General features: G+C 34.4%; 1 protein-coding gene and 2 pseudogenes across 1 annotated transcript; 2 read left to right on the forward strand and 1 right to left on the reverse strand.

The window, feature by feature from the left end:
* Positions 1-33,752: 33,752 nt before the first annotated feature.
* On the forward strand, positions 33,753-42,749 carry LOC120201182 (annotated as a pseudogene).
* A 5,792-nt stretch (positions 42,750-48,541) lies between these two features.
* LOC120201191 lies at positions 48,542-49,409 on the forward strand (annotated as a pseudogene).
* Positions 49,410-51,216: 1,807 nt separating this feature from the next.
* LOC120201220 (zinc finger CCCH domain-containing protein 34-like) lies at positions 51,217-54,295 on the reverse strand. Its single transcript, XM_039201881.1, has 7 exons — positions 54,033-54,295; positions 53,804-53,952; positions 53,483-53,548; positions 53,178-53,297; positions 52,776-53,093; positions 52,380-52,685; positions 51,217-51,962 (listed from the first exon to the last, which is right to left on the reverse strand). Exons 1-7 carry the CDS (start codon positions 54,094-54,096, stop codon positions 51,576-51,578), a joined length of 1,410 nt encoding a protein of 469 aa, XP_039057812.1. The 5' UTR covers positions 54,097-54,295; the 3' UTR covers positions 51,217-51,575.
* Positions 54,296-60,948: the final 6,653 nt, after the last annotated feature.

Here is a 60,948-nt window from a genome sequence, read left to right on the forward strand (position 1 = left end):
GACAAGAGATCAGCTTTGGGTTAGGGTGTCGCGTTCCAAATATCATTTAAATGAAGTGGTTCATGGTTCGATAAAGAGACAACGATGCTCAAGACTTTGGTTGGGACTCACTTGAATATGGGATTGTTTAGTTCAAAATCTCGTTTAGGTGAAGGATAATGGTCGTTCTGTAGACTTTTGAAGGGTTACCTGGCTAAGTGAGTTTGGACCTTTGTAACCGTTTCGTGGGGGTTCAGATGGGGAGTTCCGATGAACCAATAAGGTTGACTGATATGGTTTCACTCATTGGTCAGTGAAACTAGGAGGAACTCATGGGTGTTTTGCCTAAGCGAATCAAAGACTATTTGTTACTGACTCGACCTCCACTATCGATGCATAGAGAGGATCAACTTGGATAGAGGGGTGAAAAACAAGAGATTTTTTGTGGCAAGTGCTTATAGGTTGCAGGTGAACTTGAAACAGCCAATATCGATATTATCTATGGTTTGGAAATTAGTTTGGAGTTTCGATAGACTACCGAGACTGCGAACCTTTTTATTGATGGTTTGTTGGGGCCGATTATTGACGAATGAGGAGAGAGTAATGCGAAACATGGCGGCAGATGCGAGTTATTCTGTGTGTGGAGCAACGATCAGGAGTGTTAGTAATGTCTTAAGGGATTGCTTTGAGGCGAGAGTAACGTGGTCAGGTCTGGTTAAAGAGGGCATATTGGGTGAGTTTTTTAATATGGATATGGTGAAATGGGTTCGGTATAACTTGCAAAACCTGTCCTATTTTTCTACTCACAGTCGTGAGTGGTCGATGTTGTTTGGGACGATCATCTAGAGCTTATGGAAAAGGCAAAATCATCGTGTCTTCAAGCCGGATCAGCCGCTTCTGGAAGATGTGCTTGAGCAAAGTCGGCGATTATTAAAGGAAACTAAAGAAGCAAGGAAGGTGGCGAGTGAAGGAAATAACATTGTGGGTAAACTGTGTAGGAAGCTGTCATGAGAGCATGCACTAGAAGACTGGTATAAGGTGTTAGGTATGTCTCATAAATATACTGAGAAAGTCTCGTAGTGGGGGTTACGATTATGTGGGTTGGGGGTACGGGGGCAGCAACCCTACGGTATGGTACAGGGTTATTTTTGTAAATATATATCAGGGTTTATTTATTATAAAAGGACATGTAACCTAAACCTATGAGACATTGAATTGAATGAAACTTCTAGCACCACCTAGGTACCTGGGACGTAAGCATATTGATGAACCTCGTTAAAATTCTTGTATTATTTTGTTTTCTTTACCCGATTCTTCAACAATTGGTATCAGATGTCAGGAGCAAAATTCGAAGTTGTGAAATTCGATGGTCAGTGTAACTTCGGATTATGAAAAATAAGAGTGAATGATCTGTTGGCGCAGCAAAGGATTCTGAAAGCTTTACGGCCTACAAAGCCGATGTCGATGAAGGAGGAAGATTGGGAAGAATTGAAACCGCAAGCGGCATGAACCATACAAATATGCTTGGCGGACGAGGTCATGTATCACGTTATGCATCTGTCTTCCCTAGATGAAATTTGGAAGAAGTTTTAAAATCAGTTTATGTCTAAATCTTTAACGACTAAACTGTATCTAAAGCAGTGGCTGTATGGGCTGAAGATGCATGATGATCATGATTTGGCGCAACACGTGAATGTCTTCAATCAAATCGTTTCTGATTTGGCTCAACTTGATGTGAAAATTGAGGATGAAGACAAAGCGATGATTCTGTTGTGTTCGTTTCCTCCCTCTTACGAATACATGGTAACTACTCTTACATATGGAAAAGAGACTATCAAAGTTGAGGAGATTACTGCAGCCTTGTTGGCTCACAACCAGCGAAAGTAGAATGTATGGGAAAACTCTCAATCTGATAGCTTATATGTCAAGGGTAATCGAGACCGTGGATGGAAGCCAAAGAAGACAGGGTCTTGGAAGCGGAATTTCATATCCAAATCTAGGGAAAAGAAGACAATTCACTGTTACAAGTGCAAGGAGGCGGAACATATGAAGCGATATTGTTCGAAGTTGAAAAAACAGACTGATGAGAAGCGTGATGACTCATCCAAGTCTGTGAATGTGGTCGAAGATGACAATTCTGATTGTAGTGAGGGTGATATGATCTCTATTTCAACGACTCAATTGACGAATGTTTGGATTCTTGATTCTGGATGTTCTTATCATATGGCGTCAAATAGGGATGGTTTTCGACATACAGGTCGGTTAATTCTGGTTTTGTTTATTTGGGTGATGATCGATGTTGCAATATTGTTGGTATTAGTGATGTCGGAATTAAAATGTATGATGGTTCTGTTTGAACGTTGAGTGGTGTTCGACATATCCCAAATTTGAAGAAGAATTTGATTTCTTTGGGCACTTTGTACAAGAATGGTTTTATCCCTAAGGCTGATGAGGATAAGGAAACCATTCGGATTGTTAAAGGAGCTTTAACTGTAATGAAAGGAAAGATGACCATAGAGAATATTTACAGATTGTTAAGGAGTACAGTTGTAGGTAGAGTTCATTCTGTTGAGTCATGTGATGATACTACCAAATTGTGGCATATGCGTCTTGCTCATATTAGTGAACATGGTATGACTGAATTTCATAAAAGAAATCTGTTATGGTGTTAAAAGTTGTAAGCTTGATTTTTGCAAGTATTGTGTTCTTGGTAAACAGACTAAAGTTTGTTTCAAGACTGGAAAGTACACAACTGAAGGGATTCTTGATTATGTGCATTATGATGTATGTGGGTCTTTCACGACATCGTCTTTGGGTAGATCTAGATATTATGTTACTTTTATTGATGATTTTTCACGGAAAGTTTGTGTGTATTTTTTGAAACAGAAGTCTGACGTTTTTTAGAAGTTCAAGCTATGGAAAGCTGAGGTAGAAAGCCAAACAGGACGAAAAATCAAGTGTTGCGGTCTAATAATGGTAAGGAATACACAGATTCACAGTTTCTACACTTCTGTAAGGAGCATGGGATTAAGAGGCATTTTACAGTGCGCAAGACACCACAATAGAATGGTGTTACGGAACATATGAACAGATCGTTAAATGAAAGAGCCAGATATTTACGGTTGAATGCGGGGCTTCCTAAACACTTCTGGGCTGAGGCTGTTAACATGTCGTGTTATCTTATCAATAGATTGCCAAGGGCATCATTGGCTGGGAAAGTTGCAAAAGAGGTATGAACTGGTCATGATGTTACTTTTGATCGCTTACGGATTTTTGGTTGTCCTGCTTATGTGCATGTACCTGCTGATAAGAGATCCAAACTTGATGCAAAATCGAAAGAGTGTATTTTTTTGGGTTACAAGAAAGGTGTTAAAGGATTCAAGTTATGGGATCCAGTTGCGAAGAAAATTGTGATATGTAGAGATGTTGTTTTTGATGAACAACCCATGTTGCAGCAGAATAAAGACACGATAGTGGTGGATTTCGAGCAGTTTCCAGTTGAGAAAACAGAAATTTCTCAACCGACTTCTGGTGGTTCCGCCACGGATGATTTGCAGGATTATAGTCTCACCAGAGACAGGCTAAGACGGACGAATATAAAGCCTCTGAACATATTGGGTTTTGAAGACTTAGTCTCTTTTGCACTTACTGTTAGCAGTGATGATCCAGTTACTTTTCATGATGTTGTTACTAGTCAGGAAAACGACAAGTGGATGGTTGCCATGGTTGAGGAGATTGAGTCTTTGAATCACAATCATACAAGGGAGTTAGTTCTCCTTCCTGAGGGTAAGAAGCCGATTAGTTGCAAATTAATGTATAAGAAGAAACCAGCAGTACCAGAAAAAGAGGGGGAGAAGTTCAAGGCTCGTTTAGTAGCAAAGGGTTTTTCACAGCAGAAAGGGGTTGATTATGATGAAATTTTTTCTCTTGTGGTCAGACACACTTCAATCCGAGCAATACTTGCATTGGTGGCTAGTTGGGATTTGCATTTAGAGCAAATGGATGTGAAAACTGCTTTTTTGCATGGTGATTTAGAGGAGTAGATCTATATGCGGTAGCCTGAAGGTTTCACTCAACCTGGAAATGAACATTTAGTTTGCAGATTGAAGAAATCTTTGTACGGGTTGAAGCAGTCTCCGAGACAATGGCATAAACGGTTTGACTCCTATATGATCAAGATTGACTATAAGCGATGTAAGTATGATTGTTGTGTCTATGTTAAGAGCCTTGATGATGGTTCTTTTATTTTTCTGTTACTATATGTTGATGATATGTTAATTGTTGCGAATAACATGGATGATGTTATCGGTTTGAAAACTTTATTGAGTCAGGAATTTGATATGAAAGATTTAGGTGTTGCAAAGAAAATTCTTGGAATGAAAATTTGCAGGTACAAAGACTTAAGGAAACTGTGGCTATCTCAACGAGGTTATATTGAGAAAATGCTAGAAAGGTTTGCGATGAACATCGCAAAACTAGTTAGCACTCCATTGGCGAATCACTTTAAGCTATCATCAGAACAGTTCCCTAAGACAGATAAGGAAGCTGAAGATATAACAAAGGTTATGTATTCTAATGTTGTTGGCTGCTTAATGTATGCAATGGTATGTACTCATCCTGATTTAGCTCATGTTGTTAGTCAAGTTTGTAAGTACATGTCTAAACCTGGTAAGCAACATTGGGAAGTAGTCAAGTGGATCTTTCGGTACTTAAAGGGCACTGTGGGACATGGAATTATTTTTGGTAGTCAGTGGGATAATCCTTTGGTTGTAGGATATGTAGATTCAGACTATGCGGGTGGCTTGGATAATAGAAGATCTACGACAGGGTATGTCTTTACTCTTGGTGGAGGGCTTATTTGTTGGAAGTCTACTGTTCAATCTGTTGTGGCATTATCTACAACTGAAGTTGAATACATGGCAGCGGCTGAAGCTACAAAAGAGCTTTATGGCTTACTGGTTTAGTGAAGGAGTTGGGTGTTCAGCAAGGTGGAGTTCAGTTGCTTTGCGACAATCAAAGTACTATTCACTTGGCTAAGAATCAGGTACATCGTGCTAGAACTAAGCATATTGATGTAAGGTTTCACAAGATCAGAGAGCTGGTTGCATCTGGAGAAATTTTGTTTCAGAAGGTACATACTGATGAGAATGTCGTTGATATGTTCACCAAGTCAGTTACGATAGACAAGTTCATGCATTGCTTGGACTTGTTGAATGTTTCAAGTTGTTAAAGAAGTAAGGTAACCCAACCCACATTGAATGTTTCAAGTTGTTAAAGAAGTAAGGTAACCCAACCCACATTGAATGTTTCCTAAGGGGCAAGATATTCGCCAAGGTGGAGATTTGTTAGGTATGGCTCATAAATATACCGAGAAAGTCTCGTAGTGGGGGTTACGATTATGTGGGTTGGGGGGTGCGGGGGCTACGGCCCCGCGGTATGGTTTAGGGTTATTTTTGTAAATATGTACCAGGGTTTATTTATTATAAAAGGATATGTAACCTAAACCTATGAGACATTGAATTAAATAAAACTTCTAGCGCCGCCTAAGCACCGAGGACGTAAGCACATTGCTGAACCTCGTTAAAATTCTTGTGTTCTTTCGTTTTCTTTACCCGATTCTTCAACACAATGTGAAATCGGATGAGGCCTATGATATGGTTTCGAGCCGTTCAGATTGTGATGGATTGATAAGGGATGCAAGGGGCCAATGGATAGGGTTTTGCACGTGGATTAGAGGTGGAATCAACACTCGAATCCGAGTTATGGGGTGCTATGATAGGACTGTGGCTTGCATGGGACATGAGTTTGAAAAATATCATTTTGGAGATTGATAGTATTGAGGTTTGTTCGGCCCTCAACGAGCAAGGAATTCGGACATGGCTTCACCGCTCATTCCCATTATGACTGATCTTTTAGAACGACATTGGGTTGTTGAAGTCGAGCATGTGGTTCGAGAGAGGAACAAGGCTTCAGACTGCATGGCGAGGATAGCTCGATCAATGACTCCTGGGTAGCATACGTTCGGCACTCCCCCGGGTGATGTGCGGGAGGTGATCCAAGCTAAGCTAATAACTTGTACCAGCTGCTCTCCTGTCCTTTTTATGCCCTAAAAATATTCCACCACTCAAGTTAAAACACGTACGAATTAAAAAGTAAACTAACGGAAGTTTCACGTTAACTTCCATTTTCTTTATTTTTATTTAATATTTTTTATTTTCTTTGTAAAACAAAGTTAAAGCTGGTGTTTTTTTTCAATAATATTTCTTCAGTTTTAGTAAATTCATTTTATTTAGTGTCTCTCTTCTCTAAATTATCTTCTTTTTCTATTATTAAATTTGATTTTTTTTTTAAATTTAAACTATTTATAATAATTCAGTTAACTTTATATCTTTTTTTCATGTTGATTATAAATTTAATTTTCTGAATATTATTTTATAAAAATAGATTAGTTTATGTTTTTTGGATATTGTACGGTAAAGTTAAAAAATATTTTTAAAATAACTATTTTTAAATTAAATAAAAATTAATAATTCTTAATTCAATAATAGGTAACGAAAGTATATCATTTTTTATATTAAGTATTTAAATTACTTTTTATTAAAATAATTTCTTAAAGTTATCATATTTGTATGGTTTAATACAAAAATAAGTGTCTAAGCTATACCTTTTTTTCATTTAGGTGTCTAAATTATTTTTCGGTTAACTCAAATCCTTAAAAATCCCTAACCCTAATCTTATAATCTCCATTGCCAATCACGGCTGCCGTCACCTCTGCCATCCTTGGTATCTCCCTTATCGGCCGTCGCCACCCTTGTTGTCGAGCACACTATTGGATTGTTTGGGTGTCGTGATTTTAGGGGTTTGGATTCGTTGTTTGGGGGTTTGGGTTAATTATTTTCTTCGTCGAGGACATCAAGTTTGAAATTAGAGTTTTTAATTTTTTTTAAAGATTTGAGAAATTTTTGAGTTTTTTTAATATATACAATTTAATGTGACAAATGTCAATTAACAAAAATATTTATTGGTCGTTACGACTGAGACACTTAAAATGGTAACATTTATATCACTCTATAATTAGGGGACCATTTGTATATTTTACCTTAAAGATACTTTAGGTACCTAGATGAAAAATAAAAATATATTTTAGATTCTTATTTTGATAATAAGTATTTAGATGAAAAAAATGATATATTATAGATATTTGATTTAATAAAAAAACACTTTAACCATCTAAATGAAAAGATTGATATATTAAAGATATTTATATAATAAAAATAATGGATTTAATATTTGAAGAATTGGAGCTAATGTAGCGGACACTTTGTTATCAGGGTATCTAATATATAAATCTATGTGTTTGTGTTTATCTTTGATTGTGCAAGAACTAAATTATCTCATTATTAAAGAATTATTTTTATTTTTAGAGATTTCAGGTTTAAGTAATGGCGACTGCAATAGAAAAAGTACACATTTAGTATCTAAACTATTAGTTTTGGCCAATTTTAGTACCTAAACAATCGGTTTTGTCTATTTTAGTATTTAAACTTTTAATTTTTTAAAAATCATACCTAAAGTTTAGTTTTTATTTCATTTTAGTGCCTCACCTTTAAAATCTTTATTTTTTGTTTCATTTTTAGTATCCCGTTCAAAAATTGACATTATGTTTTGAAAAAAAATTTGGAATTTTATGTACTAACACATACCAAAACTAATAGTTTAGGTAATAAACGTGTTTAATTTTTAATGACATATATTAAAATGAAATGAAAACTAAACATTATGCATGATTTTAAAAAAATTGAAGGTAAAGTTTATGTACTAAATGCGTAATTTACTCAAATTTCAATTACTGACATATTTTATTTATTAAAAAAATTAGGAAAATTCTACAACGCTCGACGAGCATCGATGAACACCACTAACTATGAGTCCTATTAATTTAATTTATAAAAATTTAAAATTCTAAAAGGCACAACGTATAATTATAAATTAGTTGAAAATTTAAAGGTAAATTATTTAAAATAAAAGGAAAATTATACTAGTGACCACCTAATTATTATCCCTTTTTATTTTGACCACCATTTTTGAAATTTTATCAATCAAGTCACTTAACTATTTAAATGCATTCAATTCAACCACTTGTCATTAATGTTTAATAGAAAAAGCTAATGTGGCAGTTAAAATATTTTATATAATTACACATTTGGTCCATGTTACTTATATATTCTATCAATTTGGTCCTAATTTTAATAAATTAAAATAAACTTAACCTTTAAATCAAATGGTGCCAAACTAGTATTCATTCATCTTATTCTTTCAATTTGTAGGAAAACAAACAAGAAAGAAAATAAAAGAAAACTTACAAAAAAATTGATTTATTTTTTGAGAAATTAAAAAATAAATATTGAATGCTTTGATTTCAAAAATACATCTATATTAAGTAAAATCAAAATTTAAACTCTTAAAAATTAATCCAAAACAATTATATTTTACTTATAATGCGACGAATTAGGTTAAAGTAAAGTTATAATACTTAGAAAATTGACTAATAAAAAATAAATATTTTAAAACAAATTGTCTAAAAGTAATTATAAAATAAAATAAAACATCTAATTTAAACTCCTAAGATCATTGAAAGATATAATTTAGACACATGAATTTGTCACACTAATTGTCTTACATATAGCAATGTAAAATATAGTATTTTAAGCTAAAAAAACGAAGAACATGGAGACATGCTGACACATCTCATCACAAAACTTTGACATGTTTATTTTACTTTATTATTAGAAATAATAAAATCCGATTAAGAGAAAAGAAAAATTGTATTGGCTAGCATTAAATTGGTTTTTTCTTCAATTAACTACTTTGATATATTTGATTTATTAAAATTAGGACCAAATTGATAGAATATATAAGTTACAGTGACCAAATATGTAATAATATCAAATATTTTAACTGTCATTTCAGCTTTTTCGTAAAATATTAACAAGTGGTTTAATTGAATGCATTTAAATAGTTGAGTCACTTGATTGCCAAAATTTCAAAAATAATGCTCAAAATAAAAATAGATAATTGTTGGTGGTCATTGATGTAATTTACTTTTTATTTTATTATTTTTAAATTTTTAATTAATTTATAATTATATATATTAAATATTTTAAATTTTTATAAATTAAATTAATAATATGATTTATTTGTCAGGAACCGTAAAATTATAAAAAAAAAAGAAGCATTATTTTGACTCTTCCTAAAATCGTCGACACCCTCTCACCGTCTGTCATTTTCATTTCCCGCAAAGTAGAAAGCGACGTTAGAATAGCATATCATTTCCCAAAATACGCCTCACATCTTACTTCTCTTTAAATCTCAATATTTTCTTCAGCATATCATTTTGACTATTTTGTTCTTGGCAATACACGATGACTCATCTTCCCAGCAACAACGTTGAACTCAGCTCACTCTCTTCCCATTTCTTGAAATAATTATTTAAGTCCTCCTCGTTCCGCAACAACGTTGAACTCAGCTCACTCTCTTCCCAGCAAAATTTTCCCAGACTTTTCTATCTCAAAGAGGTTTTAAGCATTAAACAAAATGGAATCCAACAATGGCTCATCTTCATCATCCACCGCGAGTGTCGCCTTTTCCGAAACCATCAAGTTTAATGGGAAATACGTGACTCTGGTCTTACTTATGATTGCCATGTCTGTTCTGTTTATATCTGCAACTCTGTATAATTGCATGAGAAGCCGTGCAAATGAAGCTCAAAACAATGTCCGACCCGACGTCGAGCTCGTTGTCGATGCGTCTGCTGCTCCCGAATGATAACAATCTCTCTTCTTCATCGTATCCTATCGGGTAGTTTTATTTATTGTTTTTGTTTTTGGTTCATAATACTTCACCCCAAAAAAAAAAGTAAGAGGAACAAAGATAACTAACAATATTCGACTCGACTTCATGTTTCGAATTCTGAAAGCAAGAGAAGAAGAAGACTCGCGCATTCCAGTTTTTGCATGATGCTCCCAAAGTAACTCATTTTTCATGTTTTAAATTTTAAAGAGTTAATTGCACTGCATGTCCTCAACATATGACCCTTACTTTAAATTGGACCCTAAACTTTTCTATATTTCAATTTCATCCCTAAACTATGTCATCCATCCTAAGTCGGTCCCCAAACTTTTTGAACACTCCAAATTCATATAATGAAACTGATTATTCACCAATCTTTTTTGTTTTCCGCAGGTTGTATCATGTTACTGCTGAAGGAGTTATTGTATTATATGAATAAAACTGTCTTATAACTCCTGTTATCATTCTCGTACTATTGTTATTGTGTAAGTGACAGGTTGTTTATTGCATTGATTTACGTTTCCATTTTCATTTCGGATATTTGTGTTTTTCTCGTAGTATACTATGTTGTTTCAAATAAAATTTCAATGATGTTTAAATGCTTTCTTTATTTTCAATGATATTTCGGATAATTGTGTTTTTAATATCAACAGAAAATAAATTACTCGAGTTAATCCAAATGAACGAAAAATATATATATTAAGACCTTTAAACAATAGTATTAATAAAATAATAAGCGAATTTTGATTTATTATTACGTCATACATCCTCAAAAAAATTTAATTTGGTCCTTAAACTTCTAAATGTTCCAATTTCATCCCTAAACTATGACTTTCGTTCTAATTTTGTCCTCAAACTTTTGAATATTCTAGTTTCATCCCCAAAGTAAGCCTGCGTTTTCCTGTGTTTGGGCAATTCGAAGTTTTCCTATTGTTTCTTGCTTTGACCACTCTTTAACTCCATCTGGCGAATAGGATTTTTCTTTGACCCCTAACATTTGAATACACAAGCGATGCCTGGCAAATAGGAGAATATGAAACTACCTTTTATCCCTGGATTTGAGTCATTTCCTTTACACCCCTGGATAATATCATGTAGCGAAAGCTATGCATACCATGGCTTTAAAGTTTCGATTTCCTGTTTGAGAGGGGTCGGTGGTGGACGAAGGGTGGTAGAAATGAAGGGCCGGTCGATGATTCCAGGCCGTCGATGAGACCCCGTCTCCGGTGGAAGAGTGTGGCTGTTAAATGTGAGGGTTCCGTGGGTTTATAATTTGGGATTTCAGGTTTGGGTATAATTTGAAATTTAGAGATTAAGTCCAAATATTAATGGTATAATTTAATATTTTTAAATTTATCTTTTACTATATTCTTTTATGTCACTAAAATTAATGTAGGGGATTAAAACAATGTCGTTTTAAACTAAATATGGTTTTATGTGGGAATCTAAAATGATGCCACTTTTTGTATAAATTGTCATGGCATAACACCGTAGATTATTTAACGGTGGATTGACAAAAAATCTAATATATAAAATTCAGTGATAAAATTGAAAATATTAAAAAGTCAATGAATAAAATAGAAGATAAAATATAAGTTCAATGAATAAGTTTGTAATTCACCTTTTCTTTTTACATAAAGTCAGGTATACTGATGATTTAATGTTAGGAAGTGTTGATGTGAAAATTTATACTAGCACGAGCCGGTTGACATAAGTGTTGATTGAGAGTATTTGAACAAATATTGTCTTGTATTTATTATAGATTTATCAAAAAATTTACTAAAAACTAAGAAGAACGAAATTGAAAGACTTTAAAAATATAAAATTAAATTATTAATATAAATATAAAAAACACAAAAATTACGAATTAATTTTTTTTTTTGAAAATATATAATTACATCCCAATACTAATTGGCTCCATTGTTATATAAACTCGTACTTCTCTCCAAAAACAAACGAGAAGCCCGTATGATGGGGCTGTTCAAGGCTCTTGAAAAGAAAGGAAAACAGCGTTGTTTTGGCAAAGTCTTAGGATTGTACAAGCGATTAAAGTTTTTTTTTAATAGATTACAAGCGTAAATTATTTGAGAAAAAGTAGAAGTTTATTTTTGGATATTCGGTATTTTTATAGTGTTCATTGAACTCGTATCGTCGAAGTGACAAGTTTTAATAAAAAATATTTTTATTCAAACTTATCATATTGATATGATGAATTTTAAAAAAATATAATTTTTTATTATTTTTATCATATCGAGATAAAAAAGTTTGTATAAAAATATATTTTTAAAATTCATCCTTATTTCCCAAAATACCCCTCACATCTTCGACGAAACTTTGTTCTATCACATGTGATGCAGGATAAATATGATGAGATTTGTCTTATTTCTGACAAAGGTGCGCACTCCAGCTTATAGGTCCCTCTTGCCAACCCCTCAATATTTATCACCGGTACTGTTTACGACATATTGCTACAAACTATTTGAAGAAGTTCAAGAGTGAAGATGAGCGCCTAATGGTGCTTTGAATGAGTACGTCCCTTTTCGGTTTACCCTATATTTACAAAAATTATTTCAAATTAATTGTTTCATTTTTTATTAATAGGTCACACACAGTCCGTAGTGAGTTTGAGGACCTGCTGCAGGAACTGAGACACAAGAATTCTATGACTATAAGTACCTTGCTAGAATCCTAAAGGAAAAATGGCTTCGATCATTTGATGAGGTAGACAGTATGGTTACATGACAATGAACTTAAATGAGGCAATAAATTCATCACTAAAGGGAGTGTGCCATTTGTCTATCACGTCTGTTGTCAAAGCGACATATTACCGATTGTCAATCATTTTCGCAACCTTGGGAAGGCAAGCAGTTGACTGAATGGAAGGTGACCACCAAATCCACCCAGACCTCCTCAAAAAATTGCAAACATTCCAGCAACATTCCAACACGATGAGTGCCATATGCTTCTATCACTAAATGCCATTATTCTGTGTATTAGAATTTGTGAGGCCATTGGAAGGCATACAACACAACGCATATGTGGTTAATTTATAAGAAAAAACATGCGTGTGTGGATTCTTTCACACTTTCAAATATCCGTGTGCGCACACCATTGCTTTTGTTGCTTCTGTTCGGATAACTTACATGAGATTTGTTGATCGGGTTTACTTACTTGAAACTATATTCAAGGTTTATGAATATGAGTTCCCTCCCATTGGAAATGAATTAGATTCGGATGAAGCTGATGATGAACCTACAATACGGTCAGATTATGCATTACGACGAAAAAAATCTGGTTGTCCACGATCAACCTGGATTTTTTGTGACGAGGATTTGGTCGAACATCAAGAAAAAATTGAATAACCGAAATTATGTTCTATATGTAGGAATCTCGGACACATGAAGAACAAATGTCCCAATCGCTCAGGCCCACGTATCAATTAAATGAGCTTTTTACATTATTTCTTTTTAATTAACAACAAATATTATTTAGTTTTCAATTTCTTTTAATTTCTTCATGCACCAAATTATGCATTCCAACCTTTTCCAACACGTTTTTTACTTTCATTAAAATATCTCGTATGTGGCCAAATTAACCTCAACATAAATATAAGTTGCAATCACTCTTATTTACCAGCCAGAAATAACACTCTAATATACCTATCAAACTATTTTTTTTGTTCATCCTACACAAAATCATGATTTCTAACCATTTTCAACTTCATTTTTACCCTCGCTTAAAATGCCTTATATATGATGATATTATACTCACCTTGAAGATAAATTGCAACACTTTGCGTTTATAATTAAAAATTAAAAAAAATCAAAATATATATTTTTTCGTTTCTAGTACCTCGTGGTTTTCAAAATATTAATATCATCCTTTTATTTTATAAATTTCAAAATATATTATAATTATAATATTATTAATTATATTTAATATATTATATATATATATTTCATTATTTCAAAATTTACAAAATATATTATAATTATTATTTATAAAATATCTATTTTAATTATTATATTTATTATTATATTTCAATTATTTATTGTATTTAATTATTATTATTATTATTGTAACACCCCAACCGGTATCCAACCCGAATACGAATCTGATGTGTCACATTGACTTTTCAAAATCATTGACTTCTAGAAATGGTTGAAAAATTTAAACATTTATTTGTATTAAAATGGTGGAACCCTTAAATGAAAGTAATTGTGGAAATTCAAACTCAAATTGAAAATAAAACTTATTAATTTAAATAAATACAATAAAGTATGTTTACAAAATGATATGAGCATATGAAATTTTAAACATTTAATTACATGCCAACATCATTTAGTACAACAAAAATGACATACTGTTTATAACGCTTCTGATTTGATCTTCAGTAGAAATATGATGTCTTGACTGGTCCTAGCTTTGTTCTTTCGGCTTCTTTGAACCTACGTGTGAAAACACTCACACGCTAAGTCTTTGACTTAGTGAGACATATAATGCATAGATAAAACATTAAAACATTTAAGTTTACTCTTAGCATTTATAAAAAAACATAGAATAAAGAAACTATATCACATTTCATTAACAAAACATATATTATCATGCACTGTTCATTCATATTATTTCTTTTAATAGCACATGGTACATCACTAAGAACTTAAGGTATGTGAGTGCATTGAGGTTGTGCACTGGGTTGCAGTCGAGACTGCCATATAGAATTGCACCAAAGTGACATATAGAATATGCACCGAAGTGACACGTAGAAATGTCCCGAAGAACCACATAGATATGTCCCGAAGGACCGCGTAGAAATGTCCCGAAGGACCGCGTAGAAATGTCCCGAAGGATCGCGTAGAACCCTCGACTCTTGGCACGCCAGTTATACCTTTAGCTCTCATATCATATACTTTTGGACTTTACCATTTATACATTTCACATAGCTTGTATCTCATATTTATATAATCACATAGATCAATGACATATAGTATTAACTCACATAGTGCATGTATTCATAACATTTAATAAACTTTCTAAACAATGTTATAATCAAAACATTGGAAATAGACTCATCACAAGTCTTTTTTCCATAAAAAATATATATATAGTAGTGTGCACTCACCTTAGTCTCACTAATCAAAGTACAATCCTTATCACTCTTGGTTGATATCTTATAACTTTGAGTCGTCCGGAACTTTCCTTCGTTCAATATCTACACAATAATATGATCGTAATGAATATCGAATTTCATATTACTATTAATCAATTCTTAATAACATAAGCTAAACAAAACACCTAATTCATCATTTCAAGCTGAATAGTATCGGTATCCTAGGCCCAGTACCAATACTTCCTCACTATGGTATTGATACTATACTTCAATATCGATACCCAATCTACATTCTGGAATTGGTCTCTAAAAATGGTACTGATACTTGTCCATTAGTATCGATACCCTTGGTATCGATGCTACTCATTCAGTATCGATAATGTTCTACTGATTCATGCCATTTTCATCTTATAGTATCGATAATGTTCTTCCAGTATCGATACTCCAATACAAATTTCTCCTATTTTTGCTTTGAAGTATCGATACTATTCATCCAGTACCGATACCCTTGCCCATAAATTACTCATTTCAACTCGAAAATTTACCAAAACTTAGTTAAATCTCCCACTTTTAACTCCTTTCAAGCCTTTAAACTCAAATACACCTATTAAAACCAACTTATATCACTTTAATACATCTAAATATCCAAAATCCCATGAAATCACTTAAAACAAAAAATAATACCAATTAATCAACATACTCCAAATCCTTTTCCAACACCTTAGATTTCTTATTTTAGCTTATGAAAAGTCAAATTCCACTTCCAAATCCATTTACTAATATTTTCTCATCAATTCTCTCAAAAACCCTATTTACTTATTCATCTTTAATTCACTCATCTCTTAACTTTAATCAACCTTAAGCTTCCTTTATACCAAAAACCAACTTAAAAATCCAAGAAATAACTAAGTAAAAGATCCCTTACCGTAGCCAAGCACTCATGGTTGAGAGGAGAAAGAAAATATGAAGAAAGAGAGAATTCTAGATTTCTTTTTCCTTCTTCTACATGTCGATATAATACCCAAATAATAAATTTTTAATTCATTTCCTTGACTAAAGACCATTATACCTTTCCATCTTTCAATCCTTGCTAATCATTCATACACAAATAAATTCTAATTATATCCCTAAACTTTTTAATTTATCTACTTTGATCACGAAATTTTAAAATTTTACACTTTAGTCACCAGCCCGTTGTTTGGGATGTTACAATTATTATTATTATTATTATTATTATTATTATTATTATTATTATTATTATTATTATTATTATTATTATTATTACTACTACTACTACTACTACTATATTTATTTGTTATTAATTTTAATTTAAAAGATCCTCGTGTGTTGCAGGCCGCAATGTCTCTCATAAATATTGCGATATTTTGGTTCTCAGGCTATCTCACGCTTCGTAATGCGCGAGGTCATTTTATCCAATTCTTTTTATTGGCTTACCAAGAAAGTCCGCCCACGTAGGATGTATCTCGCGTGTTGGAAGGTGCGATTATTTAACACGCTGTTTGCAGATCGCGAGATCGTTCTATGTGGACGATTTGAGGGTTATTCTTCCAAATAATTCCTGAAGAGCCCTATTCCTTTAAATAATTATCTATTTGAGGTTTTTAATATAAAATTACGTTCTATAAATATATGATCCAACTTTATTTTTACTCATCTCTGATTCCCCCGGTCAATGCCAGAAGGGAAAATGTTAACGTGCGGCAACCTTAATATACGGTTAAAAAATACGTTATCGGTTTTGTTATTATTTAAATAACAAAACGGTAAAAAATACCGAAAAAATTATTATTTATACCAGTTTTATTATTATTGGGCGCTTTACCGAGCTTGGTAATATATCCGGTAAAGCGCAACTGATTTTGTTATTTTTTCTACCGATTTTATTATTATTGGACACTTTATCAGAAATGTTAAGAAACATTAATGTTTTAAGTAAAAAAAATAATATTTTAAATTATTTTTTACCGATTTCATTATTTAAATAATAATAAAATCGATAACATTTTTTTTTATCATATTTAGGGTACCGCCAGCCAGAAGGCCTGACATTTTCCAGAATCTTCATAAACCTCGACGAAACTTGTCCTCGCCTGTCATTTCCCAACCAATTAAAAGGTAAAATAATTCGGACAAAAGAAAAGATCCCGTCTGAATAACATGGTTTCATCCTCATTTCCCAAAATACCCCTCACATCTTCGATTTAAAGCCTGCTCGGTGAGCAACATTAGCTCAGTTTTCCAGATTTTTCTCTCTGAAAGAAGTTTTAAGCACTGAAACAAAATGGAATCAAACAAGGGTGTGTTTCCATCTCCGAAACCATCAGGTGGAATGGAAAAATGAAACACTCCAAATTCATATAACGTAACTGATTATTCACTAATCCTTTTTTGTTTTCCGCAGGTTATATCATGTTACTGCCCAAGGAGCTACTGTATTATATGGGAACGTTGTCATATATGAATAAAACTCTCTTAACGTTATCATTGTTTGTAGGGTTATTTTGAAGAATTGGGAGGCAATGTTGCGGGCAATCTGTTATCAATGTAGCATAAACCTTTCTCTGATTAAAGTTTAGTTTTGATTGAGTTGTGTAACCCAAAGCAAAGGAGAGCCCAAATTATGAGGCTGTTTAATTTATTTCACATTTGGGTTGGATTATGACGTCAGCAGCCTAGCTCCATCAGATGATTCACAAGAGAAAATTCGCCCAAAAACCAGAGAAAAAAGTCTCTAGGGTTTAATAAAATATTATAAAAACCAATAATCTCCAAAAATCAGTCCACAAGCCGGACTGTTATAGCCAAAAATCGTCTTTATTCGAATTTTGCCTAAAATAGTAAAATCCTGAAAATCACTCTAAATTGAAATACGAAATAAAATAAGCAATCTCAAAAAAATCCGGCCTAAATCGGATTTAAATTGACTTCCTAATTGACAATCGAAATATTACCATAAATAGTAAAAAATATATAAATCTAGTGATTCGGAGGGGAAAATGGCAGAATTTGAGGTTGAAAAAAAGGCCAGCTCCATGTGGAGAGCGTGCGCGTCGAAAAGAGCTTTCCGGATTGAGGTCTTATGCGCGATTCTGACACTTGTAGCCAAAGTTATGGTCAAAAGACTGAAACACACTCAAAACGATCCCAATGAAAAACATGTCATAATCAATTCCCGCCTTTGCGCTGATCTGCCAACTCATAGTATCTCAACGCCATCAAAGTGCAATCTGACAGCTCAACATCATCTGTCTCGGATCCCCTGTATCATATTATATGGTGCTTGAATTGAACGTAGGTCTGTTACTATTCAATCGTTGACACCGGGGAAGTGTGGCTTCTGGGAACCTGTAAGTTACTGAGTTTCCACAACTCTTCCATGCCTCCATTTTCCAAGCTCGATCCCTCCCAACCAATTGTTATAGAAGAAAATGATTTGGACAAAAAATTTCTGTCTAAATGGCGTACTGTCACCATCATTTCCCAAGAAAACCCCTCGGATCTTGCTTCTCCTTAGATTTCCCTTGAGCAACAATATTGAACTGCCCATCATCCCACCAAAGTTTTTTCCCCAGATTCTCTCTCTCTTAAAGTAATGGAATCAAACAATGGTTCATCATCATCAGCGATGAGTGTTGACATCCACGAAACTTTAAGGTTTAATGGGAAATGGGTAACTCTGGCTTTGCTTATGATCGCCATGTCTGTTTTGTTTATTTCTGCAGCTGTGTATAAATGTAAGATAGATCGTACTAATGAATCTCAAAACAATGTCCAACCTGATGTTGAGCTCGCTATGGCTGCACCTGCTCCCGAATAGTATCCGTCTTCTTCATCGTATCTTATCGGTAATTATATTTCATTTCTTTTTTTGGTTCATAATGATCCTATTGTCTGCGCCAAAATCAAAGAACCACTGTGAATAGTGAATACCATGATCATCACGCCAACACCAGGCACACCCTTTACCAGCCATGTGATGCTACTGTTTCTCAACCCTTAGAAGCTCATCAATCTCAGCTTTAGTTCCCTTTTTGAACTTGGCATCACCTCATCTGAATCCTCAAAAGTGTCTTCCCCGATTATCTTCCCAATGCGGAGCAAACTGGTGATGTTACCAAAGCAATACACGATTCTCATAGGATGCTCCGATTTCTCAACCCTTAGAAGCTCATCAATCTCAGCTTTAGTTCCCTTCTTGAACTTGCGATAACTGTCTCTTCCTCCTCTTCTTCAGCTTCTCCTTCCACTCGCATCCGCTACGAGTACCAAAACTGGCGTTATTGGAACATTTTCCGGTAGTACTTCAAGAACCACCGACCGCAGCAGCGGTGCCATCATCGTGGAGTTCCTCCGGTAGCTTGACCAGCTCGAGAAAACTAAAGGGCAGACTCAGCTTTGTCCTTTCTTTAGTAACCCTTAGCCTCCGCCTCCATGTCCTTGTCCTCCCCGGTCTCCAGCAAGCTTGGGGAAGCCTCGACGCTATCATCGAAAGCCCCACTGTTTATGATATTATTATGGATAATCAAAGCCCCACTGTGTGTACCGCCATCACCGCCAGCATCAAAGGCAAACCCTTTACCAGCCGCTGCCTACTCCTCTTCCTCCTCATCTTCTTCTTTTCCTTCTTCGGCTTATCCTTCCAGCCGCTACGAGCTGGTAAATTTGAAATTTTCAGGAGTAAATTAACCATGGCTATAAGTTCCAAAAGTTACGTGACTGGAACACTTTCCGGCGGTACCTCAGGAACCATTGACCGCCGCAGCAGCGGTGCCATCTTCCTGGAGTTTCTCCCACCCATCACCGCCAACAACGCAAACCCTTTACCAGCCGCTACTGCCTCCTCCTTTTCTTCTTCTCAGTCTTAAGCTTATCCTTCCACTCTAAGCCGCTAGAAGTACCAAAAGTGGCCTGACAGAAACACTTTCGAGCAGTACCTCCGCCTCCATGTCCTTGTCCTCCCCGGTCTCCAGCAAGCTTAGGGAAGCCTCGACGCTATCATCGGAAGCCCCACTGTGTATGATATTATTATGGATAATCAAAGCCCCACTGTGTATACCACCATCACCGCCAGCATCAAAGGCAAACCCTTTACCAGCCGCTGCCTACTCGTCTTCCTCCTCATCCTCTTCTTTTCCTTCTTCGGCTTATCCTTCCAGCCGCTACGAGCTGGTAAATTTGAAATTTTCAGGAGTAAATTAACCATGGCTATAAGTTCCAAAAGTAGAGTGACTGGAACACTTTCCGGCGTACCTCAGGAACCCGCAGCAGCGGTGCCATCTTCATGGAGTTTCTCCCACCCATCACCGCCAACAACGCAAACCCTTTACCAGCTGCTACCGCCACCTCCTCCTCTTCTTCTCAGTCTTAAGCTTATCCTTCCACTCTAAGCCGCTAGAAGTACCAAAAGTGGCCTGACATAAACACTTTCGAGCAGTACCTCCGCAACCAACGGCCGGCGGTCGTCTGCTTTATGTTTATTGGGAAGTGGGCAACTCTGGTTTTGCTGTTTCTTGCCATGCATGCTTTAATCATATGTGCAACTGTATTCAAGGATGAACCCAAGGGAAGCTGATCATCCTTTTAAATTCTAAATTGTAATGATATAATTTAGAAAATTTTTGTATTTTTTAATAATAATCTCTTTCCATCTCTTATATATTTTTTAAATTCATCTCCTCCCAAAATTTTATTAACCTTATTGCATATCTTGTTTTCTGATCCTTTCAAAACCCTTCGTTGCATGCATATATATATATATATATATGGCTTCCGGTCCCTTTGAAACCCTTTTGTTTCATATCTCACAAATCAAACAAGCTAGCTTAGAGCGTACCTGGGATATCTGAGGGATCCATTTTGTTAATATCATAATCTTTTCAGGAGTTAGGGCGCTGAACTCCAGCAACCCTAAATCCTTGTTTTGTAATGGAAATGGAAATCTGGCGCCACTACAACAAAATGGGCTTAGTGGCATTTTTAGCGGCGTTTTTTGAACAAATGCCGGTAAATACTCGCACTTTAGCGGTGTTTTTATATAAACGCCGCTAAATACTATAATTTAGTGACGTTTTCATATAAACGCGGCTAATTACTATACTTTAGGGGCGTTTTTGTACAAACGCCGCTAAAAACTCATACTCTAGCGGCGTTTTAAGCACAAACGCCGCTAAAGGCCCCTACATTAGTAGCGTTTTCATATAAACGCCACTAATTACTATACTTTAGCAGCGTTTTTGTGCAAACGCCTCTAAAAGCTCTTATTTTAGGCGTTTTAAGTACAAAACCTACCTATTTTCAATGAAATTATCGCATTCGCCATAAAAAACTCCCCCCAAATCTCACACCTTGTCATTTTCAAAAACTACCCATTTCTCTTTAGTCTTTACTCTTACATGTTGTGCCTTTTTCCTCTCTCTCTCTCTCGACAATGGCTGCTGCTGCTACTTCTTCTCCTCGTGCCATTTTTATTTTGATTTTTTTATTTTCATATGTCAAACTGAAGACTCCATCGCAGGTGTAGTTCCCAGTTTTGTCTTTCCTAAAAGGTATGATCGCTGTCTGTCTATTTGCAATGCAAATGTCGCTCTGTTCGCTCCATTTTTTGTTTCTTTCTTAAATCTTGAATTTGATTACAAATAAGAAAAAAGAAAAAATGGTAGTCATTTCGTCATTCTTCACCTTTACTCAATTTTCTTTTGATTTTTTTATTCTCAATTCGGCTTTTCTGATCTGACTTCGCTCGTTTGTTCTTAGTTCCTTTCTGGGTATTTCAGGTTTTTCTTTGTTCACTTCTGGTTTCATCCTTCAGTTTTGATTTACTTTGCAATCTAGTTTTGTGTGTTGCTTTTGGGTAAGTTTGCTTTCAACCTAATGTGCTAGTCATTTTTCCTATTTGTGTGTGTCTTATTTGTTTTGGTTTAGCTGCTTGGTATATTGACTTCACTTTTGATGTACATAATTTATGTTATGAACTATTTTAATTCGAATTCGAAACTGAACTTATTTCCTGTTAGACGCTCAGAGATGGCATTTAACATTAGTTGAGGTCCAACTGTGGAAACCTAGGGTAAGTATTTTATGCTAATAAGTTTACTTTTTTTAATTATTTATTTTACTTTTATAGCCAAGATCTCTTATTACATATTCATGTCTAGGGATAAATCCCCACTTGATCAACTTTATTCACTGTGCAGCAAGGTATGGCGATATAGAGAGTTGAGACAGGAAACTAGTATGCCTTTGCTAATAGTTCTTCTGGTTCTTAAAGAAATACATTTTACATTGTTGCAGTCTCATGAGCACAATTATTCTATGCCGTCTTTTACATGTTTTTTTATTTAATAGAATTTTACCCCTTGGATAGTATTACAGACTAATCTTCCCTTAAAAGCCTTTGGTGATTATTTAGTACATAATGCATAAATATATCTATTTATGCAGAGTTGTATGTACATATGCACAACAGAATGGATACACTCACTACTATGCAGTACCTTATAAATAGAAAAGTAGTTTTTAGTTTATTTACTTTGAAGGATAATGTGATAGTTTCTATGGTGCAAGTTGATAACATTGATTTCATCTCTCTTTTCGATTTATTGTCCACTCAAGATTATTGGAATAGGGAAAATATGTCTTCTTTCCGATTGTTGTTGCTTACTTTATTTGCTGACTTAACTTACAAGAACCTCAGTCAAACTTGGAAATGAAGTACCTAGTAATCCTAGTGTGTAATTTTGGACATTCTGAAGTTTCTTCATCTCTGTTTTTGCTTGAGTTCTATTAACTTAAATGATTTGTTGAAAGCATCATATTACATGTTATTTCTTCCTTCATTTTTCATTTTATGTACAATCAAATTTTAGAGTGTGAATCTTATTCATTTTTGTCATTATATAGCTTATATCCACACTTTTATTTGCCGTCTTGCAACTACTACAAATGTAGTAGAAGAAGCTGAAGAGACTAAAACGACTGGTTTGACTAGCCAGTTTATTCCAAATCCATCTAGGGTGAGTTCATATCTGTTCTTTAAAAACATTAATGGAAGCTATGTATGTTATGTCAAGTCATTATTGGTATCTTTTTCCACCTTTAAATTATAAAAATGTTTTGACCAGTAGATTTTGAAGTTACTGCACAGTAGCTGTTTGAAACAGCTGTGAGGAAATTATATATGGAAATTAAAAAAAGAATGTAATTGATTTTTCTTCTTTTTGATCTACTCGTAATTTACAAATTTGGAATAAATATGTTAATATTTCATGTTTTGGTATTTATTTAATAAATGAATGAAAGAACTTATACTTCGAGTTATATTTGAAAAGTTTGTTGTTTATAATCTCTAACTGCAGGTGGAATCTCTAATCAGAGATGTATGCGATACAACTTCCATTGCAGAGCTTGAACTGAAAGTAGGTGGATTTGATTATTGTGCCATAAATATCTTGATTAATGTGAATGAATTTTCTACTTGAATTGTTTTGTTTTGAATCGAAGCAATTGCAGATGTTGAAATTTATTTTTACTCTTTCTGCTGCCTCCGTTTTAGCTTGATGGATTTCGGCAATACATTGTGAGGGACTTAGCTGGAAAATTCTAAGGGAGTACGGTGGTATGTCTTTGCCATCTTTTCAATATACATTTCAACTTGCGGTATTTTACAGTGTCCCATGGTCAGTTATTCTAACTTTCTTTACTTAATACGACAGATTCCATTGGATACGGTGATGCTCTCATCGCACTTCTACCTTTTTTTCCCGGGATAAAGAAGCTGCAGTAGATGATTCGATAATTTTGCTTGTTACCATCTGGTTTGTCGCAGATGTAAGCTTTGTGTCATTTAGTACTTGAAATGTGGAACTTGTGAACATCACTGGGAATCTACCATTGAACTTGAAGCATTTTCATTCATTGCAACCATTGAACGTACATTTTATGTTATTTTGATAACTATCGATACAATGTTGATAACCATTAATTTATCGTCTGTAACTTTTGCTACATTTTAGTTATTTTTAAATTATTTGATATATTTTAATACAATTATTTTAATATCTGCAATATATGCTTTGATTTGTAGATCTGATTATTACTGTGGGTGTAAAGAATGTCTTTAATGGTGTTTTATGCAACTTATACAACTACTCCTAATAGTGATATTTGCAACGTTTTTAGATGAAAATGCCACTAATAATGGGCTTATTTGCGGCGTTTTTAATTACAAATGACATTAAATACATAATCAATAGCGGCATTTGTAAAGAAAAACATCGTTCAATACACTGCAATACACAGTTAATAACGGCGTTTGTAAAGAAAAATGTCGCTAAATGCACAGTCAATAGTGGCGTTTGTCTACAAACGCCGCTAAATACACAGTCAATAGCGGCATTTATAAAGACAAACGCCGTTAAATACATAGTTAATAACGGCGTTTGTAAAGAAAAATGCCGCTAAATGCACAATCAATAACGGCGTTTGTCTTTACAAACACCGCTAAATACATAGTCAATAGCGGCCTTTAAAAAGACAAACGCCGCTAAATACCAATACCTATTGCGGCGTTTGGCACACAAATGCCGCTAAATATCAATACCTATTGCGGCGTTTTTTGTTAAAAAAATGCCACGAACTTTAGCGGCGCTATTTTCAACGATAATTTTTGCGGCGTTTGTCTTAACGCCGTATGTGTTTTTAGCGGCGCTTATAAACGCCGCTAAAGGTAAAAAAAACGTCGCAAAAAGCATGTTTTGTTGTAGTGTGCCTTTCATACATGGGATCGACGTGAATGAAACTCAGCAGCTCTCCATCTCAAATCATTCATCTTACTAAAGCAAATATTTTGTATATGCTGTCTCTTGTTGCTTTTCATTGTTTTATGAATTCTGTCATATTTTCTGTAGTGGGATCTCATATACATGCATATAATACCTATCCAAAGAACAATTATCTTCTGCCAAACTGCAGAGTTTATAATCTCACTCATCTTTGTTTCTATTCCTCAGTGGCAGGTTATCATACTTTACACCAAGCATGGTAGGCCTGCTACAGTGGAATGAGGGGTTGTATATATGAATAAAACTCTCTTATAATGGTTGTGCTACTGTTATCATTGTTTGTAATGTTGTTGTTATTCGTGTAGCTCGCAACTTGTTTGTTGCATCAGTTGTTTTAAATTTCGTCTTTGATATTTGGAAATGAATTTGCACTTGGTGTTTTTGCTACGGAAGACGGCTATCGGATAGAGCAAAAATGCAACTGATAATTTGAGAAAATAAAAATTGAAGATAAAAGAGACACAAAATTTACGTGGAAAACCCCTAAATAATATAGGGTAAAAACCACGGGCAACGGTAGAAGAATTTCACTATGAGAAAAATAGGAATTACAACCTCTCTCGATCTACCAAGGAGAAAACAATGATAATTCTCTCTTGATAAAAAGGAGAAAACAACTCTCAAGAAACTCTCTAAATTCTCTCTAGTATTGGAAGAAAGCTAGAATGCTTTGGGATAGTTTTGAAGCTAAATGAGCTAGGGTATTTATAGTTGAAGCTCTAAGGACTAATTTGTAAATACCCTAAATTACAATGGCTAAAATTGAGGTTTTACCATTGTTAAAAAAATCAACAAATGTTGCATCCATTTAATTCCACCGAAAGCCACCGAATTTGCCATGTACAAAGCCACCAAAATTGATTTTGTGCAATTTGACTTTCAACAATCTCCCACTTGAAGATTTGATTGGAACAATCATATCTTGGCATCATTCTTTCTACCTTGTACCATCATGTTGCTTACGTCTCTGACAAGCCACACGAGGATCGACACCAAGTAAATTTATTAGCGTTGATCGCCTTTGTCATGAAATCTGTAATGTTGTCTTTGGTATGGATCTTCTGCATATCCATTGTTCCTTCTTCCACCTTTTCACGAATGAAGTGGTACTGAACTCGTATGTGTTTTGTCCTTGAATGAAATGTTGTATTCCTTGCTAGATGCAAGGCGCTTTGACTGTCACAAAAAGAGAAACATGCTCTTGATTGTGCCCAAGCTCCTCCAATAACATCTTCAACCAAATTGCTTCTTTACTGGCTTGTGTAGCTACTACATATTCTACCTCTGTTGTGGATGTAGCCACAACTGACTGCAATTTTGAAACCCAGCTTACAGCTCCACCAGCAACTTTGAACACATATCCTGTAGTAGATTTGCTTTTATCCAAATCCCCTGCATAGTCAGAATCAACATACCCATTGATAAGTAAGTTTAATCCTCCGTAACATAATGCAACATTTGAGGTCTCTTTGATGTATCTTAGGATCCTCTTTACTGTATTCCAATGCTCTTTGCCTGGATTCTCCATGTACCGACTAACCACTCCCACTGCTTGTGCAATGTCTGGTCTTGTGCATATCATAACGAACATTAAACTTCTCACTGCTGACGCATACGGTACTCGAGACATCTTTATCCTCTCTTCTTCACTGATAGGACTCATACTGGAGGATAATTTGAAGTTAATAGAAAGAGGGGTAGAAATTGGCTTACAATCTTGCATGTTGAATCGTGACAAGATTTTCTTCAAGTAATTCTTTTGTGAAAGCCAAATCTTCCTATTACTTCTGTCTCGGTGAATTTGCATCCCTAGAATCTTGTTTGCTGATCCCAAGTCCTTCATTTCAAATTCCCTAGCCAGTTGTTCCTTCAATTCTTTAATATGATCTTTGTTGGGTCATGCAACCAACATGTCATCCACATACAACAACAATATAACAAAATCGTTATCACCATACCTCTTGAAATAAGCACAAGGGTCAGCATTAAGTTTGTTGTATCCAAGACACATAATGAAGGAATCAAATCTCTTATACCAACACCTCGGCTCCTGCTTTAGACCGTACAGAGATTTGTTCAACCTGAAAACCAAGTTCTTCTTTTCTTTTTCTTCAAAACCTTCAGGCTGGAGCATATAAATTTCTTCTTCAAGATTTCCATGAAGAAAAGCTGTTTTAACATCTAGCTTCTCTAGATGTAAGTTCAATGTGGCACACATTTCCAAGACTACTCGAACTGTTGTTAGTCGAACCACAGGAGAAAAAATTTCATTGAAATCAATACCTTCTTTTTGAGCATATCCTTTGACCACCAGTCTTGCACGATATCTCTCCACTTGATCGTCACCATTTCACTTGATTTTGAAGAACCATTTGTTATCAATTGGCTTCCTTCATTGCGGTAGTGGCACAAGGTCCCATGTATTATTTTTATGAAGGGTTTCGATTTCTTCTTGCATCACCATTATCCACAATGAAGCATCTGAGCTGTTTATTGCCTCCTGGTATGTTGATGGCTCACCGTCCTCTGTTAAAAGGTAGTATGCAATATTACCTTCTATAACATAATCTGAGTGTCAATTGGGACGTCTTCTCACACGATCTGATTGACGAGTTATTGGAGCTTCAGAATTCTCTGGTTCTTGTTCATCTTGTGCTGGTTCTGCTTCAGAAGAATCTTCTTGTTCAAACTTCTTTTCCACATGTATCTGTGTAGTCTCTGACTTTTCAGCGCTATCATCGTCTTCTTTTCTTTGTAGCTTATCTTCTACAAAGATAACATCTCTGCTAATGATCACTTTGCGGGCAGTGGGATCCCACAAGCGATACCCCTTTACACCATCAGCATACCCCAAGAATTTGTATTTCCTGGATTTTGGGTCCAGCTTTGAAATTTCTTGGGAGTTGTACATCACATACACAATACTTCCAAATACATGGAGGTTTGAATAATCAGCTGGTTTACCAGCCCACATCTCCATTGGTGTCTTCAGTTCTATTGCAGTTGATGGAGCTCGATTCACCAAATAACAGGCGGTATTGACTGCTCATGCCCAGAATGATTTTTCTAGGCCTGCATCCCTCAACATTGCTCTTGTTCTTTCTAACAAGGTTCTGTTCATCCACTCTGCCACTCCATTTTGTTGAGGAGTGTTCGCCACTGTGAACTGTCTTTTGATGCATTCTTTCATGCAAAAGTCATCAAATTCTTCGCTTGTGTATTTTCCTCCATTATCTGTTCTGAAACACTTGATCTTATTTCCAGAATCAAGTTCCACCCGCGCCTTGAAGTTTTTGAAAGTTGAAAACACATCTGACTTCTTCTTAATAGGGTACACCCAACATCTCCTGGAGTAGTCATCAATAAATGAGACAAAGTATTTTGCTCCGCTTAGGGATGTAACTGGTGCTTGCCATACGTCAAAGTGAACCAATTCTAGAACACTTTTGCCTCTGGAATTTGATGTGTTGAATTTCAACTGGTGCTGCTTACTTGTTATGCAATGCTCACACAAAGGAAGTGATACCTTAGTTAAGCCTGGAAGTAGCTTTTGCTCCACAAGGACTTTCATTCCTTGTTCTGACATGTGTCCAAGTTTTTGATGTCATAGCATTGCAGAATCTGAACTACATGAGGCAACAGAGGCTTCTGCTTCTAGCAAAGTTTCTCCCTTAAGCATGTACAAATTTGCAGTTATATTTTCACCTTTCAGCACCACAAGCGCTCCACGGAACACCTTCATGATTCCTTTCCGTGTTTCAATCTTGCTTGCATTATTATCCAACAATCCGTAGGATAATAAAATTTTCTCCAAGCCTTTCACATGCCGCATATCTCGAATAACTTTAATTGTTCCATCGTACATCTTCAATTTGATGGTTCCAACGCCAACGATCTCTAAGGCATGATCATTGTAACTATACACAGATCCTCCTGAGACAGATTCATAATGATGGAACCATTCTCTTCTTGAGGTCATGTGATATGTTGCTCCTGAATCAATGAGCCATATATATGCATATCTTTTTCTGCATTCCACGGTGGTTGACGCTTCACAGCATAGAGCATCTCCATCATCTGAAGTGTTTGCGGTATTACCTTGTGGATTGGAGTTTTTATTTATACTCCAACAATCATTCTTCAAGTGACCCTTCTATCAACAGTTATATCACTTTAAATTCTTCTTGCTCCTTGACTTCAATCTACCATGTTTGTGACTGCTGCTTTGGTCACGTTCTGTTGATCTCCCTCTCATCGTTGTCAATGCTTCTGCTTGTTGCAGATTTACTTGTCTGTCTTCCTTGTTCTTGCGCCGATTTTCTTCTTGGAGAACAGCAGATGCAACGTCATCGAAGACTAGACTGGTGACATTACTGTTTGTCAAGTTGATGATGAGTTGATCATACGAATCAGGTAGACTTTGAAGTAGAAGTTCAACACGTTCTTGTTCTCCTATTGTACATCTTAAGGATGTAAGCTGAGAAAATAACGTGTTTAGTGTGTTTAAGTGCTCCGTCACTGAAGTAGATTCTGGCATACGGAGAGTGTACAATTTCCTCTTAAGGAAAATTTTATTGTGCAACGATGTGGCCTCGTACAATTTGGTAAGATGATCTCATATCTCCTTAGCTGTTTTCTTCTCCTCGATGCTTGACAATACTTCATCTGCTAATGCTAGATGAAAGTTTGTCATAGCACTCCCGTCCATTTCGATCCATTTGCTGTCATCTGTGAAATCTACCGGCCTTTCACTGATAGCTACTAGACACCCGTCTTTCCTCAGGATGGCCTTCATCTTCAATTTCCACAATGAGAAATTTCTCCCATTAAATTTTTCAATATCAAATTTGTTGCCATAGCTTCTATTACGGATAGCTCCCACTATTTCACTATCGTGAATAGTTCTCTGGAACCTTCAAAGAATGGGTAATAACTTCTTACTTTCTTATGTTGGAGGATCCACCTTTTGGTGGCAACCACAAAGATAATAAGCAGATATTACACACTCAAATCTGGCTCGGATACCAATTGTTGCGGAAGACGGCTATCGGATAGAGCAAAAATGCAACTGATAATTTGAGAAAATAAAAATTGAAGATAAAAGAGAGACAAAATTTACGTGGAAAACCCCTAAATAATATAGGGTAAAAACCACGGGCAACGGTAGAAGAATTTCACTATGAGAAAAATAGGAATTACAACCTCTCTCGATCTACCAAGGAGAAAACAATGATAATTCTCTCTTGATAAAAAAGAGAAAACAACTCTCAAGAAACTCTTTAAATTCTCTCTAGTATTGGAAGAAAACTAGAATGTTTTGGGATGGTTTTGAAGCTAAATGAGCTAAGGTATTTATAGTTGAAGCTCTAAGGACTAATTTGTAAATACCCTAAATTACAATGGCTAAAATTGAGGTTTTACCATTGTTGAAAAAATCAACAAATGTTGCATCCATTTAATTCCACCGAAAGCCACCGAATTTGCCATGTGCAAAGCCACCAAAATTGATTTTGTGCAATTTGACTTTCAACAGTTTTCATTACAAGTTTGTTCAGTTACTTGTAATATTTGCAGCTTAATTACTCTTTATGCACCCAAGTTACTTTTCATTTGCTGATTGCAATTACCATTATCCAATTATTTTAGTATGATTCTTGGTGTGGGAGCAACTCCAAAGTTGGTCCTTCAACTGATGAACATCAAGGGACTTAGTATTGCTCAGGCCAAGAGTCATTCGCATGTATTTGTTAAAACATTTGATTTCGTTAGAGTTTGGGATTTAAATTCTATTTTTGATCCGAAAAATGTATTCATTTGGTGGAGGAAATAAATGAGAAAGAAAAGAGATTTGTGGGAAAAGATATAAATCTTGTCACTCACTTAATTCGTACATAATTATACTTACTCTATTAGCTTTTGATTGAAAGTATGTATTCATATTTGAGAAGACTCGATGTAATATTAAATCAATTTCTCATCAAGTAATTACTCCATAAATATATAATAAAAATTTAATCATGTAAAAAATACGATCTCTTAAGTACAATTAATTTGTATTGATCTAATATTAATTAAGCTTCTACCTTAAAATTCTCAAGAACATTATAAATTTAGTGTGTGTATATATATATATATATAAATAAAGGTGAAAGTATATATTCATATTAACTAAGTGAGATATGCAAGAGTAATAGACAATCTATTTTTTTTTTTTTTTTTGAAAGAGTGTACTTTGTATTAAAAAGAATAACAAAGTACACCACCTCAAATACCTCATTAAAAAACTCTCTAATCCTAAATGGAGGAAAAATAGTGTATCTTGGGGTGGTAAGGAATAAATACACATAAAATTGTAACATCATTCGGATCATACCCACGCACTACCACAAACCGCAATCCAACACATAATAAGACCAACACAGACAACCAACAATAAAAATAGAGGACACACTGAGAATTATACTCATACAACAAAACCAGTGGAATAAACCTTAGCACCAGAATAAACCAGCAATAACACCCTGAGCTTAACCGGATGCACATCATTAGAAATGGATACTCACTTGCAGAAAGCTCGGACAATGAACGAAACAAAATACCAGGGATCGAATATTTCTCGATACTGACCATCTGGCCCAAACAGGTAACCTCACATCTTTAGATTCCAAAAGAAAAGTAAACACCAATCTCACAAGCACCCTATTCCTAGTAGCTCCAAACTATACACCCAAAAAAATACTCGAAGAAGCTCCAACCCGAATTCCTTCAACTCATCCTCGAAAAGCAGAAATTACTACTAATGGAACTTCTAGAAACCTAGAACTCCTGGAAAAAGAAAGGGGCAAACCAATATGGGATGGCTCTCTAATAAAATATTAATTATATTAATATAAAGATGGAGATTTCCTAGTGCAAGAGCACATCAATCATCATTATATTAATTATAAAGATGGATTTATTACTCATATATCATTATTTTCAAGATTATTTAAAATAAATCTCTTTTATATTATTAACTAATACGATATTTATTTATATCACATAAAATAAAATAAAGACTAGTCTAATTAGTCTAACCTATTACAACGTTTGTAAAATAAACGCCGTTAAAAAGCATTACCTTTAGCGGCGTTTGACGTTCACAAACACCGTAAATTTTTGCGGCATTTGTTTTAGTGACGTTTTTTGTGGTGTTTTTGTGTGAAAAGATTTTTAGCGACGCTTAAAAACACAGCTATATGATTAAAAACGTCGTTAAAAACCTATTTTTTGTTCTAGTGCATGCCTTTTAAAATGTAAATCTGATTAAATACATTTTATCATATGATCAGAATCAATACAAGACACGTCAGACAAAATATATCTTTAAAAAAATCACAATGTTAAATTAATAGATTAGGGTTTTTGAGTTAGTTTAAGGTTTTTTATGATTTTAAGTTTGAGTTAAAGTTAAAAAAATTCACCTAAGGACGCTGATTTTTCATATTTTACTGGTCTTTGAAATTCGATGGTTAGTGAATTATAATTTATGGTTTAGTTTTAAAGATTATTTTATATCGTGTCATTAGTGCAAAGACATACGTAAGATTTATGTCAGTGGATGAACTTGAACTTACAAAATTTCGAGGGACGAATTTGAACTTATAAAATTTTAAGAGGACGAAAACAGATTTTTAATGACAAATACGTAGAACAAATCTAAAATATATTGTAATTTTAAATCCTCAAACCATTCCTTCATTGGCATTGGGAAAAAGGCTGCCAACTCATCATCTTTAACCACCTTAGACCAAGCTGATCTTGCCACATAACATTGGCGCAAAACATGATCCAAATCCTCGACACCAAATCATACACTCTTCCACGGTAGTCGAATGTCGCTTGCACCGTTCCGAGATTGTGAGTAACCGATCATGTAGGGCAAGCCAAATGAACACTTGGATTCTCTGTGGCACTTCCAAATTCCACCATTTGTGATCGCCAACCCCGTTTGATTAAGGTACTCATAAGCCGATTTAGAAGAGAGAGTGCGATCCGATTCCCATCTCCAGCCAGGAATGTCCGAGCCCAACTGAGCTTGGGGTGACCAGACAGTAGCAATACGCTGCAAGATATGCTCAGGTAATGACCCCGATAACATATCCCAGTCCCAAGACTCCGAAGGGCGAGTCACATCTCTCACGGACATTGGTTTGGGGCTGTCCGATCCAGTATAAGAGAACACCAAACGATTTTCATCTTCCAGCCGGTGTTCATACCAAAAATCAGTGTTTGAGCCATCCCGAATGTCCCAAGAAATGTTTTCAGTAAGATCATGCCAGATGAGATTTAATCCCCTCCACAATCTCGAGCCGCTTCTTCGCTGAATCGTAAGCGAGAAAGGATCTTTCCACTTATACTTAGAGCGGATCGTTTGTACCCACAACTTATCTGGTCTGGTGACGATTTGGAATGCCACTTTCATCAAGAAAGCACGGTTCTGGCAATGCAGGTTCTTCATACCCAAACCACCATTATCCTTGCTAGATTGCATCATATCCCATTTTTGGAACCCTAAACACGACGACGAATAATTCGCTCCATCTCCTCGGACAAGCCTTTGGGGATCCAAGTTGCCTGCATAACATAAACTGGAATGGCCTGTAAAACTGCCTTGGCAAGAGTTATTCGATTGAAAATGACAAATAATGGATGCAATTGAAAATGTGATAAAAAGACATAACACCTTTGATGCAGCACAACTTAAAATGTTAATATTTTTTTATGTTTTCGATTGAACCAAAAATATTATGAAAAAAAAGGTAATATTTTCGATTGTCAAGTAAAAATATTAAAAAAATAACATTTTTAGTTGCGCTCAATAAAAAAATGTTATGTTTTTATCACATTTCAGTTGCACCCATTTTATAATTAATGAGATTGTTTACTTACTAATCATTTTTGTCTTCCCTTCAATGGCAGGTGATACTATGTTATTGTTGAAGGAGTTGTATTTTTTTTGGGTATCCCAAGGTGTCTCCAGGCTTCGCCTGAGACTAATCCTCCGAGGTACTGTCGGGCACGAAAGGTGGGGACCTCTCCCAAGAAGGTTTTCTGCATCCACAAGGGCTCAAACTTGAGACCACTTGCTTAAGCGACCAGAGCCCCTTCCACTCAGGCCAACCTTCGTTGGTGAAGGAGGAGTTGTATTATATGAATAAAACTCCTCTTATAATTTTTAGGGTAAACTACATGTTTAGTACTTAAACTATCACTTTTGTTCCATTTTAGTACCTAAATTTTTATTTTTTTTCAAAATCATACATAACGTTTACTTTTTGCTTCATTTTAGTCCCCTTGTTAACTTTTTGTTCCATTTTAGTACCCCGTTGTTAAATTTTTGTTTCATTTTAGTACCTCAATTTTTAATTGTGGGGTACTAAAATGAAACAAAAAGTAAACATTAGGTATGAATTTGAAAAAAAATCAAAAGTTTAGGTACTAAAACGGAATAAAAATGATAGTTTAGATACTAAATATGTACTTTACCCTAATTTTTAATGTTGGGATGTCGCGTTGTGCTATTCTTATCATTGTTTGTAATATTCTTGTATAACTTGTAACATGTTTGTTGCATTAATTTTGATTTTCATTTCATCTTGTATATGTGAATAGGGACAATAACATGTCGGGTTAGGTTGTAATTGTTGGTCAAATAGACTGCTGCAAAACGAGGCGTTAGCACTGACTGGAAAATATTAAATAAAATAATCAATCAGAATGATAACCGTGTCGTGGTAATCCACTGCCTTAGAAGCAAATTCGCCCCGATGTGTGTAATCGCTACAATGGACGAACAACCCCCTGAGGTTAACACGGCTCTCCAAGAATTCGTACACCCGAAAACTGGAGTGAACTTGGTGGTATTGCTCTTCTCTCAACTCAAACAACACTCAAAAAATAGGAGTGTTTCAAAGCAAATGTTTGCTTGGAAATATCACAAAGTGAATGAAATTGCCCTCTATTTATAGGCTAAATAGTGAGGGCAAAATAGTCACTTCCAAATCATAATTTAATTCTATTAATCATAGAATTAAAAACCTTTAAAAAACTGTTACAAATTGAGCATTACCAACATTCCCCCACTAATGCGAAAGAATTCTTTCGTAAAGATGAGAGCAATGAAGTAAAAACATGAGAAGAGCAATAGCGAGATTAGTTGCTTAAGCACTAGTGAACGTATCTGGAACTAGTACATAGTGATGATGAGCAATCCTTCTCTTAGATAAGTGAAACTAGTCTGGAACTTTCTAAGATTGGGGTAAACTCATAACACACAACTAACCCCTTCATCCACCAAAGTTCTCGATGTGTCTACAAAGAATATATACAAAAGCGTATATATGTTTAGCCCTCTTTCCTCAGGATTCTAATAAGTGTACTAGAAAAAACGGCCCAACGTTTTTCATAGAAGGTGGCTAATCCTTCTCACTTACGTAGGTTATTTCATCAAATTTATATCAACATAAACCACTCAAACTGAGCTATGAAATAATTAAGAGCTTTTATAATAGCTCAACCTCACAAAGGGTATGGTGACTTTCTTCAAGTTCATTATTAATGAACCACCCAAACTCTGGGATAAGAAGTCATTAAGAATAAATATTCAGCCTCATAATTCGGTGAATTCAATATGTCATTCTCACTAGGAACTCCCATTCAATATGTCCTTCTCACTAGGAACCTCTTGGGTTTGAATTCATTAAGAGTTTAATAAAACTCATCCTCTCAAACGGTAAGTTCATCTAGTCCTTCGCGATTAGAACTACCCACTCAACTCTGGGTTATGAACTTATTAAGAATAGATATTCAACCAAAATCGGTAAATTCATCAAGTCTTTCTCACTAAGACCACCCAAAGCCTGGGCTATGAATTTATTAAGAGCAATTAAGCTCATCCTGGGCATGCACATTATTCATCATAGGGATAGGTAGTAGGAATGTGCACTATGAGTCTTTCCATGGTTTCGTTTGACCACATGGAACTTAGATAACTAAGTTGGGTATCCACCATGAATTCCTCAACCAATGGGCTTTAGGCCCATCCCCCTCGACGAATCTAGGACCAAGGATCTGCTAGGTTCCTTTCCGACTTCACATACTCTAAAGAGAGCACTCCATTCTTTATTAATTGTCTAACTGATTCATTCCTTATGCGAACGTGTCTTTTCTTACCATTGTACACATATCACAGCTTGCGAATCACACAACAAAGAAATCGGAGGAGTCGGTCTTCCTCATAACAAAATATTTGCTAACAAGCTTCCGAGCCACTCGGCTTCTTGCTCAGCTAGGTCAAGAATTATAAACTCTGACTCCATGGTAGAATGAGCAATACAAGTCTGCTTCGATGATTTCCATGAGATTGCTGCTCCACCCAAAGTAAAAACATACCCGCTCGTAGAGCTTACCTCATCATTATCAGAAACCCAGTTGGCATCACAATATCCTTCTAGTACCGCAGGAAAGCCAACAAATTCAAGTTTCCAATCCAAAGTACCCTTAAGATACTTCAGTAAGCGTTTAAGAGCAATCCAGTGCTCACCACTCGGATTATGAGTATATCTACTTAGTCTACTCACAGCATAAGCAATATCAGGCCGAGTATAGTTCTTTAAGAACATTAAAATTCTGATTAATTTAGCATATTATGTTTGGGAAACGCTACTTCCTTTATTCTTAAAGAGATATATGCTAGTGTCACAAGAGTTCGAACAGGGACGACGTCAAAACTGTCAAATTTTTTTTAACACTTTCTCAAGATAGTGTGCTTGACATAAAGAAAATCCCTTTCCAGTAATTTTGACTCCTAAGATTACATCAACTTCTCCCAGATCCATCATCTCAAATTTAGTGGACAAGAAACCGTTTGTTTTGTTAATGGACTCAATGTTAGAACTGAAAATCAACATGTCATCAACATACAAAACTTATGATGACGCAATCAGTATCAAACATCATCGAATACACGCAAGCATCCGAACCATTCACAACAAAACCAAAACTAAGTATAGTTTTATGAAATTTCTTGTACCATTGTTCTCATATAGATCTCCTCATCTAGATCTCCATTCAAAAATGCAGTCTTAACATCCATTTGATGTACTTGCAACTTATGAATGGAGGCTAGTGCAAATAATGCACGGATCGTTGAGATGTTCATAATGGGAGAGTAAGAATCAAAGTAGTTTAAAACAAACTTTTGAGTGAACCCTTTGACAACTAGCCTTGCCTTGTACCACTGGATTAAATCATCTTGTCTCATTTTCTTCCGGAAGATTCATTTGCTACAGATTGGTTTAAATCCTCTAGGCAAGTCAACTAATTCCCAAGTATGATTAGACATTATCGATTCTAGTTCATCATTAATAGCGCTTTTCTAGAACTAGTATCGATAGATCTTATAGCCTTTTTAGGATCCTTATATAATATTTAAGCTATATGACCAGAAAGAGAGTCTAAATCATTTATCTCAGAAATAAAGGAAGTGATAAAATTTGGTCCAAATAGCCTTTTACTTCTTCTAGGCTCGAAATTAATTTCTTGAGAAGACCTAGCAGAAATACTAGAAGAAGTGGATATAATATTTTCTATTTGAGTTTATGCATTTAATCTACATTTTAAGACACCCCCACATTTCTAACATTTTAGGATATCCATAAGTGTCTTGTAAAACATGTAAACAAATACTCACTCATACTAGAGTAAAGTTTGTTATGAGTTTTAGCCATAAAACTATATTTTTAACAAACTCAAGTTTTGTTTACACATAATTCTCAAAGTTTTGAGAAGTTACAAATCATTAAAATGCATAAACCATTATAAAATAGATAATCTCTTTTCTTTCCTCTACTTAGGAAAATCACTTAGAGATTTAATAGCTACAACACACTTTTAGTAGCAATAGAGTCTATCATATACTCATTCATGATATTCAACATATTAGCCTTAAAGAGATCATCATATATTTTATTTACTATGACTAAATTTGGTATTCCACTCAACCAAATTAATCTCTACTCTTTTAACTTCTGCACTAAGTTTTAAGAGTTTTTATCTTGTCATAGTATTTTATAAATTGGAATAGTGAGCATAGTAATGAACAATGCACCAGGTAGGTTTCTATAAAAGAGAGGTGGTGCACTAGGCACGCTTAAGTACCAAGTCTTCATAGAACCAATCCTAGACATGCACTTTCATACTCATCACACTATTTTCCAATAAATTATTTATAGATTTTCTCTTTCTTAAGGCTTTCTTAAAGAATTATGCTTGACACTATCTTATTAAGCATATATTTTTGGGCTCACACTACCACCTTAGCCTTAGTAGTACTATCTTAGTCTTTACTAGTGGTTTTATCTCATTTCATAGTATCCACCGAGTTTTAAAGACTATCTTAAAGGCTCATGCAATCTAATTAATGTATTTAAAAGGCATGAATTAACAGGCAACAAGTCTAAATAATTTGACCTCGCAGGTAGAATCACAATTCCAAATAGACTTGTTCACCATACATACACCATCATTCTTTGCATTATCACTTTTAATCAGCATGATCCCAAAATCCATCGTGACAATCACTTCATCTAAACCAAAGTCAAATGAAGAATATACATGGTTAGTCGCGAAATTAATTTACTAACAATAATTTTTAAAAAATATTATTGATAGTGACAAGATCCTTATCTTTAGGATTTTGGTTCCTTATCTTCAAGAGATTGTGGAAATCAAACTCAAATTTAACAACTATTCAATTTGGAGAATCTCCTCGTTCAACATCATCACCTCACATGAAAATAAATAGTTGCACATCTCCACATGAACCAAAGGTTGTTATTCTCCAAGAGAATCAATTTCCATTATAATGGAGTCATTAAATCATACTCTTTATTGCACAAATATTAGCAATATATACCCATGTATAATAGCAATATATATTCATTAAAATGAGAAAATAGCTAATTCACCAATATAGCTATGTAAACACGTTAAAAGCAATAAATGCTTTTTAAAGCAGTGAGCACAAAGAATGCTAATATAGTATAAAGCTAATTGATTTATACATGAAAGGAACCGAAATAATATTCATACCAACATTTCATGCATTATTATGCATTAAAATCCCCAATGAATTATCAATAAATATTGCTTTATTATACTATTTGACTAGTATATTGATAATAGCCTAATACCATTCGAAAGCAATAAACACACGTCTCCATTATCTTTTCAGTTTTGCAATATAAAGACAATTCATTAAAAAATTATTTTGAAAACTAAAACGTTTCCTTGCTTTAAACTCATAAAGTAATGACTAATTAAACGTTTTTTCCGTTCCTTTTGTCCATAAGACCTTATAATACCATTAATGCTTATTATGAAATCATAATACTATTAATGCTTATTATAATATAAAATTTATAAATATTCAAATATTAATGGATTATAAACGACTGTTAAGAAGTATTTAACAGCTATAATACTAATGTTTCCAATTCCATGCATTTTCTCAACTTTAATTCATGCTTTAAAGTTTCCAATATTTAAATGCAGGAAAACAACCTTGTCATGCATGTTTACTGTTTGATCTTAATAATTATAAATGAATCATGAAATTAAAGCATGACAAATTTCTAAACATTAGCAACCACAAGTTTGTTACCATATTTCTGATCATGGCACTATCAAAGTCCTTTTGATTGCAAGATTATTGAGAAAACATGGTAAATCAACAGACTAACCGAAATCGATAGCCTCAATTTCCTTCTTTAGATATTTTGGTAATCGATGCAAAAACATGTGCCTATCAGATTGTACTGTTGTCGTTTGTAGCAGCAGTATAAAATTTGCTTCTAAATTGTTGGTCAAATAGACTGCTGCAAAACGAGGCGTTAGCACTGACTGGAAAATATTAAATAAAATAATCAATCAGAATGATAACCGTGTCGTGGTAATCCACTGCCTTAGAAGCAAATTCGCCCCGATGTGTGTAATCGCTACAATGGACGAACAACCCCCTGAGGTTAACACGGCTCTCCAAGAATTCGTACACCCGAAAACTGGAGTGAACTTGGTGGTATTGCTCTTCTCTCAACTCAAACAACACTCAAAAAATAGGAGTGTTTCAAAGCAAATGTTTGCTTGGAAATATCACAAAGTGAATGAAATTGCCCTCTATTTATAGGCTAAATAGTGAGGGCAAAATAGTCACTTCCAAATCATAATTTAATTCTATTAATCATAGAATTAAAAACCTTTAAAAAACTGTTACAAATTTTTCATTGTGTTTTGTTGTCTTGCTTGTTGTCTATATAGGTGGGGTTGCGTGGAGTGTTGGGGCAGCAGACGTGCATGGGTCATTCTATTGGCATTAGGGCAGAGAATGGTGGTCACTGGTTGGAGGATTAAGCGGTTACCCTAAGGTTAGGGTTAGACCTGGGTCGGGTCTAGTTTTAGGCCCCGGGTCTGAGTTTAAATCTGGGTCTCGGGTTGGGTCTTAGTTGAGTTTTATTTTTCGAGTGTTAATTTGAATTGCATTTCCTTTAGTCAACCATGCCTGAATTGCAGTTAACGTGTCACATTCTTTTCGTCATTCAAAATGATATCACATGATCAAATGATGTCAAAAAAATTAGATTAATGTGTCACATCAGCATTCTGTTATTCCAATAACGGTTGTTAATGGTCGAGTGATTAATTTGTTATAAATCGATAACTTTAGTGACCTAATTATTACTTTTAAAATATTGGTAGCCAAATTTTTTTATTCAAACATTAATGATTATTTATATAGTTTACCCAAGAAATTTGTGGAAGAAAAAGAGAACTAAACGAAGCCTAGGGGCTGAAAAAAAGTATTGGACGTGTGATTAGCCTATCGATTGATTAAGAGATTGTGTAAATTAAAGCCATATTTGTTTTGGTTAAACGAATTGAAAGATCATCTAACTTTTAGTGGCATCTTGATCCTAAATTATTTTTTAATTTAATCCCTTAACTTATAAATAATTAATGTTTTAATCATTTAAATAATTAAAACATTAATATTTAAAATATAATTATATTTAAGATAAATTATACCCGTGATCACTTAATTATGAGATGATCACTTATATTTCAATTTTATCAATTAGATCAAGTTAACTATCGGAGTTGACGTGATAATTAACAAAAAGGTAAATTACACCGGATACCACCGAACTTAAAGGCGTTGCATCATTTATAACATTAAAATTTCAATTTTGTCAGTTATAGCTCTGAACTTTGATTTTTGTTTCAATTATACCACTAGATCGTTAAATTATTAATAGTAGGATCAAAACAACGTTATTTTGGTGAGGTGTCTACGCCAACAGTCGATAGCCACATAATCGTGCCACTAATGATTTAACGGTTCAGTAGTATAATCGAAATAAAAATGAAAGTCCAGTGCTGAAATTGGTAAAATTGAAAGTTCAAAGACACAAACTGTAGACACCCATTTTTGTCCGAGTCTACGAAAACAAAATATATTGGGATAGAAGACAATCCATGAGTTACTTCCCAATACTTTGAGCTCAACTCAACTTCACAACGAGAGTTATCGCGCTCAAGAGGTCCACGATTTCAACTTCACGACAAAGGATATCATGTTCAGGATTTTACAATTCAACTTAACTTCACAACAAAAGATTCATCCACGATTTCAACTTCACAAATAAGGATATTGTGCCCAATAGATCGACTTAGTGTCACAACAAACACTATTAAGTCTAAACTCAAAGAGAACCGGACAAAAACTTGTAGTCTTTTTCATCTTTGCCCTATTCTTGTTAACACATAAATATCCAAAGAGGAACAGCTGTAGACACTCATTTTTGTCCGGGTCTACGAAAACATTATATTATTATTATTATTATTATTATTATTGTTATTATTATTATTAATTTATATATTATTTTGCAGTCACCCACCATTATCTCAACCACTCTACTACCCCACCCATTCCACTCCTATCCATATTTTCCACTACTACCACTAACTAAAAAACAAATCTGCTTTTGGGGGCTTTTAATATTTAAACACATTCTTCTTATCATTTTGGGGGGCCTCACTCATTGGAAGCGGCGAAAGGAGTCCTTTGGTTTTTGGTGCTGCAGATAAAGAACCCCAAGACTTCTCTCCATTATTTTATTCCATTGAAAGCTTCGTTTTACGAGGAAAATGGAATGGAGAGAAGCACGAGCACCCCATAGAGGAAACCACACACTTCCACTGTAGATCTACTCACTTGGTCCGACACTCCTCAACCCAATTCCACCACCTCCGCTGCATACTCCACTCGCTATCTCCAGCTCAACCGTTTTTCTTCACCCGCGCGCCTCACTTTCTCGGTTAACCAAACCAATCCCCTACTAATGCTCAAGTTAAATGAGGTTTCCCATCCAATACAACAAAATCAATTCCCTGGAGGATCTTTGGTTCGAGTCGCCGCTGGAAATCGTGGTGTACCCAGACCCTATATTACAGAAAAGAAATAAATGAATTGACACATTCGATGAGAATTTGAAGAAGCTTATCGATGAGATGTTCGATGTTATGTACAAAACTGATGGCATTGGTCTCTCAGCTCCGCAGGTAGGAATTAATGTTCAACTGATGGTGTTTAATCCCGTCGGCAAGCGAGGTGAAGGGCAAGAAATCGTTCTTATGAACCTGAAAGTTACAAAATATTCGAAGAATATGGTGTTGTTTAATGAAGGTTGCCTATATTTTCCAAGAATATATGTTGATGTTGAGAGGCCGGAATATGTAAAGATTGATGCACAAGATATTAATGAATGACTAATGAAGTTCTCGACAACATTCACATACAGCTAGAGGCATTAGAAAAGAAATATAAAGATAAGACCGTCGAGCCTAGCAGTTAAGGACCACTTAAACAACGCTGACTCACGCTGTATTTCTTGTTCGGAACTGGGTGAGAATCAAGTTGCGTGTATGAGAAAATTTGAATCCCATTTGTATTTGACAATACTCAAAACCGGTGAAATTGCATAAAGGTCCTTTTTATTTTTTTATTTTTTATTATTTTTCTTTTTTTACTAACTTTCATTTATCTTTGTTATCTATTTTATTTATTTTATTATTATTATTATTATATTAATATTTTTTCTTTTTTTCTTTTTATAATCTAATACTATTTTTGACTTTAGGGATGTTTTCAATCGATCAAAGTTAATTAATTCGAATTATTTTTTTAGATTTTAATTTTAATTTAAATTTTCGTAATTAAAGACATCTGACAAATTAATTGGTACCGAAAGGGCAGTACAAGGGTGCAAATCCTTCCTTGGCTGTAATCGACTCCCAAACCCGACACATTTCTGGTAGAACGCATATCAGATAAGATGGTGTTTGATCCACCTAAATGTTTTTAAAACGATCGGTGGCGACTCTAACCCATTATTTTTAAGTCGAAGCCCAATTTCAGACTCAACCGAAAGACGGTCGCGATAGCTTGGCGACTCTGCTGGGGACAGGTAAGTGAGTCAGGCCATAATTAATTTTCGGTTGTCTTTTTCAAGCGAAAATAATAAATTTTAATTTATTTATTCGATTTTAATTATTTATCTTTGATTATTTTTCAAATAAATAGTTGCACTAACGTTTTTTAACGATTACAGATTTTTAAAAAAGTTTTCATCTAAGACTCTATACCCAAGCTCCAAACCCGTTTTTTAAGTGGGGGTGAAAGCGACGCTTTCGTGAGAATTTATTCTCCGTATGGGCCTAGCAAGTAACCTTCGGGATTCATATACCTTATGTCTTCATGTGAATTTATTCTCCGTATGGGCATAAGGGAATGTATCCTCTCGAGTTTAACTTAGTCCACGTAAACTTGTAATGAACTTAGGACTAAAGGTCTGGCAAGCCCAAGGGGGCACCGACAAGGAGAAATCGAATACCTTCTTTAGAACCTAAACCGGGAGACTATAGGGAATTAGAGCCCAGCCCAAAACCTCATTTCAAACCCTAGACTATTTTGAGATTATTTCTTGCTTTATTTTATGTTCAAAACATGTGAACTAGAAATTTATGCGGTTAAGACTGGTTCAAAATTAACATGTGGGATAGAGATCATGTCCGTGTAAGAATAATAAGCATGGGGTAGATATCATGTGGGGTAATATTTTTATTTTCATGATTGTTTTGATTATTATCTTTACATCACTAACCCTTTTCATTTTTGTTCTCTTTTATTTTAGTTTCATCATTTGCATCATTCAAAAGAGGTGTTAATACACCAAAAATGTGTTCGTTAAACGTAAATAATATGTATTAATGGACAAAGGGGTTATAATACAAGAGATGAAAGACTCAGAAGTCCAACTATAGTTAGAAAATACTCATAATGGACTGGGATTTACACTGTGTACACCAAAAGTCAACTTTTTCAGTTGGCAAGGGTTACAGGGGCAAGACGAGAAAAAATATTATTGACCTGGAGTGCTCCTTCAAAGACAACAGGCCATTGTTGACAAATCCAAGAAGTAAACAAGTGAGTTTCAGACAGTTCCCTTCAATGGAGGCTTCCAAATGCGCTTTTGTTGAAGGCAGACTCAGCAGAGAGTGAAAACTAGAGATGCAGTCATTCAACAGCTCGTCACCTGCACGGTTTATCCAGATGAGTCAGAACGGTTTGACAGGGTATTCAATCGGTGACAGACAAGGCGGAAGACGGATCAGAAGTTGTTATGGGTCTATACCTTTAAAATGTTTTTTGTCTCCTAAGACATAACATTTTTATCCTCAATAAGGATTATTTATAATAACAGACACATTTTTGGATCAATGTCTCGAACATTGTATGCATTATGTATTCATGCATATTTCGCATTATTGTTCTCTTTTTTTTCATTCACATGTCTCATAAAAAATGGGAACATTTCGATTATATTCCTACAAAGAGCTTTACCAACAACTTTTTGACACCCACGTAGTGTCACCATATCCGGTGGAACACATGAAGCCCCCATACCCAAGTAGTATGATGAGAACGTTCATTGTGAATATCATAGCGGTGTCCCAGGCACACTATCGAGAACTACTCCGCATTCAAGAGAATCGTGCAGAAAATGCATAATAAAAATTGGATCAACTTCAGCAACTCGGGTGCATCCAAATAAGAAAGAAGATCGTTTCATCATTCGCAGTATTTTGTTTGAATTTGTTTTTCTTCTTTTCTCAGTTCTTTTTTTAAGGAGGTTTAAATGAATTTATGCTACTTTAAAGATAGCAAGCAATGAATCAAATTTGTAGACTTGAAATTCGTTGAATATCAAATGAATTAAAAACTCTGTAAATGATCGGAGTTACAAATCTTTGATAAAGTGATATGATCAAATAATGACCCTTGGACCTTACCTTGAAAGATACGCTCAAACACCATACATTTTTCTTACAAGAACCGATATAACCTTCTCCTCTCATAAAAAATGAAAAGAGGCTTGGTATTTAGATATGCATATGTGCGGACAACATGGGACATCTTTTGCATATGATATTACTATACTTTTTGTTTAAGACGTTCAATGATGATCATGATCTTTACATATGGAATAGTCAAGTAGTTGAATTAGTTTAGGCCAGTCGCTTGGAAATTGAAGTCTAAAGATGAAATTATTGACTTTCAACAAACACCTAGACTATAACAAGTTCTTCTTGACAATCTTAAGAAATTAAATCCGTAAAAGTTGAGCTATTACACTAAGGCAATTGGTTATAGAGGAAACTCGAAAGCCCTGGCTTTATGAATAAATTGCGTTCAAACCATGACATTGCTTGGACACTTGGCAACTTGGTGTTTGCTCCACTTCTATTGTCAGGCCAAAGACTTTGTGATGAGATGAACCATTCAGTTAACATGATAAAAGTGATTATAATATTAAGTTATCCCTCTAAAGCAATTGGTTAAACGCCTCAGCTTTATGGATTTGGCTATCCAGACAATGGTAAATTAAATCAAATTTATCTAAACAAGAAATTTTCGGTAATGATGGACTAAAGGACACTCAAGAATTTTATTTTTAGATCGATATTTTTGCATTGCCTTTGTTAGAGAAGCCTACGAAGCTTGAACAAATGGAAGATTTCAGAGGACCGAAATAGAAGGTCTAGTAATTGATTATGCTAGTTGCGTCATTTTGTCCGCATCCGATTAAAATGCCAAGCCAAGAAAAAGGGGCATGTTGCGACATTTTGGTGGTCAAAACCATAGAAAATATGAGGCAAACCTGAAACCAACTCATCAATTTTGATATTTGCCAAAGAGCTATAACTATGAAAGCATTAAAAGAGCTATTGATTCCTTTGATATTCTTTGAGCTCATGTTTATGATTTGATTCAATTGTGAGCCTGAATTAAGCAACAATTTTTTACAGAATTTTTATATGCTCATATCTTTTTCCCTCATAAAATAAGAGAAATGAGAAAAAAAATTTCAAATAGGACAGTCTCAAATATGAAAGGTCCTTGAAGCTGAAACCCGAGAAGAAAATGAGGCACGATCGATTCCCAAGACCAGATCGACAGACAAAGCATGAGACTCTACCTAGGAGATAAAATAAGAGATAATTCATATTGCATGCATCTTAGACATACTTAAGAGCATCACATTCATCATTTTTTGCACACATAATTTTTTGTAGCTTTTAGAGTCAATTTCAACTTCACAACGAAGGATATTCAATTCAAAGCTCAACTTCACAACGAATGAGCCATCTACAATTTCAACTTCACGACGAAGGATATCCAATTCAATGCTTAACTCACAACGAATGAGCAACCCACGATTTCAACTTCAAGACGAAGGATATCGTGCCCACAAGCAGTATTCATCTCTAGATTGGATTTCAACTTCATGACGAATGATATCCAATTCAAAGAAGGAATGTCTGTCAATAAACAACTTTTCCAGTTTCATTCGGAGTCAATTTCAACTTCACAGCGAAGGATATTGGACTCGAAACAACACAACTTACACAACATTGGATTTCAACTTCACGACGAAGGATATCCAATTCAAAGCTCAACTTCATAACGAAGAGGTCATCCACGATTTCAACTTCACGGCGAAGGATATCGTGCCCACAAGTAGCAATACAACTCGAGATTGGATTTCAACTTCACAATGAAGGATATCCAACTCAAAACCAATTTGGTGAAACTTACTCAAGATTGGATTTCAACTTCACGACGAAGGATATCCAACTCAAAACCAATTTGGTAAAATAATTCTTAGATTTCAACTTCACAACGAAGGATATCCAATTCAAAGATCAACTTCACAATAAAGGGGCCATCCACGATTTCAACTTCACGACGAAGGATATCGTTTTCAACAGATTGACTTGATTTCACAGCAAATGAGTCATCAGCAACAACATGGATTCATTCCCCAGCCCAGTGCATCATAACTCAAGGCGAGAAGGGTTATTTGTCATCAAAGACCTTCGATTTCGATTACATTCAACTCAAAGGCACATCAAATTTACAGCATAGCTCAAGGCGAGAAGGGTTATCTGTTAACAAAAGACTTTCGAGTTTGATTACATTCAGCTCAAAGGCCTATCAAATTTACAGTATAGCTCAAGGCGAGAAAGGCTATCTGTCAACAAAAAATGTCGAGCTCGATGCCATTCAGCTTGATGACGTATCAACCGCATAGTAACAGCGAGGAACTAATTTCCAGTTGAAGTTTAAACCAAGGTCTTTAAGTCAAGAGGAAGATCTGGGGCAATCTCTCAGCTCAGTACATCATAGCTCAAGGTAAGAAGAGATGTATATCAATGAAGACTTTCGAGTTCGATTCAATTCAGCTCGAGGGCGTATCAACCGTGTTGCATTAACAAGGAACTATTGTCCAGTCAAATTTTCACACCCAAGTCTTTAAATCGAGAAGAAGACCAAGGTTGACCAAGATTGGAAACATAGAGACAATTTTCGATTCACATACGATTTCGACTTCACAACGAAAGATATCTTACCCAAAATATTGACCCAACTTCACGACGAATGAGTCATCTGTGATACAACAATGAAAAACCTATTTCATTCAGGTCAAATTTCAGCTTCACAACAAAGTATATTAGGCTAGAAGACAATCCATGAGCTACTTCCCAATACTTTGAGCTCAACTCAACTTCACAACGAGAGTTATCGCGCTCAAGAGGTCCACGATTTTAACTTCACGACGAATGATATCGTACTCAGAATTTTACAATTCAACTTAACTTCACAACAAATGAGTCATCCATGATTACAATTTCACGAAGAAGGATATCGTGCCCAATGGATCGACTTAGTGTCACAACAAACACTATCAAGTATAAACTCAAAGAGAACCGGGCAAAAACTTGTTGTCTTTTTCATCTTTGCTATATTCTTGTTAATATAAAAATATGCAAAAAGGGACAGCTGTAGACACCCTTTTTTATCTGAGTCTACGAAAACATTATATTATATTATATTATTAGTATTATTAATTTATATACTATTTTGCAGGCACCCACTATTTTCTCAACCAATCCATTACCCCCACTCATTCCACTCCTATCCATTTTTCCCACTACTCCCACTAACTAAAAAAACAAATCTGCTTTTGGGGGGCTTTTAATATTTAAACAGATTCTTCTTATCATTTTGGGGGCCTCACTCATTGGAAGCGGCGAAATGAGTCCTTTGGTTTTTGGTGCTGCAGAGAAAGAACCCCAAGCCTTCTCTCCGTTGTTTTATTCAATTGAAAGCTTCGTTTTACGAGGAAAGGGAATGAAGAGAAACACGAGCACCCCACAGAGGAAACCACACACTTTCACTGCAGATCTACTCACTTGGTCCGACACTCCTCAACCCGATTCCACCATCTCCGCTGTACACTCCACCCGCCATCTCCAGCTCAACCGTTTTTCTTCACCCGCGCGCCTCACTTTCTCGGTTAACCAAACCAATCATATGCTAACTCCGGTCTATGCTCGAGCTAAACGAGGTTTCTCATCCAAAGACAACAAAATTGTTTCCTCGGAGGATCTTCGGTTCGAGTTGCCGTTGGAAATTGTGGTATACCCAGACCCTATATTATGAAAGAGAAATAAACGAATTGACACATTCGATGAGAATTTGAAGAAGCTTGCCGATGAGATGTTCGACGTTATGTACAAAACTGATGGCATTGGTCTCTCAGCTCCGCAAGTAGGAATTGATGTTCAACTGATGGTGTTTAATCCCGTCAGCAAGTGAGGTGAAGGGCAAGAAATCGTTCTTATGAACCCGAAAGTTACAAAATATTTAAAGAAGATGATGTTGTTTAACGAAGGTTGCCTATCTTTTCCAAGAATATATGCTGATGTTGAGAGGCCGGAATATGTAAAGATTGATGCATAATATATATTAATGAATGACTGATGAAGTTCTCGACAGCATTCACAGACAGCTAGAGGCATTAGAAAAGAAATATGAAGATAAGACAGGGGAGCCCAGCAGTTAAGGACAACTTAAGCAGCGCTGACTCACATTGTATTTCTTGTTCGGAAGTGGGTGAGAATCAAGTTGAGTATATGGGAAAAATTTGAATCCCATTTGTATTTGACAACACTCAAAACCGGTGAAATTGAATAAAGGTCCTTTTTATTTTTTTATTTTATTTTTTTTATTCTATTATTTTTTATTATTTTTCTTTATTTTACTAACTTTCATTTATCTTTGTTATCTATTTTATCTATTTTATTATTATTATTATTATTATATTAATATTTTTTTCATTTTTTTCATTTTACAATCTAACACTATTTTCGACTTTAGGGATATTTTCAATCGATCAAAGATAATTAATTCGAATTGATTTTTTAAAAATTTTAATTTTCGCAATTAAAGACAACCGACAAATTAATTGGTACCGAAAGGGCAATACAATGGTACTAATCCTTCCTTGGCTGTAACCGACTCCCGAACCCGACACATTTCTGGTAGAACGCATATCAGGTAAGATGGTGTCCGATCCACCTAAATATTTTTAAAACGATCGGTGACGACTCTAACTCATTCTTTTTAAGTCGAAGCCCAATTTCGGACCCAACCGAAAGACGGTCGTGACACAAACAATACAACACCTAAACCTCAGTGGTATCTAGTATAGTTGACCCTTAACAAAATTAATATAAACATATGCTTGGTCTTCGTTTATTTTTATATACTTTCAATTTGGTTTTAATTTTAATTAATGGTGCCGAGGAAGATTCAAACCTGGAACTAAAGAGAATATGAGACACACCACAACTACTAGTCGAATCTCACTCTTCTGACATGAATTACGAGATAATTTATATTGTAATTAATGTCAAAAACAGAAAAAGAAAAAAAATAACAATGAAGGGAGAATTTGAACCCAGGTTGTTTAGAGCGTACGGAAGCACCTAAATCACTAAACCAAATTTAATAATTTATTTAAAATTGGATAGAACTTTTTATATATATTTTAAATGGTAATTAATGCAAGACTAAAAATAAAAATAAATTTAAGATTTTAATAATTTTAAACTAAATTTAGTATTATTTTCTTTTAATCTAAATTTAAGATTTTTTTTTAAAAAAAAGAAAATTTGTAATAAATAATAATCTTTCTGTCATGTTATTGAATTAGACAGCAATTACTACTGACACCAAGATCACCTATCCTTTGCGGCTATTTGTTCTGCTTTTTATCAACAAAGTCCTAAAGCCCTTTACATAGAATTCATGTAAAAAAACATGACCTTAATTATTACATGGTGATTTCATGGTTTAATCATCATCACCCCTGTCGGACTGTTCCTAAAAGCATTTGGACACATTTATCATATAAGCACACTACCAGACAGCTAAAAAAGGTGTTAGAATGTGGAAAGAATCGACAACTACAAAACACCATCAACCCTGTTTCTGTCTGTGTTTGTGCGAGTGGAGACAATACATGTTTCTTCCTTTATAGGAAGAAACATAAAAGCTCTAATACGGGCGATGATCGAAAAGATCGGATCAAAATGGTTCGAATCGAAGATCCCGTGTCATTTCTCGAAGATAAACACTTGCATGAGCAGTTTTTCGATACGAAAAAGATCACGGTATGACAGATTACGGAAACTGAGACCATCTAAGGGTGAACACGTGAACAAACCAAATTAAACCCTAATTCGAGCAATATTCAAAGAGAAAATACTTGTGTCATAAGAAATTCATCGAGCATTTCGATTGTCAAAACATAAAATATGTATCTAAAGATGGTCACATTTTGATGCTTCCTATAGAGTTTTTTTCTTAAATTCTTTTCTTCACAACGAACTCTGATAAAAATGTTCATCTAGAGGGAAGAATGGTGTGGGGATCAATCTTTTCGATCGGATCGTAAACTAACCTAACAGACAATGGGCCGATGGCTCGACACGGTTCTCCCTAATGTAATTGATGTCTCTGAGGGTTCTTCAGTGGTTATTCGAAAGCGTAAGTATAACGATTTTGCTAAAGTTTTAGGTTATTTGCTGTGGGCTTATTCGAGATGGAAGAGACGACCATACAAGGGTTATACGAACATAGATGATCAGAGCCGGCCATGATAACAAAACTAAGCCCTCCTATTTTCCAAAAACTTGTATAAAATAATAATGTGTAGGTTCATGACCGTGATCAAAAAATTGGGGATAGAGGCTGTTGCTTCTCTTATCTATTAGCTTGAAGTGTGGGCCTCGGTGCTGCCACTGCCGGTAGGAGGGGCAGGACTCTGACTAGACTGCTGTGCGCTTGAATGATGAACGGCTGCACCTTTAGGAAAAACCGAATCAGCTGCTTCACTCGACGAGCTCACCGATGATGATATTATCGTGGGTGCAGGGCCCTTGCTGGACCTGGATAGAAGTTCTGGTCGTAAATTCGAAGAGGAGGATGAAGGGGGTAGTGTACCAGTCGTAGATCCCACGGGATAGGGTACAGGCATATCAGAAACGGAAGACGTTGATGGACTGTAACTTAGTTTTTCCATAGGATGATCAAATTTGCAAGCAGGTCCGAACTTGCATACTCCACGTTGTGAAAAATGAGTACAAGTTGGTTCCCCCTGATACCATTAAGAAAAACAAGTAAGCAAATGAACGACAACTAACCGGGAAGAGACTCGAGTAATGTAGTAAATCGAAACCATATAACAAAAGATTCAAAGACATTCATGTAACTGGACTATACCACCGAGTCTAAATATCAACTAGCTCGTTAAAAAGTTCGGCGGAATGACATCAAGAGAGAAGTTCCAATTCAATGCAGTGATTGCACTGATATCTTCTGATACATTGTTTGTTAAATATAGATGATATTCAGAACATGGCATTTTACGACCAACCTTATTACGGAAACATAATTGAGTTGTTGCAAAAGCAATTTGAGCAAAGAAAACGACATACGACCGGATTTATCATCGGACATTTTTAAAATCTAAAATAAAGCATCACATTTATAGTACATTTCGTGAAATTCTTACCGGACGTAGAGGAAGACCAAGAGGGCTGAGGATGACATCTCCTTTCGGTGCAATCACTTGAGGTGGATGATGATATCTACAGGAGGATCCATATTTACAATTACCCGTTTTCACATAATACTGACATTCAGGTTGGCCGGGTCTCTCGGGAAATTGCTGCTCCTCCAGATTACTGCTTGAAGGTCCAACACTATATGGTACAGGTTGAAAAGACCCGGTATAGGCAGGCGCTGAAGGAGATAATGGTTTTCCCCGGAAAATTGAGCTTGATCCAACGGCGGGTTGAGTACCAGAAGTTACGGGTCCCTGCAACGGGTGCATTACAAACTTTAAAAAAATAATTAATGAAGTGTAATCACTGTTGAAGTTAACTGAATAAGATTTAAATTGCCCTACCGGGTAGGGATTCCAACTCGGAAAAGGAATCATGCCCGGGAAAAGTAGCAAAGGACCATAGGGGCCTTGCACGTATGAGCCTGGCATTAAGGGAGGTCTAGCCATTACAACTCCATATTGTTGAGAGGAAGGGCCGGACAGTGACTGCACCGTGGAATACAATGTAGGTACATGAACTGGTGTAGGCACAGATGGAACTTGAGGAGCAGGAGACGGTGTTAGAACCTGCACAGCAGGTGGTGCAGGATGATGGAATTTACACGTCGCACCGAACTTACACCGCCCCGTCTTCACATAGTAAGAACACTCCTTTTCACCCTGTATTGCAGTATTCAACTATTAAGCAAAACTGAAGAATGCATGTCTCAAAACACTTGAGCGTTAATGTCGAGTGATACAAACCGGACGTAATGGATATCCATAATAATTTAGCGGCCTGTGGATATAAGAACCACCTCCCTCCTTCGGATGATGGTACTTACAGGAAGAACCGAATCTGCAAGTCCCCGTCCTCATATAATACTGCAAATCAATAAAGCAAACAGAAACCTTTCACCAAAAATACATGACCCTAACTCGATATCCTTCAACCTTAAAACAAAGTAGCATCAAGTTATCTAACCAATTCACATTGTTGAAATCATTCGATTCCGGCATACACATCTCAAATTTATCAAAAGTTCAACAAACAATCTCATCGAAAGTACCTGACAAACCGGCTGGTCGACTCTCTCCGGATACTCCCCTACATCGCCTCTTCCAGCTCTCATAACCTAAGGCAGACAACCAATGTCACCGTTTTCGGATTCCGATCACCAATCAAAACAAATGAGCATCCAAAATCAAGATTACCAATTTCACTAGATCTCATATCATTGTACCAAAACTATGATATCTTATCCTAAAAATTCAAAACCCCATCATTCTAAAGACCATGATCAAGCAAAAAAACCAATCAAAACCCTTCAAGGAAACATTGAGTCGGATCAAAAACAAAGAACAATTCAATCAAACTATGATAAGTTTACCATAGCAGCACGGTCGCGTGGATGATTGAACCGACACCGAGAGCCGTAGCCACAAAACCCAGTCCTCAAATAGTAAATACAATCAGCTTCGTTGGGTCTCTCCGGGTATGATTCCGGTTCAACCCCTAATCCCAACCGCCAAGCCGGCTCTACATTTCAGTCAAAAAAACATGTATCACATCCCACGTTACGCTAAAATCAAAATCAAAAGCTCGGTTCTTCTCCTTACCTTCAAGCCCGGTTTCGGGTCCCGGAACTGTCCATTCCAGTTCCGATTCGGGTCCCCGCTCCATCAAACGTACGGAGAATCAACCCAAAGTATAATACGATCAAATGGGTATCCGTGTATTCTTCTCTAAACTACAAATAAGCAAAAAAAATAAATAGGAAAATAAAAACAGAGACTTTCTCTCTCATGTTTTCATTACTTCATTAAATACGACGAAAACAGACACACACAGAGAAGATGTTTTGTCTGTTTTTCTTTTGGGTCTGGTTCTCTCTCTCTCTCTCTCTCTCTCTCTCTCTCTCTCTCTCTCTCTCTCTCTCTGCTTCAGTTTCTCGAACTCTTGTTGTTTGATTTTGAGACTTCTATGAGTACGAGTTTCTAAATATCATAAGATAATGTTATATTATCATTAATTCTTTAACAGTGAAACTCACATATTATCATAAGATAATGTTATATTATTATTAAAAAATATCACATTAGTACTTTTATTTATTTTTTAATAAAAAGTGTCCAAATCATAACAAAAAATGTAACATTAGTTATGATTTAAAAAAATGAGTTGAGTGACTAAAACAAAACGTCAAAAATATATGATGAGTAAATACGTAGTATATCCTAATATTTTTAGGGTAAATTATGTGTTTAATATATAAATTATCAATTTTGGTTTGTTTTAGTACTAAATTTTTTATTTTTTAAAATCATACCTAACTTTTAGTTTTTATTTCAGTTTAGTACCTCCTTGTTAAAAACATAACAGCAGTGCATTTTTTATATGTAAATCATATCATTCATCACTCAACTATCTTCTCACTTCTATTTTAGTACTAAAGTTTACAAATTTTCAATTTAACTACTCAACTTTCAAGTTGCTCCTATTTTAATCACTCAAATTTATTTTATTAATATTTTTGTGACATGATATTTTATTATTATTTTATTAATGTATGATTAAAAATAAAAAATTGAAAGTTAGAGTGATTAAGTTAGGAGTAATTTGAAAGTTAATTAATTAAATTTAAAAATTTAAATTTTAGTGACCAAAATAAGAGTGAGAAGATAGTTGATTGATAAATGATATAATTTATCTATAAATAGGTGATACGTGCAAATTACCGTTAATTTTTTAATGACAACGTATTAAAATGATACAAAACTAAATATTAGATATGCTAAATTCGCAATTTATCCTATTTTTTATATCTCAGTTTTTTTTTTAAATATTTTAGCTTTTAAGTTTTTAGAATTTGTCAAATTAAATTAACTGATAAAAGATAATAAACATATTTATTAAACAGGTAAAAGTACTATTTGTTCGACTTGGACATGTTTTGGGCTGTTGGCCACATGCGGGCAACCGTATCTTACCAATCAATTGTCGGCCAGGTAAAAGTACATGTTCCTAACGTTGTTAAGCTGATCGATTTTAGTTTTTACCGTTATTGATTCGTTCAATTTTAGTTCATTATTCGTTAACTCCTATTTAATTTTAGTCCTTCAATTATGTCACATATTTGTTAAGTGTTAAAAGTAGAGATACTTAAACTGAATGAACCGATAATGTTAGGGATCATTTATCTTTCATTTTAAAATTAATGACTAAAGTCGAACTGACTCCAAAACAAAAGGGACTATTTGCTCAATTTACCCCAGAAAATAAGATACCTTCATTGATAAAATTTAGTGGCTAAATATATTAATTGTCAAATACTATAATGTCGATTAAAATAAAATTTTAAATATCAAGCTATATAATAAATTGTTTATTTTTTTTTATTTAATGAAATATATGTTCTTTTCCTTAATTGAGATAGGGTAACTTATTATTGGACATGTCAATCTTATTTCCATGAGCACCGATCATTTATAGGAACCCAAAAGGTAACACAATTATGAGTTAATCTATCAAATTTCATTTTTTTTCAATTGCAAATATTAAATAAAAATAATTTCTAAATTAATATTTATTGAAGATTAATCCCTTTATTTTAATTTTGGATAGAAGATTATTCCTTTTATATAAATGTGATGAACGTCTTTATTTTATACGACAAATATATCAATTTTAAAAATAATTTGAAATGAGTATTAATTTTTTATTAAACTAAAGTAATATATGTAGGGATGGGCATGGGTCGGGTTTTTGGTCCACTAGACCCGACCCGAGAACAAGGGAGCCTCGACCTGAGACTCGACCTAACCCGAAATAATAAAAAAATATTTTTATTCAATAAAAATAGTGACTTAATTGAAATATATATATATATAAAGGGGTATTATTGTAATTATTCCTAAATATATATGGTAAAATTATATATATTTTTGGGTCGGGTCGAGTATTTTTCACCCTAAACCCGAACCGACCCGACCCAAATATCAAACTTAAAAAAACCCGACCCGATCTGAACCTGAATTTTTTTTAAAAAATCCGTCGAATTTGAGTTCGAGTCCCATACCCATCCCTAAATATATGTTCTAAATATTTTCTATTATTTAACGATGAACATTCAATCACTCTGCTGTAATCATTAGTGCTCGAATTTAATATCTAAAAATAATGATGATTACTTTAACTATTAAGATAAGTTAATTCGTGTAAATAAAATATTAATTTTATATAAATAAACTGTGATCAGTTGACTTTAACTGTCAAGGAAAGAGTTAACCGTCCATGTTGAGAAAAGTTGGTACACATTTGTTTTCTAATTAGTGTGAAGGGACAAGACGTTTACTCGTGTTTATTTTACCAATGAACACATGTTTGCTTTGTTAATAAAATTATTACTATTGTTGGCTTTTCTCAAAACAAAATCAATCAATATTATTTATTTTGTTTAATTGTCTAACTAAATTTGGTCTATAACTTTGAATAGATACAATAGTTTTTATAATTTTAAATTCATTAATTAAATTGGTATCGTAATATGTCAATAAATAAATTATCATGTGAATTATCACATTAATTTTATATAAAATTTAATAACATTTAATATTGATCGTGCTTAAAATCTCTTAATTAATGCATGCCATGACTTTTTAAATATGCCTTAAAATGATATATTTAATTTTTAAAATCCATTTTTGTTACTGTTCTTTTTGGGGTTTGGTAAAAAAACCCTAGCCATTTTTTCTTCCTCTTATCTCTTCATTTTTTTCTTCTTTACAACTTGTGTTAATTTTATTGATCGATCCAATTTTTTCTTCTTTAATTTTGTTTATCCAATACCGGTTTTGATGTTAGTTGTCACCTACTAGTTATATGTTTTCTTTGTTTTATTAGTTTTTTAATAAGAATATTTATGTTTATATGGCATGTTTCTTTGCCTTTATGGTATGATTTTCTCTGCCTTTTAGTAGCTATAGTCACACATTTATCACATAACGTCTCATGACGTGTTTATAATAAATGGTACACTTATGTTATATGGTGCATACGTGTGGTACATTTAAAATATCAATTACATTATAATGTGCATACGTTAAATATACGTATAATATAAAGTATCATACATATATATATACATTACAATATTAATAATGTTTGCTTTCTTTCAGGCTTGAATATCTGGCCCGAAATGATTACACAGCTACTGGCTCAACAGGAACCCATCACGTGACCAAGTGGCCAAGCATGCCAGACCCAAACCGATTAAGTTAGGGTTTGGGAAACCCTAGCTCCACACTTCGCTTCCAGTGTCGTTCTACTCTTTCACGAGGACCCCCACAATGCACGGTTGAATTTCACGCCCCTAGCGTGCGAGTTTCACAGCTCCGAGTTCTCTGGCGCAAGGAAAACAACACCAACACCACGCATGAAACAGAGACAACCAACATACCAAACATCAGTGTTTCATTCGAAATAAAAAACCTAAAAACATGATTTTGATTCCTATAAAATGCTATGTAATCCCCCACTGTTTTGGGATACACACACGAGTTTACATAGAGAGATTTACACATAATATCACTAGGAAATAGGCACGAAATTGAGAGGAACACCAAACAAGCCTGAAGCTTTTGTAGTAAGTTTGCATAGAAATAAAAAGGTAGCTACTTTTTTTTTACCTTCGTTTGTTCATCCTTTATCTTTGCATGTTGAATGTTGCTTCTGGCTCGGAAACAAAAAAAAAACGTTTGGCCGATGAACGAAGTGAGGCATTTGTTATTCAAAACCTATTTCCTAGATCTGCGCTTTTTCGAACTGATTTTTGAAAAACCGTTTGGATTTTCGGACTGTGGGAGAAGGATGCTCTTTAAAAAAATAGGTTTCGTGGTGGATCACCGCCGATGAGCGGCGGCGAGGCGGTGGCCACCATTTTCAGGCAGCGACGCATGACCCTTGTTCTTGAATATCAAGAACAACCAGAGAAAAAAACGAAAATGGGGAGGGCTCTCGTTGGTTTGAGAAGAGAAATGAGAAATTATAAAACTTTTTTAAGTTTTATATTGAACCCATCAGGCCTCATAACCCGACCCACCAAACCCCTTAGACCCGCGTGTTTTCAACAAGAAGGGGGAGTTCGCGTTTTGGTCCCTAGTTTTTTAAAGTGTTTAATTTAGACCCCTAAATCAATTTTTGAACCCAAAATCCTTGCAAATTGGCCCTTGAATTCATTTTCTTTTTCGATTTAATCCATCTATTTTTCATTATTTTAATTTATATTATTTTATTATATATATATATATATATTTCTTTTCTTTTTTCACCTTATTATAAGTTATTATATATATATTTTAACTATTACTATCTATTTTTACTATTAATGTATGTATATATATATTATTATCTCCATTTTTTTCTTTTATTTATATTACCGTCATTTTATGTATATTTTTATTTATTTATTATATATATATATTTTACCTTCTTATATTTTTTTCTTTCTTTTATATTTTATTTCGTCATTTGCATCACCTCCTTATTTTTGTTTAGTTGTGTATTATGTATATATTATCATTATTATTACTTTCCTTTGTTTTATTTATTTTATCTATGTTATTTTTTTTTCTCTTTATTTGTATTTTTATTTTTTTACATTCTTCCGTTAATACGTTTCTCGATTTTTTAAGGGTACAATTTCAAATTCGTCAAAGGTAAGTAATTTGACTCGTTATTTTACCTTTTAAGTTAAACTTACAACTTTCTTAATTTAAAACAATTGAAAATTATATAGTACCGAAAGGGCAATTCAAGGGTGTTAACCCTTCCTTGACGGTAACTGACTCCCGAATCGAACACATCACTAGTAAGACGCAGATCAGGTAAGAAATAAGGTATCCGATCAACCCATTTTGTTTAAAATAAATGATCGGTGGCGGCTCCAATCTATTATTCCTAAGTCGAAGCCCAATTTCGGGCCCAACCGAAAGATGGTTCAGACAATAACTTACGGTTTTTTGTCGTTGTTTTTGTTTATATTTTTTTCTCAGGGTTGGATTTGACATCGTCAATAAATATTTGGGCTTATTTGTTATCATGTTGATCTTCCTTGCTTTTGACACTCGGATTGATTTGAATACGTGTTTTGCGTTTATGGATAGTTTTCTCACGTCGCTTGACTCTAATTTGTGATTTGTCGATGACCTTAAGTAGCTTTGTCCCTTTTGTGGTTCATTTGTCGATGCAGTTACATTTATTGTACCCTTATTTTGTTCGAGCATTGGTTAGATTTTCCAATCTTTTTTTTGTCTTTGTGTGATCTAGATAGCTAATTTTTGAGCCAATGATTATAGTAAAATGTTATGATCGTTTACATTATACTTATAAATCTTCATTGTAATTCTTTATATTTTATATTTTTAATAAAACTAGCGGGTTTCTATAAAAAAAACCCAATTTTATTTGGGCGTAATTTGACATAGCAAAAATCTTTATTTAGAGTTATTCACTATTTAAAATTATTATATATTTTTATTAATTAAATTTTAATTTAATTAATATTTATTGTTGTTATCATACATGATAAAAAAACAAAACCAAGTGCGCATTAGTCTTCAATTTATTAATTTAAAAAAAGAGATGAGTAATCTAAATAGATATTGTATATACGCATAATGTTAAAATTAGTCTTCAATGTTTATCAAAATAATCATTATTTTTATTTTTTTTTAAATATTTTGACTTTCAATATTTTATTATATGGTAAAAAGCTTCTTGTATAGATGAAAAAATTTTAGTTAACACATTGTTAGTACTTTAAAATAAGGGTATTTTTACCTTAAAATAAAACATTGAGAGCTAAAATGATCTAAAAATAGAATAAAGGCTAAAGTGAATATTTTATCAAATATTATTTTTTATCTTAAAATACAATATTAAAAGCCAAAATACTAAAAAAAACCATTATCGTTTTGATAAATGTTATTTTTTGGAAATATTTTATCGTTTTGATAAAATATAAGAAAATAAACATTATATTTTCCTACAAATACAATTACGATGATAATGATAATGGTAACACTCCAACTGATAAAATATGCAATAGATATCGCACATTATATGATTATGTGATACAAACATAATATCAAAATATAATTTTAAAATAACACACACGAGCTAACTTATCTCAGTAATTAAAGAAAATATTATTGTTCTTAAAGGTCGCAAGTTCGAGCACCAACGATTACAGTATGGTGATTGAGCTTTCATTGTCAAATGGTGTTCTCTTTACCCTAAGATAAAATGTTGAGAATTAAAATACTTAAAAAACAGATGAATAAGTGTCGAAGTGACTATTCAATCAAATGCTAACGACTTTTTTATCTTAAGATAAAATGTTATGAGCCAAAATATTAATAAAATAATATCAAAATAACTATTTTGATAAACATTGAGACTAATTTTGACTCTATAGCATCTTTATATTGATCTTTGTTATAAGTATAAAATGAGTTTCTACGCTCATACTGACCC

Source organism: Hibiscus syriacus, unplaced genomic scaffold (assembly GCF_006381635.1).
Source record: "Hibiscus syriacus cultivar Baekdansim isolate YM2019G1 unplaced genomic scaffold, ASM638163v2 tig00007043_pilon, whole genome shotgun sequence".
NCBI lineage: Eukaryota > Viridiplantae > Streptophyta > Magnoliopsida > Malvales > Malvaceae > Hibiscus > Hibiscus syriacus.

What these genes read in the sequence shown, in the direction of transcription:
- LOC120201220 (XM_039201881.1), bottom strand. Translation starts at nt 54,096, where the DNA reads ATGGAGCGGGGACCCGAATCGGAACTGGAATGGACAGTTCCGGGACCC. An exon ending in TCGACCAGCCGGTTTGTCAG is followed by an intron (nt 53,298 to 53,482) that starts GTACTTTCGATG and finishes ATTGATTTGCAG; the next exon opens with TATTATATGAGGACGGGGAC. An exon ending in CGAGTTGGAATCCCTACCCG is followed by an intron (nt 52,686 to 52,775) that starts GTAGGGCAATTT and finishes CACCCGTTGCAG; the next exon opens with GGACCCGTAACTTCTGGTAC.